The 71,239-nt window shown below is 43.5% G+C and overlaps 1 protein-coding gene across 1 annotated transcript; it reads right to left on the reverse strand.

Annotated features, from left to right (window-relative positions):
• Window positions 1-46,148: 46,148 nt before the first annotated feature.
• Window positions 46,149-60,522, reverse strand: LOC133378985 (vomeronasal type-2 receptor 26-like). Its single transcript, XM_061613597.1, has 5 exons — window positions 60,259-60,522; window positions 58,925-59,737; window positions 53,374-53,601; window positions 51,083-51,209; window positions 46,149-47,059 (listed from the first exon to the last, which is right to left on the reverse strand). Exons 1-5 carry the CDS (start codon window positions 60,520-60,522, stop codon window positions 46,149-46,151), a joined length of 2,343 nt encoding a protein of 780 aa, XP_061469581.1.
• Between the last annotated feature and the right edge of the window lie 10,717 nt (window positions 60,523-71,239).

Here is a 71,239-nt window from a genome sequence, read left to right on the forward strand (position 1 = left end):
ATTGTTTTTAGGCCAAAAAATGAGGAATTCTTCTTTCGTGAGAAAGGCTTGTATCCTTAACCACCAGCTCAAGTAATTAGTCTCATTAAGGCGTTCCAGTGGCATTCCTGTTGAAAGCGAAACTGCCATTATTTCGATAGACACTGTTTTCACTGTGTCTCTCCGAAGACTCCTTCTGTCAGCTTTCCCTCAGCTGCTCTCTGTGACTCCACACACCAGTCTCGAAATCCGGCTCACTTCCTCTGGATTCTGGTTACTGGTTTGTAGACTGGGTAGACTGGGCCCATAACCCTCTGTTGATGTTTTAATGCGCAGGTGCCTGTTAGAGCTTTGCACCACAGTGCTAAACGCAGAACGAATGAATAAAGACGAAACGCTTGGGGTCTTGTAAGATGAGTCTTTTACTGTTACAACAGACTCAAAGAGAAGTCTTCACAAAATCTCTTTCTCTCAGCGCCTCCACTTTCACAATGCACCCCCCACACCTTGGAGCCGATCACGTAATGACTTTATAGCCTTGGCAGCTCTCTGCCAGCTGCAGCCTTCGGCTTTTCCATGGCCTTGGGCTGTTAACCCTATACATGTCTTTTTGGAAACTGTTACATATCACAGTTACTAACATGGTCCATGAAGTCTGTCAGAAGACTCTTCACAGTGGCTAAGACACATTGCTGTCATGGGTCCGTTCTGTCTATGGCTATAGTGGGGTGGGTCTCTTAGGTATCACCAGAACGGCCGTCCCTGGGAGATCTTTGTCATGACAGGAGGAACGGGCCAAGAAAGTCTGTCAGAAGACTCTTCACAGCGGCTAAGACACATTGCTTTCATGGGTCCATTCTTTCTATGGCTATTGCAACAACAGACATCCCTGGGAGACCTCGATTCGCCACAATGACATCCAATGAGCAAGAACAGTCAAGGAAGCATGCCATCCATGGCAATCACAACAGAGAAGGGAAAAGTCTTTCTCTGACAGCCTTTTTTGTCTTCTGCTGCACTGCAAACCCCCACCCCTAAAAGTTGCAGGGGGAGCCACAAAGCATGCCCAGGGGTGCAGCAAAAGGGTACTGTTTCATGGACGGGTGGGGGCTTTCAGTGAGCATGGGACGGGGAATCTTTGCCTGTAACACAGGAAGGTGGGTTTTGTCTGGATGAAACTAACAGCAGAAAATAGAATAGCACCCCCCAGTGTCTGCAGACTTTACCTGCAGTAGACAAGGAAACAGTGCCCCTTCAGTTAACATTTCAATGTGGGGGCACGGCAAGAAAAAACCCAAATGCAGTTAATGCGAGAGCCATGTGAACACCAAAAAATAAAATCCAGAGCGAGGACTCTGTGAAAGAAGAGCTTTCCTGTTTCACAACCACCAGGAAAGGTTTTTTGGGTGAGAGTATGTTACAGTGGGAGCCTCATCCTGAGAAGCACAATCGATAGATAAGTTTCCCCCCATTAGACTGTCATGAAGTCAGTCAGCCACCAAGAAGACTCTTCTCAGTGGTAAACACACTCCCCTTTCATGGGGGTGCCTCCCAGGGATGCCAGCTGTTGTGATAGCCGTGCCACCCAATCCAGTCCAGTCCAGTGCCAGAATTGGAGCACTTCAGTGAACTAATTCCACACCAACACCAGCTAAATCATTTGTATGGGCACTGGCCTGCCTTGCAGGGTTGTTGTTCCATGGTTCCAATTTTTTGATACCGAGCTACACACATTTTAAGTGGACATCCATACAAAGTACAGAGAAGAGCTTTCCTGTTTCACAAACACCAGGAAAGTGTAAGAAGGTCAAAATAAAGGCACCAACTCACATTTGTTCAGTCGAAGCTCTACATTTATTAGAGAAATGTTACATCACATTCTCTCATGAAAGCCCCAGTTCTTTCCAGACCCATATCTTTTATCAGAGCTTTCTTTCTCAGAAAGATGCTTCCATCTTTCGGGGCTTGTAGATGAGTGAATTCCCTCTGTGAGTGTCTTCTACATGGCTGCAATCCTATGCATGTTTACTTCGAAGTCCATTGGAACTGTTGGGCTTAATTCCCACTAAATCGGTGTAAGATTAGTCTGCACAGCACACTGATCAGTGTGGGACCGGCTTCCAAGTAAACATGCATGGATCATGCTATCTGCCCGCAATCCCTGGAAATCTTACTTTTCAGTAAGCAGAGGGGTGGGTTTTGCGACCATGAAGAGAGATGCTGTAATTGGTGCTAAGGGAGTGAAGAGTTACACGAGGCATAAGCAGCCAGCTGCTTCAAAATGAAACATGGGCCTCATCAGATTGAAGTATTTGCAGTCGCGCTGGTGCCCCTTTCCTTCAAGCACCCCTCTGCCTGCTCCATACAGTTCCAAATCAGCCTCCCTGGGGTCTCCAGTTCCACCCGCCTTTCCTTTCCTGGGAAAACCTGGATTGAGGTTGCCCCCTGGTGCTCTGAGATGGAATATATTGTGTGGGAAGCGGCAAGAGTGGTTGAGGAAGTTTTCTCGACAGCAGCCGGAAACGAAATGATGAACAGGACAGTGCAAGGGAGGATCAAAAAAAAAAAAATCAAAGAGAAATGATTACATGCATTGAAGTGGATGCGCTTTTTCAAGGTAAATCCCGTTTTTAATCACATCGATTAAATCCAGTGTTGAAAGGAAAAGCAGCACAATGCACGCGCTTTTGTTAAAACATCAAGTAAATGGTCCAAATTTTAAGGATCTCCATTTTGGACCAGATACAGATTTTCTTTCCTTGTAAACAAGTCACCTCTTTCAAAAACAGAGGTGTTGTTCCTGAGAAAAGCTGTCTGAGCGTCCCCGTCTCCCCCCAGAAGCTGCCCTACTCCCCGTTCTTGGCTGAAGGAGCTGGCAGTCGTCTTGTTTGCATGGGGGGGGAAAATACCAGGCTGGATTGGAAAGGGGAGTGATTTCCTGAGCCTTCATACAGAAAATAAAAGTTAAATCTTCAGAACAAATCTATTGTTAAAGATTCCATCTTTTAGAAACTTTTAGAATATAAAATTCTAGGAAGTAATAAGAAATATGGACCACGGGTTCTTATGGCTACAAAAATGCTATGCTGGTAGGAAATGTAACCTGAATTACAATAACCAGGGATCTTTTCCAGCATATATAGTGGGATGCTCTAGTTCCAATCCCATATTGTTTTCCAAGAGACCTACTCTGAAAAAGGTCAAAAATAATGTACTTCAAAAGAAAAATCACCAAGCCCTCTGAGGATGACTAGTACTGGGTGATAACTATTCCTCCTAAGTGATTAATTCCAGCACTGGAATGTGCAACCAAAGGAATGCAGATTAAAGCCAAGAGGAGGGAGAAGTAGTGCTTTGCACGCACACGCACACACACACGAAGGAGTGCTTGTGGGATGGAGAGGCAATTAATAATGAAATATGTGGTGGTGAAGAAAAAGATAAAGAAAAAACAGTTAAGGAGACAAAAATAAATACAAAGGACAGTTAGAAAAGAAACTGGGGAAATCCTAGCGAATGCAGCAGGGTGTGTGTGTGTGCGAGAGAGAGAGAGAAGACTGGCTTGTTTCCTTACAGACAGTGGCACTGCCTATGCTTTGCATGCAGATGCCCTCAGATCAATCCCTGGCATCTTTGGTTTTAAAAAGCATCAATAGAAGGTAATATGGGAAACACCTTTCTCAGCCTGAGACCATAGAATTTATTTATTTTATTTATTTATTCAATTTTTATACCGCCCACAGCCAAAAGGCTCTCTGGGCGGTGTACAACATAGAGTAAAATACAATAAAATCACATAAAAACAGTAAGAACATACATAATACGTTAAAGCTGATAAAATAGATTAAAATGCCTGGGAGAATTAAAAGGTTTTAACCTGGCGCCGAAAAGATAGAAGTGTAGGCGCCAGGCGCACCTCATCGGCAGGACTGTTCCATAGTTCGGGGGCCACCACTGAAAAGGCCCTAGATCTTGTTATGACCCTCTAAGCCTCTCTGTGGGTCGGAACTCGGAGGAGGGCCTTTGATGTTGAACGTAGTGATCGGGTAGGTTCATACCGGGAGAGGCGTTCCGCCAGGTATTGTGGTCCCACGCCGTGTAAGGCTTTATAAGTCAAAACTAGCACTTTGAATTTGGCCCGGAAACAAATAGGTAGCCAGTGCAAACAAGCCAGAACAGGTGTTATATGTGCAGACCGCCTGGTCCACGTCAACAGTCTGGCTGCTGCGTTTTGCACTAGCTGTAGTTTCCGAACTGTCTTCAAAGGCAGCCCCACATAGAGCGCATTGCAGTAATCCAATCTAGAGGTTACCAGAGCATGCACAACTGAGGCGAGGTCGTCGCTTTCCACATAGAATGATGTTGCCACTGCCAGTCAGAATAAACCAGAGAGGGGGAGGGGGAGGAGGCGCCACCACAGCACAGGCCATCCAGGTGAAGGCAGGGGTGGGGCGGAAGCAAGGCTGCCGCATGAGGGGGAAGAGGTGGGAGGGGGGAAGGAGGATGGAGGCTGCTAGTGGTGGTTGGGTTTCTTGCAAAAGGGGGAAAAAAAACTCCCATCCGAGGCTAAACTCACTACGCAGGCTTTCAGGGCAGGGATAGGCACGAATGAATTTAGCTTGCCGAGGGGCTGGTGTTTGCTTTTATTGTTTTCCATCCCACCCAAATTAAATCAGCTGCCGGATAAAAGGGGCAGTGGGAAAGTAATTCCTTCTGCGGCTTGGCACCTCCCCAGATTGACACCTAATGAACTAAGCAGGCAAAGGGTAGCAGGTCTAATCCAGGTAAAACTCCCAAAGCTGGGGCCCTTCCCAGCGACCCAGCCAGCCAGCGTGCCAGCCAGCCAACTCACGCTGTACTTGCTCCAAGTTCCTCCCTCACATTCTCTCTCCGATTGCGCCACTGCTGAGGAATCCTGGGCTCTCATTGGGCGTCAGGGTCAGCCAATGAGAATGCAGGGTGGTGCTTCTTGGGAAAATGAAAGGAGTCCTTCCCCATCCCCAGCTTGGTGAGTTGTTGTGCTGTCAGGGTGGGTGGCGCATTCCCGTTTCATGCAAAGGAGAGAGAGAGAGAGAGACAAAGGAAGGAGGTGTTGAAGCAGGTAGAACCAAGTGGGCAGAGCTTGGGAAAGTTACTTTTTTGAACTACAACTCCCATCAGCCTCAGCCAGCACAGCCACTGGATTGGGCTGATGGGAGTCGTAGTTCAAAAAAGTAACTTTTCCAAGCTCTGCAAGTGGGGAATTAATGTATGCGCTCCTGGAAGCTAGGACACGCATGCGCGGCTGGGTGGGCATCTGCAAAAGCTGGAGATTCAGGGACATGCAGGTGATTCTGACTGGAGGTCAGAACAGCAACAGCAGTCCCTGAGTCTCCAGTCATCAGTGGCGTACCAAGGGGGGGTGGGGGGGCGGCCCACCCGGGTGCAGTTAATAAGGGGGTGCAAGATGGAGCAGGGTTACCAGGTGTCTGATTTTCAGCTGGCGTTTCTGGTTTTGGGGGTTCCCCTCCGGCTAATTTATCTTAATCTCTGGACTCTCCTCTTCAACTGAAAAAAAAAAGTTTCTAGGTGGTCTGGTTCCTGAGATATACACCAAAACGTCAGGCTCCCCCTCGACTGTTTAATCTGTTTTTTAACTGATCTGTAAAGAAGCTCTTAGCTCCAGAGCATGGCCACTGGATTGGGCTGATGGGAGTTGTAGTTCAAAAAAAGTAACTTTCCCAAGGCCCCACCCTTTCAGGATTGTAGCCAATAAGGGAAGCAAGGATTGTGATTTGTTGACCCAGGCAGTGCTTAAGCTTCATTGCAACATCAGGAAATGGTGGTTTTGAGATATTCAGTTTGGGTATGTAAGAATATGGTTAAAGTTTTTTTTCTCTTGTGTGCAAGAGTCAGACCCTGGGCTGTTGGAGAGGGCAGTGCTTTGAAAACCTTGGCAATATGAAAGTATTTAATCCAATACTTGTTTTCCTGGGAGTAAAGGAATGCTAATCCCATGTATCCAGTGGTGTCACTAGTGGGGTGCGGGGAGTGTGGACTGCACCCGGGTGACACCATGAGGGGGGTGACACCCAGAGCCGCCCTGTCGCAGGGCAGGGCTCCCACGCCATTGTCCGGCAAAGGAGCCGAGAAGCGCTGTGGGTCAGCGTTGGAGCAGCCAACTCCTCCTCTGAGGCAGGCAGTTGGGCGGGTGAGACGGGGAGCAGCATCAGCGGGGCGAGGGAGGCGCGCTTGCATTCCCAGGCCTGCTTCTCCAGCTGGGTGCCCCTCCGGTGCATGCCCTCCCAAGGGCATGGGTGGCTGGCCTTGTGTGCTTGTGCTCAGCAGGACATTTGGGGGCTTGCCAAGGAGTTACCGCACCAGGTGACACCAACCCTAGTGACGCCACTGCATGTACCTGGAGTAAACCCCATTGAATTCATTAGGACTTACTTTTGAGTAGACATGGTTAGGATTGTGCTGTAAATTAATGGGACTTCTGAGTAAACATAGCAAAGAATTGTGTTTGTGTTGTAAATCTTTCCCTCCCCCCTCAAATACTATTTTTAAAGCAATTAGGCAGGGTTTACCTAGGTATCACATTTTTTATTATTTAGGAAACTAATACTGATTTTTTTAAAAAAAAATGTTCTGCAATGACCAACTGGTTTGACAATAAACTATTATATGGGGTGTATTTTTACAAGTGTGTGTGTGTGTATGGAGTCTTTCCAGCAACCCTGTGAGGTAGGGTTGGTGATTGGAAAACACGGCAGCTCACAATAAGAAATAAATCCCTTTAAAAACCAATAACCATAAAACAAGTATAAACTGTTGCAAAACAGCTTAAAGTGGCATGATTCTGAATTTTGGGTTGGGTGAATGAAGTTTATTTATTTATTTTATTTTATTATTTGATTTATATCCCGCCCTTCCTCTCAGTAGGAGCCCAGGGCTGCAAACAAAAGCACTAAAAACACTTTAAAAATAATAAGAACAGACTTTAAAATATATTAAAACAAAACTTCTTTAAAAACTTTTTTAAAAGCTGTGACTCCAAAATTTATTTATGTATTTTATTTACAACAGTTATATACTGCTTTATTGTAAAAAATCTCAAAGCAGTTTACAGAAAGAATTAAGACAATAAAAATAATTGGCAAAAACAAAGACGTATTGAAAAACATTCAAATTAATAAAACCAACAAAAACAGATTTAAAAACACAATAGCTTTTATATGCGTGGATAGGCTTGCCTAAACAAAAATGATTTTAGCAGGTGCTGAAAAGAGGTGTCTGCCTAATGTCAATAGGCAAGGAGTTCCAAAGCGTAGGCGCTGCCACTTCGTTGTTGTTGTTATGTGCCTTCAAGTCAATTTTGACTTATGGCGACCCTATGAATCAGCGACCTCCAAGAGCATCTGTCATGAACCACCCTGTTCAGATCTTGTAAGTTCAGGTCTGTGGCTTCCTTTATGGAATCAATCCATCTCTTGTTTGGTCTTCCTCTTTTTCTACTCCCTTCTCTTTTTCTGTATTGCCTTTTTTTAGTGAATCATGTCTTCTCATGATGTGTCCAAAGTATGATATGTGTCCAAAGTCAGAGGAAGGCAATGGTAAACCACCTCTGAATACCTCTTACCACGAAAACCCTATGAACAGAGTATCCAAAATGCTGCCACTTTACAGGACTGATTTCTTACAAGAGCAGAACAAGTACTATGTGGCACCCATGACATGGACAGCACACCTTGAACTTGGCCTGGTAGCAAAACAGCAAGCAGTGCAGATTTCAGGTATGATGTGCTGATAGGATTTATTTATTTATTTATACCCCGCCTTATGGCCAAAAGGCCCTCAAGGAGGCTTACAGGAAAAACACATCAATACAAAAATAAAACAATACAATTTACAAAATGAACAATAACATTATTTTTTAAAAAAAACAGTGGTTATCACACACACACATCAGGGTGTAGAAGCAGGGTAGCATAGATGGTTCTGCTCTCCTCCAGAAATGATCTGTGTCGGCTGTGTCAGTCTGAGAGGGATGGCCCTTGCAGCATGGCCTCCAGTTTCTTCCTGTCCGCCATCGCATCAGCTGACAAGGAGTGGATACTCGACTCCATAGCCAAAAGCAGCAGTTAGCAGGACATGGATAAATTCCAACAAAGGGGTGTTCCCAAAGAAGCTCTTCATTCCGCGCCTTGGCTGTCAAAAGCCGTCTCCTCTCCTCCTCCTCCACACCACCGAGGCCCGTGAGGGGAGTGCATGAGGCTGCCCTCCCAGCCGCCTCCCTGCCTGCCTGCCTGCCTTACTCGCTGGCTGAGGGGGCGGTGGCAGCAGCAGCAGTGGTGGGCACAGGAGCGGCAGGTTCCTCCAGCCTGCTCGCTCCATGGCTCACTCACCGTACCGGTGTTCTCCATACGCAGGGGCGGCCGGCTGAACACCGCCTTGCTCCCCGAGGAAGACCAGCTTGAAGCTTCTTTGACTCCCGGCAGCTTGGAGTGGTCGACGATGATCTCAGCCATGTTTTGGTGATGCAGAAATGGCTTCCATAGTTTTGGCAGTTAATTTCTGCCTTCTGCTTCCCCCACCCCCGTGGAAGTTTTAGATTGGAAGCTCCCAAGGGCAGGGACCTCTCTTCTTGTACCTTGTAAAGCACTAGGCACAGTGATGCAATCATGAGCAAATAAAATAGCCCCCCCCCGCATGCATGGTTTAAGCGGGATGGGAGCTTGTTAAATAAATTCCAAGACAGTTTTGAGGTCGGCGGCAGGAATCACACTGAGGTTGTTACTGTGGGAATGCCAGTAGAGAGGAATCAAATGTTTCCACTTTTAAACATGTCTGTCTGTAGTTCATCAGGGGGAAAAATAGTGGAGGGGTTCCCAAAACCTTTTCCCCCAAGGACCACTTCAAAATTGCAGAGGGTCTTGGTGGGAGGGGACTATTAAGAGGAGGGGAATGTTAAAAAATGATCTGCCCCGGGTGTCAAATACGTTAGGTATGCCACTGCCAGTCGGATCCCTGAGAACATGCCACAAGGATTAGATCTCTGAGCTGGCATAGTGACTGAGATTTGCTGTAAAGCCATGGACTGTTTTTGTACTTGTGTGGAAATGAGACTGTAATATGACTATGTTTAAATGATGTATACTCAATGTCTTACTAACCTGAACCTGTTATTTCTTTGTAGGAGAAGCTGTTATTCTATTGTTTGTTTGCAGGTCTGGGACAGGCCTTTTTCAGAGAAGGGTGTAGTGTTATGAGCATGGGGGTTGGGTAGGATGATTCTTGTGGGTCCCCTTTCCAGACTCTGATTTGGAATCCTGTGCCTTGGAATGAGGAACTCTGCTGGTCAAATGAGTCTTTTGTTAACTAAATAGATTGGCCAGGTAGGATAATGGGTCTATCAGTTGCCCAGCAATGGTGAATGGGCCAGGAAGACCCTTTTGTCATTGAAACTCTTCAGGAGAGCCACCCCCCACTTCCTGGAGCCCAGGAGAGTTTTGTAGTTTTAGTTGTGCCTTAAGAATGGTTGGGGCTGCAGGCAGGCAGAGAGGCGATCCCTCTGCACCATGGCTTTAGGATGCTCCTGCAACCCAGATGGAACTGCTGATGCCTTGAACCCCCTCCATCTTAAGCTCAGATTGGAATGTGTGTAAATAAACAAACCATATTTCATAAAGATACCGCAGTCTCCACTGACATTCTTCCAAAAGGAAACTAAACCCTGGAGAAGCGCAGGAACCTCCGAAATCTCACCGCTTGGAGATTGGGGGAGGCGCACAACAGTATTATATCTGTCTGTCTCTCTGTCTACACACACTCACATCTACCTTCCTCCCAAAGGGGCCCAGGGTGGCAATCCCATTAACACTATGAAATGAGTTTTAAGAGCAACAGCTAGAACCATAACCATGTCTACTCACAGCTAAGTCCTGTTGAATGAATGGGGCTTACGCCCAGGTAAATGATATTAGAATTGCAGCCTTAGGCTACAATCCAACACACACTTACCTGGGAGTAAGTCCCATTGAACCCAATGGAGCTTTCTTCTGAGTAGACATGTAATGGATTGCAACCTTCGTCTATGTACTCAAAGGTAAGCCTCAACTTGGGTGTGGTTTGGTCAACACAACGTCCCTCTCTTAGTTCACAGGGAGGATCTTTCTCTCTTTTGAAAGCACAGAACGTACTTGTGGTGTAAGTCTTAGGCACAGAGCAAAGGCAATGTTTCTGAAAGGAGTCCTGTTGCTGTTTTTGTTGTTGTCCCCTTCTGCTGCTGCGTTGTGCACATGCATATGTTTTGACAGAAACCCTCACACCATCGCTGTGAGGCTGGTCCTGGTTAATCGTTGCACACATTCATTGGCAAAGAGTCCTCTCCTCATTACTTTTGTTTAGGAAATTATCTAGTTTTTTATGTTTAGAAAACAATGGGATAGACAGTTAGTGCTGTTGAACATGTGCAGAGTGTCTTTCCCTTAACTCACCATATTTCTTGGGGTAGTGGCTCCCAAAATGGGGGAACAGCTGGAGGAGGCACAAAGCCCAAGAATGAGGCACACTATGAAAACATAACGATAAACAACAACGAAACAGTTTTGATCCCATGAGCTTACTCATTGCCTGTATATGAGCTGCTGGGCTGGAGAGGCACTATGGGAGGCCCTTTGGGGGGGGGATCAAGGGAAGGAACTCATGAAGGCCATGGTTCTGGCTCAATAGGCCATAATGCTATGGGAGATTCTTCTCTGCATTCTTATCTCTCAGCCTCAGGCTTTGTGGTCCCTTGATGTCCAGAAGCAGAGTCTGGAAAGTGTAGAATCCAACACACTAGTGAAATTTGTCTCCCTCTACATGTTCAATGTAATGTGGCAATAGGGCCATGGCTGACTCCAGGTTTTCATGGAGCTCTTGGGTGAACATAAAAATATAAGAACAGCTTGAGGAATCATGGCAGTCAGGGCAGGGAGAGCATAATCTGGTGGACCCCTTCTTCTGCCAGCAGGCCCTGCTAGGATTACTTGGATGTGGTGGCAGCACAGTGCTCCAAGGAGCTCTGGATGGCTGAGTCTTATAGGTACCCTTTTAGTTTCTCACAAGGATCTAAAGGAGCCTTAGCCAACCTGGAGCCCACCAGATGGTTTAGACTAGGGTTGCCAGTTCCATGGCCTGAGACTGATCCTGTATCTTTAGGAGAAGAGAAGGTCAGCCAAGTGCAGGTGTTCTTGCAACACTGTAATGAGAAAAACCACAAGGTGGAATTCTCCCTTCCCTCTGCACAACTTTTAAAGATACAGAAGACCTCTTGGAGGCTGGGCCTGGCAACCAAGAGGTCTTCTCTATCTTTAATTTTGGAGGAGAAAGGGAGAATTCCACCTTGTGGTTTTTCCCATTACAACACCTGCACTTGGCTGACTTTCTCTTCTCCTAAAGATACAGGATCAGTCTCAGGCCAGGAACCTGGCAACCCTAGCTTAGACTGCAACTCAGTCAAAACATCTGGAGCACACCACGTTGGTAAAGGCCGCTCTTGGGTGATGCTATGTCAGGGGCTTCATGAGCAATTAAAAGAGTAGCTAGATCCTGCAAGCTCAGACTGCTGGGCCAAACAAAAATAAAAATAAAAATGAAAGGAGACCCAGAGCTGCCATCAGCAGTTGCCCTTGCCAGGAAAACTGCATGGGGGTGCTAGGTGCTGATGCCAGCCCTGGATAGGACCACTCTGATGACTGGGAAGGTCTAACATGGGAAGGTGATATTCAGAGAGACTCATTGAAATTCATGGAACTACTGTAGTCATGTTCATTGATTTCAGTGGGCCTGAGTGAAACTTGATTGAATACTACCCATAATTTACCGCTGTTTCCCTTGGGGAATGTATTTTGAGGGGTCACCTAGATTTGGACTCCATTGCTCTCATGATATGACAGTAAAATAAATTCATTTCCTTCTCTGCTATTTCTCCTGTGAGGCGTCCAGTTGTCCTTTTAATGGGAATAAAAGGGGCACCTTTACCTGAGAGCCAGTGTTTGTAGTAGTTAAGGTGTTGGACTACAATCTGGGAGACCAGGGTTTGAATCCCCACACAGCCATGAAGCTCAGTGGGTGACCTTGGGCCAGTCACTGCCTCTCAGCCTCAGAGGGAGGCAATGGTAAACCCCCTCTGAATGCTGGTTACCATGAAAACCCTATTCGTAGGGTCGCCATAAGTCGTAATCGACTTGAAGGCAGTCCATTTGCATTTTTACCTGTAGCCTAGTGCACACCCTGGAAGCATCATTAGCTACCAAGTGAGGAGAGGGGGGAAGGAGAGACTTCTTGCCCCCAGTGGGGGCTGTTGCCCAATGAGACCAGTCGTGGAGAAGGCAGGGAAAGCAAGAGTAAATGGAGCCAGACAGGCAGCGCCACCTCCTGACTGGCTGCATGTAAGAAGGCAGGTGGGTGTGGATTGGCTGAGAGGGAGGGCTGAGGTTGGCAGCACGTGTCCAATTCATGGCCTGCCCCCTCTTCTCACTCATTTGCTTCCTCATAATACTGGAAACCAAAATAGTCATTCAGTGAATCTCAATGTTGGGAGATTCTGGACTGACAGAAGGAAGGACTTCTTCACTGAGCATACAGTCAAATTGTGGAACTCACTGCCACATGATGTGGTGATGGCAACCCACTTAGATGGTTTTAAAAGAGAATCACAAGGTCAGAGGCAACACATCCCTGAATGCCAATGACTGGGGAGCAACACCAGAAGAGGGCTATCGCCCTCGTGCCCTGCCTTCTGAACTTGCAGAGAGGTGTCAGATTGGCCACTCTGGGGAACAGGATCAGAGCTTGGAAAAGCTACTTTTTAAAATTACAGTTCCCATAGCCCCAGCCAGGGATTGGGCTGATGGGAGTTGTAGTTGAAAAAAGTAACTTTTCCAAGCTCTGAACAGGATACTAGTCTAGATGGGTCATTGGCCTGATACAGATGCAGGACACCTCTTATGTGCTTGTCAGCAAAGTTCAGGCCAAACTCACTGCCCCTCCCAGTCCATGATAAACTTTAGAGCCACATCTGTGATTTCTCACAAACATGTTTTTCTCCATCACTGCACCTGCCCCTTGAGCCACACAGAGACTCTAGTACATTAAAGAGGTGAACCTTCTTCTCCTTGTAATTATTAAGATCATAGCAATTTATTATTCCTTAAGCTCAAAAGATATTTCCAGAGATTGCCTTTGAGGCACATAACCTGAACATCAGAACGAAAGGCATTATTTATTGCGCTATGCCTAGGAAGGTTGGTGCACAGAATATCTCCTGTGCCAGAGACTGCTTGGACCAACATGTAGGGCATGTGAAAGTTGACTGTGGTGGTGTTCGTGGAGATGCTTCCTTGAAGTTAATGGGGTTCCTCTTTTGCTCTGAGGACATCACTGAACACCACCTTTATCAGTAAAGCCACTGCAGTTTCAATCCAGCAAGACTTCCTCAGATGAGCTGGCTATGGAGGTGAGATGAGTACTCAAAGGAGAGTATTTTAAAATATAGCAAGAATAACCAGAATGATTTCCCTCGTGTTGCTTATGTTGCTGCTTCTGCACCTAATGCCCCATGGAGTCTATGGGAGGCTGAAGGCAAAATGCCCCTTGAATCTGGTCAGGGATGAAAATAAAGCGCTAAATTTTTACGAGCCAGGAGACTTTGTCATTAGCGGGATCATCTCTTCAACACATCCTTCAAAACAATATCCATACACCTTTTCCCAGCCTCCTTTAATCAGGGCTGCGTAAGTAATATCATGTAATTTTACTTATTAATGTGTTTTGTTAATCCTTTGCCATGAAACGATGCAAAGCAATTATCAATGAAAACATCATACATTTAATTTCATATCCAATACAGACGCAAACTGGGAGAAGATGTTCCACATAAAAAGCTTCTCCCCAGTTTCAGATATAGCCCCTGTATTCCGGCATTGTCTTTACATTGAGACTGAGAAGAGAGTGGTTACCTCTGTGTGTGTTATATGCCTTCAAGTCAATTACGACTTATGGTGACTCTATGAAACAGCGACCTCCAATAGCATCTGTTGTAAACAGATCTTGTAAGTTCAGGTCTGTGGCTTCCTTGATGGAATCAATCCATCTCTTGTTTGGCCTTCCTCTTTTTTTACTCCCTTCTGTTTTTCCCAGCATTATTATCTTTTCTAATGAATCATGTCTTTTCATGATGTGTCCAAAGTATGATAACCTCAGTTTCATCATTTTAGCTCCTAGTGATAGTTCTGGTTTAATTTGTTCTAACACCCAATTACTTTTCTTTTTTGCAGTCCATGATATCTGCAAAGCTCTCCTCCAATACTACATTTCAAATGAGTTTATTTTTCTCTTATCTGCTTTTTTGTTCAGCTTTCACATCCATACATAGAGATTGGGAATAACATGGTCTGAATGATCCTGACTTTAGGGTTCAGTGATACATCTTTGCATTTGAGGACCTTTCCTAGTTCTCTCATAGCTGCCCTTCCCAGTCCTAGCCTTCTTCAGATTTCTTGACTATTGTCTCCATTTTGGTTAAGGATTGTGCCGAGGTATTGATAATCCTTGACAAGTTCAATGTCCTCATTGTCAACTTTAAAGTTACATAAATCTTCTGTTGTCATTACTTTAGTCCTCTTAGTGTTCTTCACTCCTGTTTTTGTACTTTCCTCTTTAACGTTCATCAGCATTCATTTCAGATCTTTATTAGTTTCTGCTAGTCGTATCCTCCGCATATCTTAAATTATTGATATTGTTGGAATAGGCTAATATTGCATGGTCACTTTAAGGGATATTTGGGAATATGCCATGTACCTGTTTACCATGATGTAACTTCCTAATGGGTGGGGTTTAGTTACCTGACTTCTCCTTTGTCCTGGGGGATTTTTTTGAATATCCTCCATTCACTGCTGATCTTCCTACCTTTGAGAGAGGCCTCATGGCATGATGCTGTCTCTAAGAGCATCCATTACCAACAACAAGAAGGACTGAGACCTATATTTGCTTTCTTCTAAGCTAGAGCCCATGTTCTTCTAAACATATAAAAGGTCGTAAGTAAATATTATTTTCTTTTACCTAAAGGATTGTGTCTGTTGTTATTTATATAGAGAAAGGTGGGCTGGTTTACATTCTCATTCCGCTGCTTGTATTTTTACAACTCTGCTAAGAAATAGGACCAATCAAATTAGTTCCTATTTCTGTGTGTGTATTTTTATAATACCAAACAGATATTTCTCCCTCCAGTTTTCACACCTCCTTCATCTTAGTCCAATCCCACTTTTCATATGATATGTTCTGCATATAGATTAAACAAATAGGGTGATAAAATACACCCATCTCACACCCTTTTCTAATGGGAAGCAACCGTTTTTTCCATATTCTGTCCTTACAGTAGCCACTTTTCCAGAGAATAGGTTGCACATCAGAACAACCAGCTGCTGTGGCACCACCATTTCTTTTAAAGCATTCCATAGTTTTTCATGATCTATACAATCTATACAATCAAAGGCTTTGCTGAAAAACAGAGTGAATGTATGTTTGCCATATAATCATTGGTACCTCTTCCCTATCTAAATCCAGCTTGGACATCTGGCATTTCTCGCTCCATATATGGTAAGAGCCTTTGTTGTAGATTCTTGCGCATTACTTTACCTGCACGGGATATTAAGGCAATAGTTCAATAATTACTGCATTTCCTGGGATCCCCTTTCTTTGGAACTGGGATGTATATGGAACTCTTCCAGTCTGTTGGCTATTTTCCCCCTTATTTGTTGACTTTTTTTTTCAAAATTTGGACAGATTCCGTCTCAGTAGCTTGTAGCAACTCTGTCGGTATGCCATCTATTCCTGGTGATTTGTTTCTTCCAATATTTTAAGAGAAGCTTTCACCTCACATTCTAAAATTTCTGGTTCTTCTTCATATGGTTCCTCCGTGAATGAATCTGTCATCCTGTAATCTCTTTTATAGAGTTCCTCAGTGTATTGCTTCCATCTTCCTTTTGTTTTATCTGTCAGTCCATGTGTTTCCCTGTTGATTATTCAACATCCCTGCTCTTGGCTTGAATTTCCCTTTAATTTCTTTAATCTTTTGGAATAGGGCTCTTGTTCTGCCTTTTTAATTATCCTATTTCTGTACAATAATTATTGTAGTAGCTCTTTTTGTCCCTACGTACTAGTTGCTATATTATTGCATTAGGGTCTAACTGTGTTTCTATCTCCGTTTGCTTTTGCTTTCCTTCTAACCAAAACTCTTAGAATTTTGTCAGTCATCCATTGAGGTCTTTCTCTCTTTTATACTAGAGGTATTGTCTTCTTGCATTCTTCCCTGATGATGGCTCTGACTTCATAGTTCTTCTATCAGCTAGGTTTAAAGCCTCAAATCTGTTCCTTATTTGATCTCTATATTCTTCTGGGATGTTATTTACATTGTATTTTGGCATTATGATTGTTTTGTTCTTCTTCTTTAGCTTTACTCTGATTTTTGATACAACCAGTTCATGATCTGTACCGCAGTCTGCTCCTGGTCTTGTTTTCACAGAAAGTATGGAACTTCTCCATCTTATGCTTCCAATTATATAATCAATTTGATTCCTATATTGACCATTTATGATGTCCATGTGTACAGTCTTTTCAAAAATGTGTTTGCAGAAAACAAATTATTGGCTTCACAGAATTCAGTAAGTCTTTGTCCTGCATCATTTCTATCTCCTAAGCCCCATTTCCCTACAATTCCTAATTCTTCTCTGTTCCCTGCTTTTGCATTCCAGTCCCCCATGATTATCAGCACATCTTGTTTGGGTTTGTGATCAATTTCTTCCCGTACTACTGCATAAAATCTCTCCATTTCCTCTTCTTTTGAGTTTGCCATTGGAGCATACACTTGTATGATAATTATGTTGATAGGTTTCCCATTAAGTCTCATTGATATCACTCATTCAGACCTTAAGTTATAGCTTCAAACTGCTTTTGCTATATCACTTATTATTAGATCAACCCCGTTTCTTCTTAATTTCTCATTTCCTGCATAAAACATTTTGTGGCTGCCTGATTGAAAGTGTTCTATTCCAGTCCATTTTAATTTACTCATGCAAAGTATTGTAATATCGATACATTCCATTTCTAAAATTAAAGACAAGGCATCTCTCCTTCTGCATGGCTCTCCTTCACAGCTGGATGCAATGACAGTTTGAGAGAACATTTTTAACAGGAACTGTGCAACTAAATTTTCCCCATGTCCAAAATCATGTATGCAGGCCCAATTGAGATAACTTCAAAGCACGTGGAGAATCAATTTGGCTCTGGTGACCTCAGCCTAAGATGTCCTACCCCGTGCTGTGTCCTTTAGCTGATTTCACTCCTGGAAGTGAGACTCAAGGAAAGAGCACAGGGGCTAGACTGCCCCCACAACTACAGTACAGCCTGAAAGTGACATTTATTGACCTCTTCTCCTTCCAATGTAAAGGCTCAGCTCTCATAGGTGAAACTGGCCATGGGGCATCTGTGCATCCATGTTACATGTGTTCATGAAAGAATGTGACATTTTGTTTCCATTGAATGGTGAATAGCAGTTTGACACAACTCCCCCCCCCTCCAGTTACTTCAGTATTGGGAAAACGTGGAACATCATGTCCTTCATGATCACCATCCATGAGATCAACCGGGATCGCAGGCTCTTACCCAACATCACCTTGGGCTACAACTTCTATGAGAACCATTCTGATGCAAAGATGACTTCTGATGCCATGTTAGACCTTCTTGCAGGCGGGGGAAGAAATATCCCAAACTATAATTGTGGAAAACAGAATAACCTGCTAGCTGTTCTTGAAGGGACCAATTCTGAAAACTCTAAACAGATTTCAACCATATCGAGCATCTACAAAACCCCACAGGTATTAAGGGAGATGTGTGGGAGAGGGGCATAGGAGAAATTCAGCTGCATAAAGCTGAAGATTACCAACTTGATATACAGCAGGATCCCTCTTAACGAGCTACTGATAGACCTCATCCATTTACTGTCATTTCTGTAGCCAATGCAAATGACAGTATTTCCAGATTGCACACTGCAGATCTTTTAATAAAGCATGGTAACTTGCAAGAGAATGGAACATGACATATTTTGTAAAATTCCTGCTATAATTTTGTATCTGCAAAGGATTCTTTTTGTGTGTATGTGTGTGGTATGACTGTGTAGCCACTGGGAGGGCAGAGCTGGAGACAGATGAGGTATGCTGGTATCCAGTAAAGTTGTCTCTGTTTGTGGATATACACTGCTTTCTTTTTCTTTGGACATTTTTGGTGGGTTTTCTTTTTTTTGATAGCTTTTTAGCTTTTTACAGATGTGTTATAGCAGTGTTAGGGATGTGCTAGAATTCCACCCAATTTAGATTTGGTACTGAATTTTCCATTAATTTTCCACTTCCTCTATCTTGTACATTGGATTTTTTTAAAAAACCATTTTCCATGGATATTTCCGAAAATGTAAAAACAAAATCCAACTAAAATGTTGATATTAAGAATGATAATTTTATTTATCTATTTATTTTATAGGATTTATATAACACTTAATCGTCAAAACCTCTAAGAGGTTTACATAAAATATAAAACATACATTAAAATTACTGATAAAAACTATATGTTTAAAAGAAGCTGGCCCCAATTTTTTTCAAAATAAAATGAGCAGTTTTAAACCTAGAGAAAATATGTCAAGTGTATATGTGTATGGGTAGGCTTGCTTAAACAAAAAAGCTTTCAGCAGGTGCTAAAAACTGGATGGTGAAGAGGCCTGCCCACGAGATTTACCTTCTTCTGCCACTCAGGTATATTAAATGCTGTCAGAATTGCTTCAGACTTTACATACCACCTCCCAGAAGCCACATTTTCAAGGTAGTCTGCATCATGGAAATGTTCTGAGCAGATCACATGGAATTGCGTAGGAGTGAAGTTCTTGCGGTGGATGTTCCAAACCCACTTTTTCAACAGATCTGTTGTATGCAGTATGCAGTATGGAATAGCTTCATTACTTTTATAGATCAGGCAGACTTTTGACATCTCCCAGTGTCTTTGTATAGTCAGATTTGGATTTTGGGATAGTAGTCATACAGCTCAGACAATCCTTTTTTGTTGTTATCAAGTCGATTACGACTTATAGCGACCCTATGAATCAGCAACCTCCAACAGTATCTGTCGTGAATCACCCTGTTCAGATCTTGTAAGTTCAGGTCTGTGGCTTCCTTTATGCAATCAATCCATCTTTTGTTTGGCATTCCTCTTTTTCTACTCCCTTCTGTTTTTCCCAGCATTATTGTCTTTTCTAGTGAATCAAGTCTTCTCATTATGTGTCCAAAGTATGATAACCTCAGTTTTATCATTTTAGCTTCTAGTGATAGTTCTGGTTTAATTTGTTCTAACACCCTATTATTTGTCTTTTTCGTGGTCCATGGTATCACCAAATCTCTCCTCCAACATCACATTTCAAATGAGTTGATTTTTCTCCTATCCACTTTTTTCCAGACAATCCTTACTTTTACTGAAATCTGCAAGCCTTCCCTCTTCAGGGACTAATAATTTTATTGATATTTCCTTCCATTTATCAATATATATATTCAAAACATTAATTTCCTTTAAATTTATCAATATCTCCTTTAAAAATATTGATATTAACATCAATATTTTTGCAAGAGGAAAAGAAATCTGCAAAAGCAGATGCTAGTGGACAAAGAATGAACTTGAATCAATACTGGCCTGTTGGGTAGACAGAATGCTTTCAAACCTGCACTGGCCAATGGATTCCATCCCTCATCAGTGTACACTAATTATTTTCTTTATCTGCTTCCTCAGTATGGATTTCTATTACTGACATGTATGCTAAAAGCCAGAGTCACAGCTGTTTGCCTTGGCTTATCAGGGCACATGTTACCAAATTCTACCACGCTACATAGGAAGTGGATTGGACTATGAAAGACCAATCCAAATTGTGTTTGCATTTTTACAAATTTGTAGGGCAGTACAATATCTCAGAAAGGTATACTTCCCAGGATTTTTGGGGGGGGAGAATCCCCCCAGAAAGCTTCAGCTATGGGGCAGTATATAAATGCAATCAATCAATCAATCAATCAATCAATCAATCAATCAATCAATCAATCAATCAATCAATCAATGACTGTCTTAAGTGAAATAAATGTCTAGCATTGGTGTGGCCTTCTGATTAGCCAAGCCAAACAGCTGTGAATCTGGCTTTAGAACACTGCTGGTTCTGAGGAGAACTTTATTGTTTATGCATTGTTCCAATCAGCACTTGTGCAGATCGTTGTACGTGGACAGACTTTCCACTTGATTTGCCCCTGATGTAGGCAGGAGGTTTTCCAGTCGAAACACATTGGGCATACTTTTAAAATATTTTTGTAATAAATTTCCAGAACTTGATTCACCAACATCTGCCTCCTGACATCCTGGTTTTTCTCCCCCTCCTCCCTGCTATTTTGGATGTCAACCACTTTTGCTTCATCTTACTGAGCATGCCCAACACTAGAAGAGACTTCAGTGTTAAATTTCTTAAATTAATTAAAAATCAACCGTACATTTTTTAAACTTTTAAACTGCCGAAGATGAAGGTCAGAGTACGGGGCAAAGTCAGAAATAGGATTACAGATAGTCTGGGAACATGGCTGATTTTTAATTAATTTCAACAAATTATGAAAACTCTGACAGAAAAAAGTCCAACAGGGGTCTGATTGCTTTTTTCTTGTTTTAAACTTTGAACTTTCTAGTTGACTGTTTTATGTATTGTCAGGAAAACTTAGAGGGTTATTAAGCAAGTGTTCTGAGTTCAGGACTATGTTTTGTAAAGTTTTGTTTTGAAATGTGCTTATGGGAAGCATCATAATGGCATGAGGGGTATTTTCAATTTAACATTCTAGAATGCGAAAATCCATGCTGGCTATAGTATACAACCACTCTCGTGGCTGTATAATAATAATGTTGTGGTTCCTAGTATTGCATTATAGACTCCTGGAAAGTTTCCCCATAGAATATCCACAAATATGTCATCTTATAATATATATGGATTTTTAATAGCTGTGTTTTATGCCTGGGCATTAGGAGCTTTTAAGAATGTTGTGGTATAAAGTGTTCTATAAATATAAGTGACAGATCATTATGGCTGTGTCAATAGATGTATTACAATTTTAAATTTTGTCACATACACATGCTCTCTAAACTCAAAAAAACCTAAAGCTAGCATTATTGCAAAAGAAACACCTTTTGGTGGAAGATAAACACGTGTAGAATCTGTAGCGATTGGGTAGGGGAAGTATATGCTAGTGGCCATTCTAAGAATTCTAAGGGTGTGACTATACTTATAAAAAAATGCTCCTCTCTCAATTTTACAAACTGCAGTTGATCCAGATGGATGCATCCCTATTTGCTGGCTAAAACCTCAAATATGACATGGGCTATAGTGAATTTATATGGTCCAAATTTGGACTCTACTCTAATGTTGCATGAATATTTGAGCCATTTGACTGTGATGAGCTAGCAAAATTTGACAATTGGGGGGGGTGGTTCAGTCTTTAGTGAGGTCAAGGCTACAGGCATTTGTATTTAGGTTAATTCATCCAAGACACTCACCTGCCCGTACTGTCTGAATTAGGTTAATTGGTTTAAGTCGTTCTTCCATGTTATATTTTTAATAAATATGACCTTCATCCAATGTGAGTCTCCGGAGTCTTATTTTGGGTGTGGGGGCAATAGCTTTGGGGGATTGTGTCTTGGCCCCACGGGCTTTGTGCTGTGGTGTCACAGGGCATAATCATGTCACTAATGGAGTTTAACACCTATATGAAGCTGTTGGGAGAAGTCATAAGGAGTTTTCGGGGAAAGTGCCTTGAGTACATTGATGATACATAGCTCTTTTTCTCCGTCTTCATTCAGGAGTGGCTCAGCAGATTCTGTAGTGTTGTCTAGAAGCAGTTGTGGAATGGAGGAGGGCTAATTAACTGAACTTGAACCCTTGACAGATGGAGGCACTGTGGGTGGGTGGTTCCAGTGTCCAGGAGATTAGCCATTTGCTTGTTCTGGTGGAGTTACTCCTTCTCTGTACGAAGAGATATGTAGTTTGCGCCTGGTCCAGAAACTTCAGCTGATGCAAAATGCTCTAGCTAGACCCGGGTGGCCAAACTTGCTTAATGTAAGAACCATATATGATAAGCTTCAGATGTTTGAGAGATGCAAGACATGAACAAATATTACACACACATTTTTATTGTTACATGCACATTTTGTTACAAAAATTTTATATAAATATTAAGAAATATATGTACGTAATAATATTTATTCATGTATGTAGTTTTTAAACTGTTAATTTGTATTAGTTTCAATAATCACAAAGTGCACATGTCTATACCAAATGTTTTCAAAATCCTGAATGATTATTGTTTTAACTATATTGAGCATATTTAATACGGTAATGAACTACGGAAACATCTAAGAAAAATATGCAAATAAAAGGGGTAAAAACAGATATTTTAATATTTATTTGTCAGTAAATATCTGGTCAAAACACATATATGTCAAAGAGCCGCACATACATGTGGCTTGCGAGCCGCAGTTTGACCACCCCTGAGCTAGACTGTTGATGGGAACAGACTCCTGCCAGAACATAACTCTGGTGCTTAAAAGCTTGTGCTGCCTGCCCATATGTTACTGGGCCAGGTTGAAGGTAATTGTATTAACTTGCAAGGCCCTTAACAACATGAGTCCAGAATGCCATAAGGACTGTCTGATCCCTTATGTGCCAGCCCAATCATTGAGATCTTTGGAGGAGTCTCAGTCAGTGCTCCGCATGGCTCAGATGTGCTACTCATAAAGACTAGAAGCTGTGCATTCAGTGTAGTTTGCCCAAGCCTGTGGAAATCCCTCCCAACTGGGGTTAGACAGGCACCATCCTTGCTGAGACTTTAAGAACATAAGAACATAAGAAGAGCCTGCTGGATCAGGCCAGTGGCCCATCTAGTCCAGCATCCTGTTCTCACAGTGGCCAACCAGGTGCCTGGGGGAAGCCCGCAAGCAGGACCCGAGTGCAAGAACACTCTCCCCTCCTGAGGCTTCCGGCAACTGGTTTTCAGAAGCATGCTGCCTCTGACTAGGGTGGCAGAGCACAGCCATCACGGCTAGTAGCCATTGATAGCCCTGTCCTCCATGAATTTGTCTAATCTTCTTTTAAAGCCGTCCAAGCTGGTGGCCATTACCGCATCTTGTGGGAGCAAATTCCATAGTTTAACTATGCGCTGAGTAAAGAAGTACTTCCTTTTGTCTGTCCTGAATCTTCCAACATTCAGCTTCTTGGAATGTCCACGAGTTCTAGTATTATGAGAGAGGGAGGAGAACTTTTCTCTATCCACTTTCTCAATGCCATGCATAATTTTATACACTTCTATCATGTCTCCTCTGACCCGCCTTTTCTCTAAACTAAAAAGCCCCAAATGCTGCAACCTTTCCTCGTAAGGGAGTCGCTCCATCCCCTTGATCATTCTGGTTGCCCTCTTCTGAACCCAACTCTATAATATCCTTTTGGAGATGAGGCAACCAGAACTGTACACAGTTCCAAGAAGACATTTTAAGGTAAAGTTTGGTTTTATGATTGTTTTATTGGTTTGATTTTCTGTATGGCTCATTCTTATATATGCTGCTTAGAAATGCAAATGATTAACTGGTATTTAAAGGCCTTAAAACAAAATAAATTACATAAATATCCCACACTTGACAGTTCATTTTACCATCACTTCCTTTATCACAAGAAGTCTGATATTTTGGGCAAGCGGGTTTACCTTTAATAGCGCAATCTATTTTTAAAAAATAAATAAATTGTACACTGCTTAGAGATGTGAATAATTAAGCAGCATGTAAACATCAGTGTGATGTAGTGGTTAAGGTGTTGGACTAGGACCTGGGAGACCAGGATTCGAATCCCCACATAGCCATGAAACTCACTGGGTGACTTTGGGCCAGTCACTGCCTCTCAGCCTCATGAAAACCCTGTTAATAGGGTCGTCATAAGTCGGAATCGACTTGAAGGCAGTACAAACATAATAAATAAATGAATTTATCTTGACTTGTTGGTATATGATAGAATCCCACCCAAAAATAGCAACAGTTTGGAAGGAGCCTTTGTTAAATACGAATCAATTCAGGTTAATAAATATCTCATCTTAATCCTGAAAGCAAAACAAAACACTACTATCTTCCTTTCGTCACTAGATCAGTTACGGCTTATTTGCTCAGGTTCTTAATGATAAAACCCAGTTCCCTTTTGTCTACCGGATGGTCCCCAAAGAAGAAGCTCAGTACCAGGGGATTGTCAAACTGCTCCTGCATTTTGGATGGATGTGGATCGGTCTCGTTGCTCCAGACAATGACAGTGGAGAAAGGTTTGTGAATGCCTTGACATCTCTGATGATCAGCCAAGGAATTTGTGTTGCCTTATCACAAAGACTATCTGAAAAGAATCTGTTTGAAATGATCAGCTCGATTAAACCAAGCGTCATATGGAGACAAGTCAATGTATTTGTTTACTGTGAGGCTAATCAGTTGGGATGGGATCCAGTCAAGACAATACAACAAAGACTTGAGAAAGAGATTGGAGCCAAAGTCTGGATCTCAACAGCTTTTCAGGACATCAACGTGAACTTGGGTGATCATCCTCTTGACTTCCAGTACATCCATGGTTCTCTGTCCTTGGTAATGAACCCCCAAATAAAAACAAAATATATCTACTATGTTCCATTCTCACTTGCTCTCAAAATATATTGGAGGAAAGCATTTAATTGTTTATATTCAAAGCATGCGTTGTCTGCCAGAGGTTTGGTGAGATGCACAAAGAAGGAGAAACTGGAAACTCTGCCCCAAGAGGAGCTGGAGAGAGTCCTGTCTCAAGACAGCTACAGAACCTACTTCAGTGTCCATGCCGTGGCTCAGGCCTTAAGTGCTGCTGCACGTTCGTCCAGGTCAAAGCGGATGGTGGGTGGAGGTGATGGGCTGGAACTTCAAAGGCTACAGCCATGGCAGGTATTTCCTTTCCCTTTTTGCAAATTGAAATCCATTGTCCTAGCTTTGGAATCTTATTTATCCTGGATCCAGACTCAAAGGTGGTAGTGAGGCAAAAAAAGAAGAAGGCTATTTCTGAGGCAAATCCAATTTCTGAGCTTCCTGATGGAGGTCAGCCTTTTTCCGCAATATGGTAAGGTCAGGAGACTTCCACTTTCCAGTGGCTCTTCCCTGGTACCCTGAGAGAAATCCAGCCTCTCCTCACTGCCCCTCCCCCATCTGTCTCTGCTGGGTCTTCAAATTGCCCACCAACAGACTTCCTCACTCTGCTGAGATGTACGCTATTCCTATTTAAATCATAGTATTTCTAAATTTAAATTTATATCTGTAAATTAGCACATGAAAGTTTTATGCAAAAAGATGTCCCCATTTGTGGTCAAGTATAAGCATACACCCCAGTCTACCAGTCTGACGGGAAGGGGAAGCCTTCACATTTTCCAGGTTCCTCGTGATCTGGACACCTGAACAATCATGGTTCTAGATCACATGGAAGCTTATATGGGCAAACGTTCCCCCTCCCTTCAGTCGGTTGAACCTTGGAGAGGGTCTATTTAGCACAGTCCCATGCCCCACTCCTTTCCTGATGTTAACAGTGAGTAGGATGTGTATGTGAAGGACCTTCTTTGCATAGTCCCTGAGGCTGTGGAATAGCCTTCCACTAGAGCTTCAGCTTGCACATATGGTAAAGATCATAGAATCATAGAATAGTAGAGTTGGAAGGGGCCTATAAGGCCATCAAGTCCAACCCCCGGCTCCATGCAGGAATCCAAATCAAAGCATTCCTGACAGATGGCTGTCCAGCTGCCTCTTGAATGCCTCCAGTGTCGGACAGCCCACCACCTCTCTAGGTCATTGGTTCCATTGTTGTATGGCTCTAACAGTTAGGAGGTTCTTCCCGATGTCCAGTTGAAATCTGGCTTCCTGCAACTTGAGCCCATTATTCTGTGTTCTGCACTCTGGGACGATCAAGATCTCGGCCCTCCTCTGTGTGACAACCTTTCACATACTTGAAGAGTGCTATCATATCTCCCCTCAGTCTTCTCTTCTCCAGGCTAAACATGCCCAGTTCTTTCAGTCTCTCCTCATAGGGCTTTGTTTCCAGTCCCCTGTTCATCCTTGTTGCCCTCCTCTGAACCTGTTCCAGTTTGTCTGCATCCTTCTTGAAGTGCGGAGACCAGAATTGGATGCAGTACTCAAGATGAGGCCTAACTAGTGCTGAATAGAGCGGCAAATCTTCAGTTAGAAGCTGGTTAGAACATACCTATTCACAAGACCTTTCCCAAGCATAATAGAAAGTACCATCTCTATTACAAAATTTAGATAATTTGTGTTTTTTTAGTTTTTTATTGTCTTTTGTATTGATTTTATTCTGGAACCCCTCATTATTTTATATCAGCCTCCATCATCCTCAACCATTGGCCATGCTGGCTGAGGCTGATGGCCATTGTAGCTCAGCAACATCTGGAGTTCCCCACACTTGTTTTATATGAAAGGCAGTCTATATATATATGTAATAAATAGAACACCAAAATAGGCCTTACGAGTCTGGATGAGATGTGGCCTGGGCCCAATTTGAAGATTAGAGGTCAACGTGAGCAGGGCTGAGATAACCAACATCCTTTTGTGATTTCTTAATGCTGGTGTTTTCCCTTTCATTGCAGCTTCACTCTTTCTTAAGAGAAATCCAGTTTTTGAACACTTCCATGGGCAGACTGTATTTTGATGAGATTGGGGAGCTGCCAGGCTGCTATAATATTGAGAACTGGGTGATGTTTCCCAATAAGTCTCGTGCTAGAGTGAAAATTGGGAGTATAGAGAAAGAGGTGTCCACTGAAATAAAGTTCACCATTAACCCAGAAGTCATTGTGTGGCCCGAGTGGTTTAACAAGGTAGGGGTGTCACAAAAGTAGTGGGAAGACCTTTCATTCTTTTCTTCTACAACTGGCAGTCTGGATAGGCCAGTTGTGCCAGAGATGTCACAATGCCCCTTAAGGTCCCTCTAACCCAAGATGGGAGTTCTTTCCAGGGATCCAAAGAAAGACTTGCAAGGGGCAGCTGAGGATGCATCCAGCTTACTTGACCCTCCCCAAAGACCCTTGTTTGTCAAAACCCTGTCATCGCCACACACATAGGATGCACAGAGTGAGCAGGCAAGTGAAAGGCTGGAGTAGGCCTGGGAGTTTTGGCACAAATACACCCAAGACCCCAACAGCCAGATCTTATGAAGTTTATTAAGATTTTTTTAAATAAAAAGAAAAGAAAAGAAGGGAAGAGGGCAAATGCAAGAGACTGAATATTTCTTGAAGAAAATAATAAAAACAACATTTTCATTCCACTGTACGTATTCTACTCTAGCTTCTTACAAACAGGCTTCTAGTCTCCTCACATAAAGCAGCATTGATGGTCCTTTGAGGGACTTTGCAGGACAAAGGACTATGTGGCAGTTGTTCACTTTTAAGATGTTTGGCCCAGGTCAATCTTAACTGACAACTGGCATTTTCTGGCCCAGGTCAATCTTAACTGACAACTGGCATTTTCCAGCCAATCACAAGGCAGTCATGTACTCAGGAGAATGCCAAGAAGCCAGGGGCTGTAACTATGAAGGTGGCAATCCGTCGGGACTTAGACTCTGATGTTATGACAGATGAATTTCAGTTGGTGCAGCTTGAGGAAGTGGACAAGGTGCTTGGAATGGTGCAGGCGACCACGTTTGCTCTGGACCCCTGCCCATCTTGGCTGGTGAAGGCTGGCAGGGCTGAAACTACCGGCTGGGCCAAAGAGGTGATAAATGCCTCCTTGAGAGAGGGAGTAGTCCCTGGTAGTCTCAAGGAGGCAGTAGTGAGACCTCTGTTAAAGAAACCTTCTTTGGACCCAGATGTTCTGAACAACTATAGACCGGTGGCGAATGTCCCTTTTTTGGGCAACGTTTTGGAGCGGGTGGTTGCCGGCCAGCTCCAGACACTTTTGGATGAAACAGATTATCTGGATCCGTTTCAATCCGGTTTTAGGTCCGGTTTTGGCACTGAAACAGCCTTGGTCGCCCTGTATGATGACCTCTGTCGGGAGAGGGACAGGGGGAGTGTGACTCTGTTGACTCTCCTTGATCTGTCAGTGGCGTTTGATACCATCGACCATGGTATCCTTCTGGGGAGGCTCGTGGAGTTGGGAGTTGGGGGCACTGCTTGGCAGTGGTTCTGCTCCTACTTAGCGGATCATCGCCAGAAGGTAGTGCTTGGGGAACATTGCTCGACACCATGGACTCTCCATTGTGGAGTCCCTCAGGGGTCGGTTTTGTCCCCCATGCTCTTTAACATCTACATGCAGCCTCTGGGTGCGGTCATCAGGAGTTTTGGAGTGCATTGCCATCAGTACGCTGATGACACGCAGCTCTATTTCTCCTTTTCACCTTCTTCAGGTGAGGCTGTTGATGTGCTAAACTTTTGCCTGACCGCGATAATGGACTGGATGAGAGCTAATAAACTGAAACTCAATCCAGACAAGACTGAGACTCTGTTGGTGAGCTCTTTCCCTGCCCAGATGGTGGATGTTCATCCTGTTCTAGATGGGGTTACACTCCCCTTGAAGGAACAGGTTCGTAGTTTGGGGGTCCTTTTTGACCCTTCCTTGTCGCTTGAGGCTCAAGTGGCCTCGGTGGCATGGAATGCGTTTTACCATCTTCGTTTAGTAGCCCAACTACGCCCCTATCTGGACAGTGACAATCTCGCTTCAGTTGTTCACGCTCTGGTAACTTCTAGATTGGATTACTGTAATGCACTCTACGTAGGGCTGCCCTTGAAGACAGTTCGGAAACTTCAGCTAGTGCAAAACGCGGCAGCCAGGTTGTTGACGAGGACCAATCGGTCCGCGCATATAACACCTGTCCTGGCCCGTTTGCACTGGCTACCTATTTGTTTCCGAGCCAGATTCAAGGTGCTGGTTTTGACCTATAAAGCCTTACACGGTGTGGGACCACAATACCTTGTGGAACGCCTCTCCCGCTATGAACCTACCCGTTCACTTCGTTCAGTATCTAAGGCCCTCCTCCGGGTACCATCTCATCAGGATGCCCGGAGGACTGTTACTAGATCTAGGGCCTTTTCTGTGGTGGCCCCCGAATTGTGGAACAGCTTACCTGAAGAGATACGCCTGGCGCCTACGGTACTTTCTTTTAGGCGCCAGGTTAAGACCTGGCTATGCTCCCAGGCATTTTAATGTTAATGTTTTATGTCTAATGTTTTTAGTCTTAAATTGTGTTGATATTTGTTACTGATTTTATTGTAAGATTGTATTTTAATCTGTTTTGTACACCGCCCAGAGAGCTACTAGCTATGGGCGGTCTATAAATGAAATAAAATAAATAAATAAATAAATAATGTGCCATAGATAGGCCATCCAGGTGTGAAGAGGCTGCAGTTGGGTGATCAAAGTGCATAAGAGCAGCCTTGCCTGAGCTCCTGGGTGTGACTACTCCATCTACAGACGATGGAGGAGCACAGGGAAAACTGAGCAGTCTTAAAGGGGCTGGTTTGGGGCAGAAGAACTGTGCCACAGAGGAGACTTTATCCCACATGGCACTTCAGCTGCACACTTACCAGGGAGTCAGTGGGTGTGATGTAGTGGCTAGAGGGTCGGACTGGGACCTGGGAGGCCACGGTTCAAATCCCCATTCAGCCATGAAGATGACTAGCTGACCTTGGCCAATCGCTGCCTTTCCATCTATTCTGCCTCATAGTTGGAAGGGCCTATAAGGCCATTGTGCTTAGAGCAGGAATCCAACTTAACACATCCCCAACTGGTTGCTGTCCAGCTGCCTCTTGAATGCCTCCAGTGTCGCCCACTCCCTCCCTAGGTCATTGGTTCCATTGTCATATGGCTCTAACAGGTAGGACGTTTTTCCTGATGTCCAGTTGAAATCTGGCTTCCTGCAAGTTGAGCCCATTATTCCATGTCCTACACTCTGGGACGATTGAGATCCCGTCCCTCCTCTATTTGACAACCTTTCAGGTACTTGAAGGCTGCTATCATATCTTCCTTCAGTCTTCTCTTCTCCAGGCTAAACATCCCCAGTTCTGTCAGTCTCTCCTCATTGGACTTTGTAATAATAATAATAATAATAATAATAACAACAACAACAACAACAACAACAACAACAATAACAATAACAATAACAACAACAACAATAATAATAACAACAATAACAACAACAACAATAATAACAATATTATTATTATTATTATTATTAATTGGGTGGGGGATTCCTGGATTATGAAGAAGCCTCCTGTGAGAGACTCGTTTCCCCCATTTTTGTTAGCTTTTAAGTTTGCACTCAAAACTCTCCATAAAAATAAAGAATTTTTTAAAACCCAGGTAACTGTGTTTAATTGTTGCTCTATATCTATGTGTTTTGTTGTTCCTGCTTGTTATTACTGTGAGTCTAGTGTTATTATTTTGCTCTGTACCTTTTGTCCTCTGCCTTGACTATACTTATGTATAGAAAGGTGGGATTGAAATCTTGGAACAAATAAGCAGATACACCAAAGAGGTTTCCCTGCCATGCCGTTCTGCATCGAGTGATTCCCTGAACAAAAGGGCTTGGGGTCACTTGAGAATAGAGATCCTGTTGGGTTCTTCCTAAAGTCAATGGAACATTTCCATGGAGACGAATATTCCTAAGCCTTTCCCCTTAATGCTGTTTCTTTTTATGGTTAGACCGTGCCTCGCTCCAGGTGTACTGAAAGCTGCCTCCCCGGAGACATCAAGGTGGCTAAGGAAGGGGAGCCAGTTTGCTGCTATGCTTGTGCTCCGTGTGCGGAAGGGACCATCTCTACTGAGGAAGGTGGGTGACTCCAAGTGGGATGGCATTCCTTGGCAAAAAATAAATAGGGCAGAGATTCACTGAGAGACACTCCCTGTGGTTATTGTAAGGACTTTTTTTTAATGTGGATCACTCCTTAGCTACCGTATTTTTAATCTCTATGGTAAATCACATGCAGTCAGCTGAAAAACGTGATATTACACATACCGTGCACCCTTTCGTGTTTTTAATCACACTCTGCTGTTTATGTGATTGGGACAGCTTGCTGTTTGAAAATATATATCTCTTTTCAGCCTGAAGTGTACGCATCTGCTGCCAAGCATATATTTTATGGCTGCAGTACAACACATAATATTATGTATATAAGCTTGATGTTTGCGTTACTGAAGTCTCTCCCCTTCTTTTCAGATGCAGAACAGTGTGCCAAATGTCCAAACGTTCAGCATCCAAACAAGGACCGAGATCAGTGTGTCCCCAAAATTATCACCTTCCTGGCCTATGAAGAGAATTTAGGGATCATCCTGACTTTCTGTGCCCTCTTCTTGTCCTTAACTACAGGCATTGTTTTAGGAATCTTCATTAAATACATAGAAACTCCAATAGTCAAAGCCAACAACCGGGACCTCTCCTACATCCTCCTTGTCTCCCTCCTGCTTTCCTTTTTAACTTCTTTCCTGTTCATTGGCCGGCCAAGGAAAGTGACCTGCCTTCTCCGACAAATGGCCTTCAGTGTCATCTTCTCGGTTGCCGTCTCTTCTGTGTTAGCAAAAACTATCACTGTGGTGCTGGCCTTCCTAGCCACAAAGCCAGGGAACAAGGTGAGGAGATGGCTGGGGAAGAGTTTGGCCAACTCCATTGTCATTTCCTGTTCCAGTGTCCAAGTTGTCATCTGCACCATCTGGCAGGGGATCTCTCCTCCATTCCCAGACTCTGACATGCAATCCCAGCCTACAGAGATCATCTTGCATTGCAATGAGGGATCTGTTGCTATGTTTTACGTTGCCCTCAGTTACATGGGCTTCCTGGCTGCCATCTGCTTCACAGTGGCTTTCCTTGCCAGGAAACTGCCTGGGGCCTTCAATGAAGCCAAGCTGATCACCTTCAGCATGATGGTCTTCTGCAGTGTTTGGGTCTCCTTTGTGCCCACCTACCTGAGCACAAAAGGGAAATACATGGTAGCCGTGCAGGTCTTCTCCATCTTGGCCTCCAGTACTGGCCTTCTGTGCTGCATCTTCATGCCCAAGTGCTACATTATTATATTGAGGCCAGATCTGAATACAAAGGAGCATCTGACAACAAAAAGTAAAGATGGCATCTGATCCTTCAAATATTTAACTTTCGCAAAAGATGTCCATCACAGGAGTAATGAAACCGACATGTTTGTCTTCGGAGTATAGCTCCTTAGATATAAATCTCTCTTCATTTTGCATTCATTATGAATGATGAAAATGAATGCATTTTGAGTCTGCATAATCTACTGAGGTCTGATCTCAATACAAAGAAGCACTTGATGACAAAGAGCAAAGCACAGCAGTGACGAAAACCATGTACTCCTCATGTGAATCTTAGATGCAAAGCTCTCTTCCTTTCACATAAATCACAAATGATGAAAATGAATGCCTAATGACTCTTAAGTGGTCACTGGCCCTTTGGGCATGATAGTTTGCATGTATTGCTATATCATACCCTGATTCCCATAAGATAGCTGATGAACCTTACTGGTCTTTATGCATATATTATGCACCTGCAATATGATGTTCACATCATCATCTCCTTCTGTTTATTTTATGGCACTTTCCCACAAAACTGTGCCCAAAAAGGACTGCAACATATCAAATAAAAAATTAGTATGGTATTTTTTTTAAAAAAAAGAATGATTAGAAATAACCATAGTATCAATATGTACAAAAATATTGATCCATTCAACATGGCATAAAACCTGCTAATCTAATTTTAAACTAAACTAAAGAAATACAATGGTAACATAAAGCACATTACCATGTTTCAGGGGATGCGCTTCTGTGTAAGAGTTTGGGTCCGAGACTCAGCCCTCAAACATCCAGGGTCCTCACCTCATCTTTTTTTATGGGTAATACAGATATTCCTACCATGGCTTTCACCCAGTGGGGTCATGTGCTCACCATTATTGTGGGCTCTTGCCCCAGATGGTGGTCAATCATTTCCCCTCCATACTCCCACAAAGCCACATAGATTCATCCAGGCTTGGGCCATAAGCACCAGTGCTTCTAAGCTCCATTGAAGATGCTGCATCTGCTGCTGAAAGTCTGAGGTTTGACTCCCACACTGGGTATGCACTTTCTTTCCAGATAAGAATTAGAGGTACTATGGCATTAGAGGAGAGCCTTCATGTATATTGCAATGTCACCTGTTTGATTCTGACTTATCGGCTAAGGTCAGCTATACACATTCATGTAAGTGTGTAGAAATGTAACACATTAAGAACATAAGAACATAAGAAGAGCCTGCTGAATCAGGCCAGTGGCCCATCTAGTCCAGCATCCTGTTCTCACAGTGGCCAACCAGGTGCCTCGGGGAAGTGTGTAGAAATTAAAATGTTTAATAATAGACATGTTTTAAAATAAACATTTAACATTGTAAAGTTGTGAAGTTACTCTGCTGTCGACTTCCCTTTATTTTTCCTGATATTTTTCCTGATATTTTCCAAGTCACAAGAATTTTTGAGAAGGATCACTAACCATTAGCCTTCAGATGACAACTGTTGCACACTTAGGTGTGCACAACATAGAATCGTAGAATAGTAGAGTTGGAAGGGGCCTATAAGGCCATCAAGTCCAGCCCCCTGCTCCATGCAGGAATCCGAATCAAAGCATTCCTGACAGATGGCTGTCCAGCTGCCTCTTGAATGCCTACAGTGTCGGAGAGCCCACTACCTCTCTAGGTCATTGGTTCCATTGTCGTATGGCTCTAACAGTTAGGAAGTTTTTCCTGATGTCCAGTCGAAATCTGCCTTCCTGTAACTTGAGCCTATTATTCCGTATCCTGCACTCTGGGAAGATTGAGAAGAGATCCTGGCCCTCCTCTGTGTGGCAGCCTTTTGTGTACTGGAGGAGTGCTATCATATCTCCCCTCAGTCTTCTCTTCTCCAGGCTAAACATGCCCAGTTCTTTCAGACTCTCCTCATAGGGCTTTGTTTCCAGTCCCCTGATCATCCTTGTTGCCCTCCTCTGAACCTGTTCCAGGTTGTCTGCATCCTTTTTGAAGTGCGGAGACCAGAACTGGACACAGTACATCTGACATATAAGGCATCTGAATAACCCCAGAGCAAAGGGGAGAATGTGAGTACCCTCAGTCCTGTGCATTCACAAGATAGAGGTAGTCTTGGATGCTTCACGACCAGAGATCACTCCTCCTTTAATGCCAGGCATTGTTAGGCTACATTTTGGTCTATATTGCTGTTTCTCTTCTTTTTTAATTCCTCATTTTTCACTTTTACATTAAAATGTGCTACAGGTGCTACAGTAGATACAACCAAGATGTGGAACTCATTGGTGACATCTTCGGCACATGAAAAGTTTCGGGAGGTCTTGGGAAATGATGTTTGTGAAAAAGCTGAAAGTGAGTGTGAGAAGAATTGGGTTTTCAAAGGGTTCATTGGAGGGAAGTTATTCCAAGATGGGAAAAACATCCCTCATTGGAATGAGGAGCTTGAGATCTATGCTGGCCTTGACATGTGCTCTCAACTGGCTGTGCACAGGTGTTTATCTTCCTTAATAAATGTCATCTTAAAGCATAGGAGGCACCGGGGGGCAAGTTCCCCCAAAAGGAGCTTCCCCCACTTGCCCCCCCATTGCTCAGTTCCTGTTATTACTGATTCTGTCCATGCTTTCCTCTAGAGTCTGTGATTTAGGATTTGCCATCCTCTGCTAAGCAAAACCTGTGCATATATGTCACTCATGTGGCTTGATTAGAACTGTACTTCAAGGAGATTTAAGGCTTTCCAACTCTTGTGTGCAGACTGGAGAGGCACACGGGAGGAGAAATGATGCTAACCATCTCCTCTCTCCTTAGCCAATCGTATAACAAAAAGTATAGGCATCACCCATCAGCCAATCAGAACCATGCATTCTTCCTGTGGGTGTTGTTCTTTCTGAGTCTGCGCAGATCAGAGGCTGAGGAAGAGGGGAGACTTAGGCAGCATCCAACTTGTGTTTGGAGCACTCCTCCAGGTGCCGATCCAAGCCAAACTTACACCCGGGAAAAGATCGGTCTAAGAAAAGAATTGTAATGGAAGTCAATGACAGGGCTTACTCCCTGGTAAAAGTTTTCATGAAAGCTGGCATTTACTTTCCAGTCCCTGCATACAGCTCCCCGCTGCGCCAGCACTCAGCCGGCCCAGAGACTCCTGAATGGCAATTGGAAGCCACAGGACTTCCTGCCGGCTCCCCTTGCACTGGCTTCCCCTGAGTTGGATAGCTCTGCCCAATCAGTAATTAGACTAAATAGTCATAATCAGTAATAAGAACATAAGTAGAGCCTGCTGGATCAGGCCAGTGGCCCATCTAGTCCAGCATCCTGTTCTCACAGTGGCCAACCAGGTGCCCATGGGAAGCCTGCAAGCAGGACGTGAGTTCAACAGCACTCTCCCCTCCTTGTCCTGCCCAGAGCCCAAGACACAAGACGGAAACGAAGATTGGTTTAATTCTCATTTTAATAGAGTGATGGTTACATCCAAAGCAGTGCTCTTCATAAACCTGTCTACCCTAGCTCACTACTTTCCCTAGCTAAGCTACCTAAATAGTCTCTGCAGAGTGTGGGGAGATTTGAATCAGCACTAGAGCCTGGGCAGGCACCTAGAATCATAGAATCATAGAGTTGGAAGGGGTCTTGTAGGCCATCGAGTCCAACCCCCTGCTCAAAGCAGGAAATCCACAGCTAGAGCATCTCCCGCAGATAGCTGTCCAGCCTCTGCTTGAAGACATCCAGCGAAGGGGATCCCACCACCTCCCTAGGCAGTCGGTTCCATTGCCGAACTGCTCTTACTGTCAAGAAGGTCCTTCTAATGTCCAATCTGAATCTACGCTCCTGCAACTTAAAACCATTAGACCTAGTCCTACCCTCTGGGGCAGCAGAGAACAAATCTGCACCCTCCTCTATGTGACAGCCCTTCAGGTACTTAAAGAGTGCAATCATGTCACCCCTCAGCCTTTTCTTCACCAGACTGAGCATGCCAAGTTCCTTCAACCTTTCCTCATAAGACTTGTTCTCCATACCGGCTATCATCCTCGTCGCCCTCTTCTGAACCCGCTCTAACTTGTCTTTATCTTTCTTAAAATGAGGCGCCCAGAACTGAATGCAGTATTCCAGATGAGGCCTGACTAATGCAGAATATAGTGGGACTATTACTTCCCTCGACCTGGAAACTATAGCTCTGTTTATGCAGCCCAAAACCACGTTTGCCTTTTTTGCCGCAGCATCGCACTGCTGGGTCATGTTCAACTTGTAATCCACCACAATTCCAAGGTCCTTCTCACACGCACTACTGCTAAGCCAGGTATTTCCCATCCTGTACCCGTGCATTTTGTTTTTGTGGCCTAAATGCAGAATCCTGCATTTGTCTTTATTGAATGTCATTTTATTAATTTCAGCCCAATTTCCTAGTCTATCCAGGTCCCTTTGGATTTTATTCCTGTCTTCCATTGTGTTAGCTATCCCTCCCAGTTTCATATCATCCGCAAACTTCATAAGGCTTCCCTCCACCCCGTCATCTAAGTCATTGATAAAAATGTTGAAGAGTATCGGCCCCAGGACAGAACCCTGTGGCACTCCACTCGAAACCTCCTTCCAGTCCGAAGCAGAGCCACCGACGACCACTCTTTGAGTACGGTTTTCCAACCAGTTGTGAATCCTCCTGACAGTATTTCCATCTAGTCCGCATTTGACCTGTTTGCCAATCAAAAGGTCATGGGGGACTTTGTCAAACGCTTTGCTGAAATCTAGATAGATGACATCTACAGCATTTCCACCATCCACTAAGCTAGTGACCCAATCAAAAAAAGAGATGAGATTAGTTTGACAGGATTTTTTCTTGACAAACCCATGCTGGCTCCTATTAATCACAGCATTGTCATCTAGATAGTTGCCAATGGACTCTTTTATTATCTGTTCTAATATCTTTCCCGGTATTGAAGTCAGACTGACCGGCCTGTAATTCCCCGGATCTTCTTTTTTACCCTTTTTAAAGAGCGGGACGATGTTTGCCCATCTCCAATCCTCCGGCACCTCTCCCGTTCTCCAGGGTTTCTCAAAGATGATGGCAAGAGGTTCCGAGAGTACATCCGCAAGTTCCTTCAATACTCTGGGATGCAGTTCATCAGGCCCTGGAGATTTGAACTCATTTAGGTTAACTAGGTATTTCCTGACTATCTCCTTATCAATCTTGAACTGCAATCCTGACCCCTTACTGAGATTGCTACTGATGCAAGGTTGCACACTGTTCCCTTTTTGGGAGAAAACGGAGGCAAAATAGGCGTTGAGCAGTTCTGCCTTTTCCTTGTTATCTGTCAACATTTTGCCATCCTCATTGAGCAGCAGTCCCACCATTTCCTTGGTCTTTCTCTTGCTTCGAACATATCTGAAAAACCGCTTTTTGTTGTTCCTCGCTTCCCTCGCCAGCCTCAGCTCATTCTGGGTTTTAGCTTTCCTTATGCTATTCCTGCAAGCCTGAGCCACTCGTCGGTACTCTTCCTTGGTGATGCGTCCTTCCTTCCATTCTTTATACATGCTCTTTTTTATTTTTACCTCCTCCACCAGTCTTCCGTGTAGCCACATTGGCTTTTTCCAATGTCTTCTGTTTTTCTTCCTCTTTGGAATTGTTTGAGATTGCGCTTTTTGTAATATGTTCTTCATGAACTCCCACACTTCTTGGGCTCCTTTTTTCTTTAGTCTATCTAGCCACCTGCTTAAGTAGGGAAGGTCTTCGCCCATAAACGATGGCTCCTCTGAAGTTCCACCCTCTCAAGGTCCCTTTTCTAGTGCAGTCTTGCAAAGGGTGAGGGAGGGTGAGCCTCCGACAGCCCATCTGACAGCGGGGCTTCGCTAGGTGATGGCTCTGCTTCAGGGAGTGGGAAGCTGGTTGACAGGGAAGCATTTGAAGTGCAAGGCAGGGATTTCTGAGGGGGCTTGGTTGGTGTGCGAGGGATCATTTCCCAACAGCTCAGGTAGGGGGCTTGCAGGCAGAGTGGAAACTGCCTCGATGGGGGGGGCTGGCCAATGGAGTTTGCAGGCTGTCTGCACTCCCCCTTTCTTCAATGCTCCCAGGGATCTCGTCCTCATCTGACTCCTCTCCCTGAGCTAACTCCTCATGCGCCTGGGGTGCAACATCATCCCCCCCTCCATGCACCATGTCCCCCCACCTCCTGGGCTTGGGCTTGTCCGGGTAAGCATCATGAAACTCCCCCACCAAGTCCAGCGCATGAAAGTTGTCGGCTGATTCCCACAAGAGCTCCGTCTGGTCGTATCCCTTCCAGAGAATCAAATATTGAAGCCACCCTCAGTGCTTCCTTGAGTCCAAAATCTGCTCCACTTCATATTCCTCTTGCCCATTCACCATGATGGGGGGGGCGGAGGCACCTCTGGCATTGTGTGGGGATCCGGAGGGTGTTCCAGAGTAAGCAGGGAGCAATGAAACTTTGGCTGTATCTTGAAGGAAGGAGGCAGCCTCAGACAAAAGGCCACTGGATTGATCTGAGCCTCCACCTCAGAGGGGGCCACTTTTTGATCTTCTAACTTATGACAGCACCCCCTTGTAGGCAGGTAATGTGTGGACAGCCACACCCTGTCTGCCACACAGATTACGGGCCCCTCCTGTCGAGGTTGATCTGTAGCTCACTTATAGTCAGCCTTCACCCTCTCTAACTGTTCCTTCAATTCCTGCTGCATTGCCTGGAGCTCTTGCACAAAGTCCTCCGCTGTCAGAACAGAGGGGCTGACGTGTGGGGTGGCGAATGCTCGGGGGTGGTATCCCAGGTTGGCAAAGAATGGAGTCTGTTGCATGGTAGTGTGCACTGTGTTGTTGTAAGCGAACTCCACTAAGGGCAAAAAGGATACCTAGTTGTCCTGCTGGCAGTTGACATAACAGCAGAGATAATGCTCTAATGTGGCATTCAGTTTCTCAATCTGACCGTCTGTCTGCAGGTGATGAGACGATGACAGTCTCAATTCACTCTGCAGTAGTTGCGATAAGGCACTCCAAAACCGAGCCATGAACTGTCCCCCTCGGTCCAAAACTAAACTGTCTGGGAGGCCGTGCAACCTGTACACATGTTCCACATACAGTTGAGCCATGTCTCATGCGTTTGGGAGTCCTGTGCATGGAATGAAATGAGCCATTTTAGTAAAAGCATCCACCACCAACAACACTGTTGTCTTCCCCTGCCAGGAAGGAAGGTCAGTGATGAAGTCCATGGTTGCCATTTGCCAAGGACCCTGGGGGGTGAGGAGTGGTTCTAAGAGTCCTGCTGGCCATCCCATGACGTCTTTAGCTCTGGCACAGGTGGGGCAGGACTGGACGTAGCGCTCCACTTCCCCCTTCATCCAGGGCCACCAAAACCCTGGCAACTGATTGCAAGGTTTTGAAACCTTCAAAATGCCCAGCAGTGGGGGAGTCGTGACACTGATGCAGGACCTTGGCTCTCACGTCCCTGGGGGGCACGTACATAACATCATGATGATACAGCACCCCCCTTCAGTGTGAAGTTGAGCCCTTCTCCTGGAGAAATGGATCTTGTTCTTGTGCTAACCACAGATCCTCCACCTAGGAGTCCTGGCACACCTCAGCCACCATCTTCTCAAGGGGTATGATCAGTTGTGGTGGTCTCCGAGTTGGATTTTCCAGTTATTCTGGTTTGTGGGACAGTATATTTTTATCAATCTCCTCATTTTGGGGAAGTTTCCTCTTTTGAAATAAAATATGACTGTGTTGGATTTTCTTGGCAATTGGCCATTTAATTTAGTAGGACTATGGTTACTATATTCTCAATCGATTCAACAGCACTTACATCTCGCAACAGGTCCTGAGTGCCACTTAAGGTTAAGTCCAGGGTTGCTGCCCCTCTGGTCGGTTCCATGACCAATTGTCCTAGGGCACAGTCATTTAGATATCTAGACATTTTGCTTCTTTGTCATGACTGGAATACATACTGTATGTAGCCAGTTTATGTCAGGGTAGCTGAAGTCACCCATTACTACAACATTTCCTAGCTTGGATGTTTCCTCAGGGTCATTTCTCAACTCAAGATCTCCCTGAGCATTTCAATCAGGGGGACAATAGAGTGTCCCCAGTAATAAATTATGCCTTTGGCCTGGTATCACCACCCACAACAGTTCTGTGGAGGAGTCTGCCCCTTTTGGGGTTTCTAGCTTGCTGGATTCAATGCCATCTTTCACATATAGAGAGACACCACCTCCAGTACATCTTTTCCTGTCCTTCCAATATAGTTTATATCCAGGGATGATTGTGTCCCACTGGTTTTTTGCACTCCACCAGGTTTCAGTTATGCTTACTATATCAGTGCTGTCCTCTAAGACCAAGCACTCCAGTTCTCCCATCTTGGTTCAGAGGCTTCTAGCATTAGTATGTCTTTGGCACTTTTGGTTTGGCCTGTGGTAATTTTGGCTTTCTGAATTGCTGTCCTGTGCCCCTGCTCTCACAATGCCTCATTCTAGACCTACCCCATTTACATTTTTTTGTCTTTATCCCAGGGGGAGGTTTATTCTGAACTGGAACCTACTCACCTCTGGTTGGTTCCCCCCCCCTCAATCAGCTCTGCCACCATTTTGATTTTAAGAACATAAGAAGAGCCTGCTGGATCAGGCCAGTGGCCCATCTAGTCCAGGATCCTGTTCTCACAGTGGCCAACCAGGTGCCTGGGGGAAGCCCGCAAGCAGGACCCGAGTACCAGCTGTCTGGTTCTATTCTAGTTCAAGTGCAGCCCATCCCATTCATACAGGCCCAGCTTGTCCCAAAATGTTCCCCAGTGCCTAACAAATCCAGACCCCTCCTCCCGACACCAGCATCTCATCCATGCATTGAGATTACAAAGCTGTGCCTGGTTGGCTGGCTGGCCCTGTGCATGGAACTGGTAGCATTTCAGAGAAAGCCACCTTCGAGGTCCTGGCTTTCAGCATCCTACCTAGCAACCTACATTTTGCTTCCAGGACCTCATGGCTGCATTTCCCTATGTAATTGGTGCCAGCAAGGCCAGCCCCCTTCTTGTGAATGCACAGGGTCGAGGGTTCTTGCTTTCTCACTTCCTCTGTGTCTACATAGAATCCTTGTATGTCAACTGTTAGTTCACCTAAGCTCACAGGTTATCAACAGCAGTTGTCTAATGCAGGCGGAGAATAGAGGAGGCCCCATTCAAGATTTCTTGAGTCTTGGAAGGTACCAGAAATTCTCTATTTGGGAGTCAGGCTTCAGATAGCAGAATAATCTTTATAATATATGCTAATATATGCTATATATAAGCAATATCTGGCACACTACAACTAATAAAATGCATTCTAGTTGGCCTTAGCCATCATTGCAGAAACCGAAAAATATGCATGCATATCAGTAAGAAAGAAATTGCTGGATAACCATTTAACATCAACGTAAAAGACTCTGAAGGTGCATCATCTTAATTAAAACAAGTTACAATAGATGAAGGACTGAGTTGAACTCTGAGTCATATTACAGAGCCAAAGTTACAAAATACATGGAAATACATGCGATGATACATCACCCATCAGGTGTTAGGGATGGAATAGATGGATGGATCGCCCACTTTCTTTGAAAGTCACTCCAGTCAGAGTGAAGGGTAATGAGTATATAAAATGTTGCCTTTAATACACTTTCTCATCAAAGGAAAAGGATTGTTCCCATGGCCTTATCTGCTACTACTTTGTGCTGCGTCTCTTGGCTGTATCTCGTTATGCAACTTCTTCAGGCTCCTTAAGTGGTTAACCAGATATTCCTAGTGGAACTTCTCTCCTCAACTAGTTTGCTTAACTTCACCATGTAAGGAACTTCCTTGTTTAAACAGCCAGAGTGTTGGCTGACTGCCTAGAGTCTCTTATCACTTTGTTTCATAGTAAAAAAAAATTGCTTTGGTTTAGAAGGGAGAGCTGGAAGAAGCCCATTTTGAAAAGGAGAACATTTTTCTTCTATGCAACTTATACATTAATAAGCTATAAGCTAAGCAATATAAGCAAATGTAAATGATTTCAGCACATTTTATGCACATTTTAAGCCAATATGTGGACTGCCCCATTACAGTGCACCATGACCACTGACTCCCCCCCCCTCAGCATTATCTACCAAGCTATTGAAATGGCAGGCAACATCCTCAACCTTTGCACCAGACAGGCAAAACAGCTTGTGGTCTGCACGACCATCACACACTCCACTATCTATGTTCCTGATGGTAGAATCACCCACTAAAAGGATCCGTCCACTTCCCAAAGAAGTATCCTCGGCATGAGAGGATATCTGCTTGTTCTTCAAGGAAGGGGTTCCTTCTGAGGGATTGTTTCCCTCTAGCTTGGAAGGATGTTCTCTTTTCCCAAGGCCCTCATGCTCCATGATTGCATGAGTGTATCATCTTTGGCATGGCACACAGCTATAATGTCCCTGAAGGCCTCATCCACAAAGCTCTCTGCCTCTCGCAACTTCTCCAGGACAGCCACCTTCACGTCAAGGAAACAAACTCATTCCCAAAGAGCCAGGAGCTCATTTCACTGAAGGCGTGCCCATGATTTCTGTCAAACAGGTAGATAGTTCTACATGTTACAGGTAGTGCAAATCACTGAAAGGCCCCCACACCTTTGCTGGCTTCCTACCTGCATGGGTTTTTTTTGGTACTTTATTAATTGGTTGAAAGATAATGGTTTAGTTCAGGTCAAGGGACAGATGGGCAGAATGGTGCTTTTGCCTCCTTGCCCTGCTGTCAAAGTTGCTCTGCTGCTTAACCCGCTTTGACCCTTCATCAGCTGGGGCTTGGGTGCTTCATCAGCTGGGGGCTTCCTCTAGCTTGTGGATCAGGCTCCCTCGCTAGGGTGTTCTGAATGCAGTTTGCCAACCAAACAGGGTTTACAAAAATGCATATGTTGCAGGAAAGTGTACATAAAAATGAATGTGAAAATAACATATAAAAATGTATTATATTATGAGAAATTGTTTGCAGAAAATGTGTACAATAGTCAAAACTGCCTACAAAATGTGTTCATTAGGATAAAGTAGCACTAAAATGCTGGAGAATTTTCATGAGGATTTTAAAAATATATATATAAATTGCTTCAGATATGTGGAGAACTGAATTTAAGTTTGGAAAAAATGAGAAACTGAGAGAACTAACGTTGACAGAACTTTCCATCTCTACTTATTTCAGAAACAATATTTAGAGTGGCATTTTTAGTGTGAAATATACCATTATTCTGCTTTCAGAGATCTTAACATGGGGGACACAGCTCACCCACCTAGAAACATACATTACCCCTTCTGTGCCCTCCCTCCCCCCATATTTGTTCTGGTGCTGCCACTGTTTAAAGCACAAGGGCCTGTGGCCATTCATTTGAAAGGGCATTCGTGTTCATCATCCACTGAATGCCCTTTGCAGAGGATGATCGTGTGGTTCATCACAGGGGCTGATCCACTTTGTAAAAATGGACTCATGCTAGAGTCCATTGCACACAAGTGAGTTTTTAGTTTTTTAAAAAACAAAAGACTAGAGGTAGACTTTCAAGTTACACTAAATGCTTCTTCAGGCTTAGGCTATGAACTAGAACATCAAACATTCATGGAGAACCAAGCTGATGGTCACCTAGTTTTGGTGGTTTACTGACTACTGGGGTTACTGTGGAGATGGCCTGGGTTGAATGCAAGTGCACAATTATGACATCATGGATGATGTCACAAGCAGAATGAGAGAAAAGTGAGAGACAGTAAAAAGTCAAGCCGAGCTTAATGATCTCAAGGTGGAGCCTCATGACAGATAATGAGAAGGCTTTGGAATGATCTGCAGAGGAGGTTCACACAGTCCTCATCTGGGTAACTTATCAAGGAAAGCACAGCCATTTCTGCATACGGATGCTCTTCGCATACCATGTTCAGCTTGCATTATTGATGAAAGAAACATCAGTGGCAGCAGGGCATAGAAACCGTAAGTTGATAGGAGGAGATAGTCATGACATTATGTTGTGCCCAAGCCATTGAAGGCTCTTCTTATTAAGATCAGAACTTCAATGAACACATTGTACCCACTGTGAAGAAAATGGATGTGCCCCTTGGAGCAATATGGTCCTGGTGACACAATGCTGTCAGCAACTGTGTCTTTGCATTTTGTTTCAGTAAAGCTTCTGAAGTTCAAGAGCATTCACTACTAGACAAAAGCCATTGGAGCCATCAAGTTATGAAGTTAAGGAAAATGAGAGTATTCCTACAAGGGATAACATCAGCAGCCAGCAAAAATTTCAACAGGTTTTGGGAGCTGGACCCTCTATAGAAGGAAATCGGCAACACAGATGCCAGACATTGTGAGGGCCGTTGCCCCTGCGGAAGAAGATGTCACAGGCCATGCTAAAAGGACACTTTACTATAGAAAGTTTTCCATTTTGGTGGAGAGTTTCCCCATTATTTTATCAGCTCCCCAAAATTAGGGCACCATGAACCTCATTTCCATCCTGAGGTTGGGGGGGGGGTATTTGCAAGAGGTGATCATGTTCTCAAAGAAAGTGGAACCCTTCTAAGACTAAAAATAGTACTTTTCCCCAGATATTGGTTTTAACAGGCGTCTTGCATCTCAAAATCATTTCTGCAGTCCAAAAGGCACAGCCTTTAAGAAGTAAAGGCAGACGTGTGAGTGGCAAAATATGGTTCTTGAAATGCATGTGCAGAAGAGAGACTTTGTTGCTTCTTGTTGAGACTGCTTGTAATGAGTCCCAGATGGACAACAGAGGTGGTGGTTGGCTTGGTGGGAGTAGCCCTGAATGAAAAAAAGTTGAAAAAAGTTGTTCTGCTTAAAGGCAGACTGTGCCAGAATGGTGGGCTGACCTGAAGAGGAGATTTCCCCTTGAGGGGGCTACATTTCTGGGGTCTCCAGGTGCTACTTACTCAGAGCTTGTTTATGCCCCCCACAGACACATATACATGGATTAATCTATGCTGCTTGGTGGGAGAGTGGAAGGATAGTTATTAGCCACTGTGTGCGGTGACTTGCAGTAGTGTAGTGGCAAATTCAGAGGTGCAGACCCCTTCATGATAGTCACGCCATGCCCCTGTGACAGCCACACTCCCTTTTCCACTTTCTCTCATCTCTCCTGCTGTCCCTGTCATCTCCGACGTCCACACTTCACTACAACAGATGTCCCTAGTAGCCAATCAGCATGAAAGGGAAAGGTATGTTAGCTACTCAGAAGAGTCTTCGCAGTAGCTGACTTACCTCCTTTCACTCTGATTGACTCCAGTCAGCACAAAAGGACAAGGACTCTTTTCAGGGGCTATCACACTCCCTTTTCATGCCAATTGGCTTGTACATAGGGACCTGCCTGGGACCCTGCTCCCCAAAATGTAATATGTCTATGACCCCCCTGAGACTCTGTATGACTATACCCTGGTGGTGACAGCCTGAAATAACTGGGGGAATAAGGCCCCTCCAGGTGAGTGGCAGGGTGGGAATCTTGGATCCAAACTATTGAACAAAAGCGCATTGTCTGGAACATGACAATGTTTTGCATGCTACTACTATGCTGTTATTTAGTTTTAGCTATTAAAATTGTTTTATGCAATGTTGAATGGGTTTTCTTTGCTTTTATTGATATTATTTCTAATTGCTTCTAATATATTTTTTAATTCATGTGCCTTTCTAAAGGTTTGATATGTTCTGGCCCACTTTGGGCTCACAGGGCCATACAGACAGATGGTGATGGCATTAACACCATGCTGCAATTGAACATCATTCGTTAGCAAAAAAAAACCCTGCACAAACCTAGTCAGAGTGATTCCAGATGAGCATTCTATGGAAATCGGGTTGTGATAAAGCAATTAATGTAAACCATTAAGTTGAAAGAGCATGTGGTTATTGCACACTCATACATTCATTTTCACTGTTCATGACTTATGCAAAATGAAGAGAGATTTATATCTACATAGCTGTACTCCAAAGACAAACGTGTGTGTTTCATTACCCCTGTGATGGACATCTATCGACATAAATGAACATTTGAAGAATCAGATGCCATCTTTATGTTTTGTTGTCAGGTGCTCCTTTGTATTCAGATCAGGCCTCAGGACAATAATGTAACACTTGGGCATGAAGATGCAGCCCAGAAGGCCAGCACTGGAGGCCAAGATGGAGAAGACCTGCACAGCTATCATGTATTTCCCCTTCGTGCTCAGGTAGGTGGGCACAAAGGACACCCAAACACTGCAGAAGACCAGCATGCTGAAGGTGATCAGCTTGGCTTCATTGAAGGCCCCAGGCAGCTTCCTGGCTAGGAAAGCTACTGTGAAGCAGATGGCAGCCAGGAAGCCCATGTAGCCAAGAGCACCATAAAACATGGCAACAGACCCTTCATTGCATTGCAGGATGATCTCTTCAGTCTGGGAGTGCATATCAGAGTCTGGGAATGGAGGAGAGATCCCCAGCCAGATGGTGCAGATGACAACTTGGACACTGGAACAGGAAATGACAATGGAGTTGGCCAAACTCTTCCCCAGCCATCTCCTCACCTTGTTCCCTGGCTTTGTGGCTAGGAAGGCCAGCACCACAGTGATAGTTTTTGCTAACACAGAAGAGACGGCAACCGAGAAGATGACACTGAAGGCCATTTGTCGGAGAAGGCAGGTCACTTTCCTTGGCCGGCCAATGAACAGGAAAGAAGTTAAAAAGGAAAGCAGGAGGGAGACAAGGAGGATGTAGGAGAGGTCCCGGTTATTAGCTTTGACTATTGGAGTTTCTATGTATTTAATGAAGATTCCTAACACAATGCCTGTGACTAAACACAAGAAGATCGCAACGGAAGCCAGGAGGGTCCCCAAAGAGTCTTCATAGGCCAGGAAGGTGATAATTTTGGGGACACATTGATCTCGGTCCTTGTTTGGATGCTGATCTTCTGGACATTTGGCACAATGGTCTGCATCTGAAAAGACGAGGAGCCTTCAGTAAACCAAACATCGAGCTCATATGAATAATTATTTCTTTCCATAAAACATGTTTAGGAGTGAAAGTTACAAATCAGAACAGAGTGGAAGCAGATGTATATTTTTAAACTTCAATCTGTCCCAACCACTATGTACGGAGGCAGTGATTAAAACCACAAAAGGGCTTGTAGAATGGGCAGTATCCATCAAACCCTCTCATTGCATTGAGTCTCCCAAAGTAATGTCTGTCAGCTGACTTTATACAATTAATAATGGAGATTGAGAGAGAGAATCTTTATTGCTTAGAGCCATAGGCTACCATGATTCAGTACATACAGAAATACAAAATTATATAAAAAATATATGTCAACATATGTCAATTTAACGTATTTCATCAAGCATATTTCATCACACAACATAAAACATACAAAAAGTAACAGCTGCTGCAAAGTTAAAATAAAACTTCCTGTCCGGGGCAAAAAGCACACTAACCTTCTCTGCAAATCTATGCATAGGTACTACAGCCATGGTGGAGCAAGAGCACGTCCCACTCACCTCACTAGTTTTTTTTTTTTAAGGCCCGGCTCTTAACTTTCTAGCAGATAGAGCAAATTTTGCCACCTGTATATTAATCATTGCCTGCTAGCAATGTACATACAGTATCTGCAGCAGGGGAGGTTTGTTTTATAAGGAGCAAAGGATGTAGAAGAGAAAATTATAAAAATCAACTCCTTTGAAATGTGGAAATGTTGGAGGACAGCTTTGCACATACCATGGACTGCGAAAAAGACAAATAATTGGGTGTTGGAACAGATTAAACCAGAACTGTTCCTAGAAGCTAAAATGCTCTTGGAGGTCACTGATTCACAAGGTCGCCGTAAGTTGTAATCGACTTGAAGGCACATAACAACAACAACCTTGGAGACTTGTATATAGGGTTGCCAGGTCAGAAGCATCCCAAAACCTGAGATTTGAGGGGCGGGCCCTAGTGATGTCATGGGGCAGGCTGGAATGATGTCACGGGGCGGGCCCAAGTGATGTCATGGGGCGGGCCCGAGTGATGTCAAGGGGTGGGCCTGAGTGATGTCATTAAGCATGATACATTAAGCATCAATCACAGTTCCTTGGAGCATACAATTAAAAAAAAATCTGATTGGAAATTAAAATAGAAATCTTAGCCAAAAGATGGAACCTGGGTAGGGAACATTTAATCTAGCCTACTTGCTTTCGGCAAGAAGGGTTTAAGTGCCTTCAGGCCAGGCCAGTCACCAGAAGGCCACTGTAGGGACAAAGGAGCCTAGTGTTGTGGAGATGTTAGATGGGAACATAGGGGAGTAAAGATGGATGCTCCTGAAGGCTACAATTCTAAACACACTTACTAAGGGATTAAGCCCCATAGAACTCAACAGGACTGACTTCTGAGTAGATATAGTTTGTATTGTGCTGTTGGTAAACCTTGACTAGGGATCCTCTGCAAAGACATCCATATCCAAGCAGGGTTGGCAACCCCCTGCCTGGAATGCCCTGCCCTTATCTTTTAACATGGCTGCTCCAAACATCTTTACAGATTTGACCTTTCACTCCAGAAATAGGTCTGAGAAATGAGTAAGAGTAAGAAGTATCTTTTAAAATTGTTCTTTTCAATTCACTCTTGAATGCACACCATACCTAGGGCAGATCCACACCATTCATTTAAAACATATTCAACACCCTTTTGAAGCACGTGAATCCCACCACAGAATCATAGGGATGCAGTTTGTTAAGAGTGGTGAGAACTATAACTGTGAGGGGGAAAGGACACTTCCCAGGATTCTTTAGGGGAAGTCGTGCGCTTTAAATGCAAGTTGGATGTGCTTTAATCGTATTGTGTGAATCCAGTTAATAAATTTTGCCTGCATGTAAATTGTTTTAATTAATTTTTCAAAATGGAAATGAGCTATAAACTGTAGTGGGCAACCATGGGCTTCTCATCATCTCTCAGCCTATCTGCCCCTCAGGATGAAAACAATGGAGAACCATGACCACCCCAAGACATACTTAAAATGTAGAGGAAGTATTGTACAACCATAGTGTGAAATCGGATACTTATAGGGACACAGTATGACGAAACATTTATATAAGCATGGCTATCAAATATGTTCATTATTTACACAACCTGTAAAGATATTTATAGTGCAATCCGATGTTTGTTTGCTCAGTAGCAAGTCCCAATGTATTCTATGGGGCTTACTCAACCAGGGAAAACTGTACTCTCAAGTGATAAGGAATTTGTTCTTTTAACAAACCTTTTAAGGTGAGACCTTATCCCAGTCTGTGTCTGTGTTGGAATTAATATGTTTTTAAACCTTTTCTTTAAAAAAATGTTTTTAAAGCTTTTAAAAATGTTTTTAAAGATGTTTTGTTTTAATATATTTTAAAGTCTGTTTTTATTATTTTTAACGTGTTTTTAGTGGGAGGAAGGGCGGGATATAAATCACATAATAAATAAATAAAAATAAATAAATAAACTTCATTCACCCAACCCAAAATTTGGAATCATGCCACTTTAAGCTGTTTTGCAACTGTTCATATTTGTTTTATGGTTATTGGTTTTTAAAGGGATTTATTTCTTATTGTAAGCTGCCTTGGTTTCCAATCACCAACCCTACCTCACAGGGTTGTTGGAAAGGCTACACACACACACACACACACACACACACACTTACTTGCAGGTGTAAAAATACACCCCATTTAATAGTTTATTGTCAAACCAGTTGGTCATTGAGGAACATTTTTTTAAAAAAAATCAGTATTAGTTTCCTACATAATAAAAACTGTGATACCTAGGTAAACCCTGCCTAATTGCTTTAAAAATAGGATTGGAAGGGGAGAGAAAGATTTACAACAGAAACACAAGTCTGTGCTATGTTTACTCAAAAGTCCCATTAATTTACAGCACAATCCTAACCATGTCTACTCAAAAGTAAGTCCTAATGGAGTTTGATGGGGTTTACTCCAGGTACATGGAAAGCAAGTATTGCATTGAATACTTTCATATTTCATAGCCCAGGGTCTGACTCTTGCACACAAGAGGGAAAAAAACTTTAAGCCATATTACTTATGCAAACTACAAAATCTTAAAGCCACCATTTTCTGATGTTGAAATTAAGCCTAGGCATCCCTGGATCAACAAGACACAACCCTGGCTTCATTTATTGGCTACAATCCTGAAAGGGTGGGGTTAGAGCCAGAGCTTGGAAAAGTTACTTTTTAAAACTACAACTCCCATCACCCCCAGCCAGCATGGCCACTGGATTGGGCTGATGGGAGTTGTAGTTAGAGCTAGGAGCTGTTATAAAGATCTGTAAAACAGATGTAACAGTCGTGCGTGGGGTGGCGGTTGATGTTTTGGGGTATATCTCAGGAACCAGACCAACTAGAAACTTTTTTAAAAAAATTGAAACTGAGAGTCTGGAGATTAAGGGGTGCTAGCTGGAGAACTGGAGGGGACCCCCAAAAACTGGAGACTGCCACAAAACCGGAGACCTGGTAACCCTACTCGTATAGGGGGCAGCTTAATAAATAATGTGCAATGACCTCATTCACCAGACTCACAGATACAACCTCTTTGTTGAGTTGGAATGTTGGAAACCTCCCTTTCAAATAAGCAGAGGCCATAGACTGAAGTTATATTTATTATTTATTAAATTTATATCCCACCCTTCACCCAGAAGGAGCCCAGGGTGGCAAACAAAAACACTCAAAGCACTCTGAAACATCTTAAAACTAAAGACTTTAAAACATATTAAAACAAAACATATTTTAAAATGTCCTTAAAAAGCAATTCCATAGAGGATTGAATGATTTTTTTTTAGAGTCGCTGTCATAATTGCAAAGTGTTGCTCTATTACAGAGATTAAAAATACAAGACAAGAAGGGGTCCACATTCAGAAAATAGAATCTTCAGTTGAAAATGTCTTTGTGTGAATCTTTGCCTTATTTATATTCTCCCAAGGAATACCCTCTCCCTAGGACTCACCCACCTTCCTGAGTGGAGATGGTCCCTTCTGCACACGGAGCACAAGCATAGCAGCAAACCGGCTCTCCTTCTTGAACAACCTTCTTGTATCCAGGGCGACAGCTTTTGGTACACCTGGAGCGAGGCACGGTCTAGCCATAAAGAGAAGAAGGTGCATCATGGGGAAAGTGTTAGGAGCGTTTGTGTCTATGGAAATAGTTCATAGAGTTTCAAAAAGACAAAAACAGGATCTTTATTTCCAGGGACCCCAAGTTACCCCAGACCCTTTTTTCAACGAATTACTTTTAAGACAGAATGGCATGGCAGGGAAATCTCTTTGGTGTGCATCAAGGGGTTGTCAACATGAGAGCCGGCAGCACAGGAAGGAAAGAAAAGCTTTCTAGAATAATGGGAATATGTATCAGTTTTTTTATGTGAGAAATCCTTGATATTTGCAGATGCTTATGCATTTTTAACCTGTATTCCTGTAGTATGAATGACAGGGCAATGAAAGTGGACTTTGCAAGCCCTTATGGTTGCTAAGAACAATGGTCTGAGGACCTGACTTCCCTGGCTAAATTTGAACATATTTCATATAGACGTCATATAGGACTGCCTGAACCAACCCAGACCCTGCATTCTTCACCTGAGGCCTTCTTTGTGTGTCCCATCCAAGGGAGGTGTGGAGTGTGGCAACACAAAAGCGAGGTCTTTTCAGTGGTGGCTCTGTGCTTGTGGAATGGTCTCCCCAGGGAGGTACCCTGAGTACCATCATTATCTATTTTTAGGCATCAGGCAAAACCTTCCTTTTTACCTGGGCTTTGGCCTTTAATTTGAAGGGCTTTAGGTATCAGTGACCTCTTTTAATGGGGCAGGTCTTGCAAGACCTGCTTGTTTTGTGCTGATCTGTTTTTAGGTTGTGTTGCGTGTGCTGTGTCAATGGGTTTGCTTGTTATAGTTGGTTTTAATCTGATCGTTATAAGTCACTTTGGGTTGATTTGCAAGGAAAGCAAATGATGATGATGATGATGATGATGATGATGATGATGATTTCATGTGGATATCTATTTGGACATCTGGAGGGCTTATATTAACTAGATGTTTATCTTAATATGGTTGTATTGATCATTCTTGTATCCTCAAGCTGATGTTGCTTTTTGTTATTATATGTTTTTTATTTTTCCCTTTCATTTTTTTCTATTTATTTATTCACCATCCTTTTCCATTCCTTTTTCTTTCTTTATTAAATTCAATTAAAAATAAGACAGGGGGTATGTGGAAGATGTATTGGCATAGGATGTACTTGCAGTATACAACATACATTATTTCAGAGGTTCCACAATCCCCACTGGGATGCAGCTTTGTGAAATAAGGGCCCCCTCTGGAGTGGTGCTTTATTGCAGGTGTTCTCTGCAACATGTCCTTAATAATGGTGCCGTAATGGTGATTTTTTTTTCTTTTCGTTTGTTCTGTGATGCTTCCCCAATGGTACCACATTATTGTTATCTGGAGGGTCTGGCATAACAAAAGCAGGAATGGGGAAAGAGAGAAATAAACCAGAACATTTGTGGCATTAAAAAGCTATGAGGTGTGCACTGATTGGAAATGAAGCAGTGCAACCACCCCAAACCCTTTAGAGCCCCAAACAGCATTGAAAGTGGGGACATGTGTGACCACCCCAATAGCATCATGAGCACAAAGCATCGTGAATGCGCAATAAAGAGGCCATCTGGTGGGCTCCGAAAGATTGATGGACTGATGGTTAACATGTAATTATGTATCTATGTATTTATGTATCTAAAATGACCCATTCCAGCAGTTGGTTAAAAAGCCATAGCTCCGTGTGCCAGGGGATTGTATTTGGGGGTAAATTAAAATGCCACACAGCACTGCAGATTGAAACTAAACTGGACTTCTGTTCAAAAGAAACCCAACTCTACAACAGATGTAGTGGGGTGACGGTATGGAGGGTGGTAAAGGCAGCACACCTGAGTCAGGCTGGTAAAGGGCCTTTTTGAGCTGCCAGGACCTTCAGCCCATGACTGGCCATTGGTGTCAGGCCTGCTGTAAACCCTGATTTTCCAGAGTTCCAAAATCCCACATATCCATGTGGCTCCGTACGTTACACAGTTGCTGTGTGAGGTGTGTAGAGGGTGAGGCCCCTTGAGCTGTCAGTTCCCACCACTGCACCATATTCAATAAGATTGATTCACTAGGTAGTGCGCAAAAGATTGTCAGCAAAATCCCATATGAATTAGTCAACAAATTACAGTATCAGAGCTTAACAGATGTCACATGCAACCAAGTGTCCCCTACCTTATTAAACTGCTTCGGCCACACAATGGCTTCGGGGTTAATGGTGAGCTTGATATCAGCAGACTCGCCTCTCTCTATGCTCCCAACTTTCACTCTGACACGAGATTTGTTGGGAAACATCACCCAGTTCTCAATATCGTAGTTGCCTGGCAGGTCCCCATTCTCATCAAAATGCAGGCCACCCACGGAAGCATTCGAAAACTGGATTTGTCTTAAGAAAGGGTGAAGCTGGATTGACAGAGAAAACACCAGCATATTGTGGTACTTAACACTACAGACTATATAGCAGAAGGTCAAAGACAACCTTTTCGGTGGCTGCCCCTAGGCTCTGGAACTCCCTCCCTAGGGAGGCAAGAATGGCCTCCTCTGTGCAGTCCTTCCGCCGACAGCTAAAGACTTTTTTCTTCCGGCAGGCCTTTGGAACTGAAGGTTTTAAGGGTAGTGACTGAAGAGGATGCTGTATGTTATTGTTTTGCTTGTATGGTCCTAAACTGGGTTGCAGTATTTTAAGAGTATATCTAACTGGTTGTAACATCTTAATAGTTTAATCCTGTTTTAATGCTGATTTTATATGTTTATATGTTTTATATTTATTTTATTTATTTATTTCATTCGATTTATATACCGCCCACAGCCCGAAGGCTGTTCTTAATTGATATGTACTTATTTTTATCTGGAAACCGCCTTGAGTTCCAGTTTGGAAAAAGAGTGGGGTATAAATAATAATAATAATAACAACAACAATAACAATAATAACAATAATAACAACAACAACAACAACTAAAGGATGAAACAACATACAGATTTCTTGACAAAGACATCACCACAGATCTCAATACTTGTATCATTACATCTATAAAAACCTTACAAGCAGGAAACTTCTTAAAGAGGAAACTGCTGATCTCCTTGTTAATCCAAATCCCACCCCTGGAAGGTTTGACATGCTGCCTAAAATCCACAAAGCCAACAATCCTGGTCGCCCAATTGTCTCAGGTAACAACACAGCTACTGAAAGGATTTCTCTGTACATTGACTTAAATTTACAAAACATGGTGCAAAATCTCCCATCGTATATCAAAGACATCAAGGACTTCTTGCTTAAAATTGAGTCTTTAAACAAGCAGTATCAATTCCACAACAATACTATGCTAGCTACTTTAGATGTCACATCTCTTTACACCAATATACCACATAATGATGGGATTCAGGCTTTAAATGAGTTCCTTAACACCAGAGATATGAACAATCCTCCAGCAGAGGTTCTCACAACTTTAGCTACACTAGTCCTGACTTGTAACAACTCTACATTCAATGGAGAACACTACCTGCAACTACAAGGCACAGCTATGGGGACTCACATGGCTCCATCATATGCAAATCTCTTTATGGGTAAACTGGAACAGGAGATCCTCAAAAAGGCCATCAACAAACCACTTATATGGTGGTGATACACTGACGACATCTTTATGGTCTGGACAAATGGTAAAGAGAGTTTGGAACAATTTAAAAATTACATCAACTCTATCCATCCCTCTATTAAGTTTACATTTAATAGTACAAATGACATTCCGCACATTCCTTTTCTGGATGTCCTTCTCACAATTGAAAACAACAAAATAGCCACTGATCTCTACAGGAAACCCACTGATGCCCACACCTATTTAAACTGGAAATCCTGCCATCCTAGGCATATAAAGAAGAACATTGTGTATAGCTTAGCTCTGTGAATCAAACTTATTTGCAACACTGAAGATAAATACCAGAGAAGGATCAGTGAACTTAAAGAACACCTTCTTCGAAGAGGATATTCTCCACATATTATGAATTGCAACATCCAGCGAGCGTCCATTCTGTCCAGAGAAAACCTCCTCCATCGTACTGAAGTGTCAAACAGCAGAGAGCAATGGATTCAATTTGTGGTAGATTTCCATTCAGCATCTCCTAACTATCACCGAGCAATCAGGGAGAGCTACCCATTGCTGGCAAACTCTGAACATCTTACCAGAGCCATCAGCAGGCCTCCTGTGGTAGCATTTCGCCAACCTCCTAATTTGCACAGACTGTTGGTGAGAGCTGTGCTTAAGCCACCTATCACCAATCCAGGTTCTCATCCTTGTCACTCCAAACGCTGTATCACCTGTGTGTACCTCAGGGAGACAGCCACTTTTACAAGCACTAGGACAGGCAGGAAATATTACATCAAACAGAGCATCACCTGCAGGTCCTGCAATATAGTTTACATCATCGAGTGCAAAAGACCAGGATGTCATATCCAATACGTAGGAAAGTCCACAACTGACCTACGCACGCGCTTCAGGAACCACAAGTCGGCAATCTTGACCAAAAAAGTGGAGCAACCAGTTGCAAAGCATTTTAACATCGAGGGTCACAGCCTGTTTGACTTTTCCATTACAGCGATAGAGATGCCAGCAGATCCAGCAGCATTGACTAAAAGGGAGAACTTTTGGATTTACTCTCTGGACACATTGGCATCACATGGCCTGAACCTGGAGGACAGTACCACCACGACTTAGCTTCTGCAAACGAAGCCCCTCTGAGCGTTCCATCCTGAAAGCTCTATAACTGCCACCTGGGTAACAGCATTTGTATGTTGGCTGGGAGTCCAGAGTCTGCGAGTTCAAATCCCCGCTCGTGCCTCCTGGGTGTCAAGGGCCAGCTAAAGATCACACCACAGGGAGTGGCTCAGGGGTTACGTGCCCTGCCACCTGGGCAGCCGTGGCAAGCTGCATAGTCCTAAGAAGCCCAGTTGCCCCCCAGCTGGCAGTTGTGGACAAGGAAGGGGCTGGCTTGTGCAGCTGTGGCAAGCTGAGCAGGCCCTGGTCAGCTGGGGAGGACTAGCCTCAGAGGGAGGCAATGGTAAGCCTCCTCTGAATACCACTTACCATGAAATCCCTATTCATAGGGTCGCCATAAGTCGGGATCAACTTGAAGGCCGTCCATTTCCATTTTCATATATCAACCCCATGAAACCATGTTGGGAAACAATTGATGAAAATTTAAATGGGTGACGTGTAGAAGTAGGCATTGTGAGCGCAGGGAGGGGCACAGGATTATTCAGCATGGACAAAGCACCACAAGCCAAGACACAAGTTCCGAAGCCTCTTGAAGAGAGACACTGTACACAAGTGTTTATACGCGAATGCTAGAAGCCTCCAAGCCAAAATGGGAGAACCGAAGAGAGATGGATCGACTCCATCAAGGGAGCCACAGACCTGAACTTACAAGATCTGAACAGGATAGTTTATGACAGATGCTCTTGGAGGTCGCTGATTCACAGGGTCGCCATAAGTCATTATCGACTTGAAGGCACATAACAACAACAAAAGAACAAATTAAACCAGAACTGTCACTAGAAAATAAAGTGATGAAACTGAGGGTATCATACTTTGGACACATCATGAGAAGACATGATTCACTAGAAAAGACAACAATGCTGGGAAAAACAGCAGGTAGTAGAAAAAGAGGAAGGCCAAACAAGAGATGGATTGATTCCATCAAGGAAGCCACAGACCTGAACTGACAAGATCTGAACAGGGTGGTTCACTACAGATGCTATTGGAGGTCACTGATTCATAGGGTCGCCATAAGTCGTAATCGACCTGAAGGCACATAACACACACGGAGAGAGAGATTCTACACTGGTGAGGCAGGTGCATTTTGTATATTTATTTCTGAGGCTCATAATTCCTGATAATGCCTGCACGTTTTCATTTTCAGTGAGCCAATTGGCAAAGCTTTGTCATTACATTTTTAAAAAAATAACCCACCAGAAGATCTCGTTATTTTAATTTAATTTTTTTCTCTTTGCCACAGGCTCATTGCATGGTAGTGGGTATATATTACTCTGGTTCATTTTGAAACAAAGGGGAGCTGTCATGGCTTACGGCAGAAAAAAACCCAATAGTTTAGTAACACTTGAAAGGCTAGCAAATCTATTATTACATAAGCTTTCATGGATTATTAAGAACGATAAAGTAGGTGGGATTATTGTTGTCTTCTTATAATCGCACTACTTTACAGGATAGTTATGAGACTAAAATGAGCATTAAAACACTTTGGCAAATTAAAAATACTATTTTGAAAAGCAAGGCTGTGCAGAGGGTGGTGCAAATGAGTGTGCAAAGGCTATATGTGGTATAGGGGCATGGATTGCACCCTTCTTGTCAGGTATGCTTTAACTTGGATTCTTGCATTGAGCAGGGGGTTGGACTCAATAGCCATATAACTCCCCCTTCCAGCTCTACTATTCTGTGATTCTATTTGTATTATATTTATTACCTGCCCTTCACCAGCAGGCGCCAGTATGGGTTACAACAGTTGGCTGGCAGCTCCCCGTTCTCATTCAAATACAGCCCACCCATGGATGTATTAGAAAGTTTGACTTTTCTTAAGAAAGGGTGAAACTGGAATAACTGGGAAAACACCAGTATTAAGAAAATATGGAACTAGATTGGCTATCTCAGCCCTGCTCTAATCGCCTTTGAAGCGGGACCAGTGCACATTTCACCTACTTTCACAAGACCTCATAAGCCCAGTCAGGCATTCTATTGTATTTATTGATTGGTTGATTGATTGGTTGATTGGGTTTATTTACATGCCACCTTTCCACAGGGCTTACAACAAATGCTCAAAATAAAAGCACTGGGGTAGAGGAGAGAAGTCAGTTTACAAAACATATCAATAAATTCAAGTAAGTCAAAAATAAACAACAGAGCTCCAGATGTGCATCTTGTTACACTCCAAGGAGCCTCAGCAGCTGGCTTAAATCTATTTCAGAGGGGAGTCATCTCACCAGGCCAGATGACTTACAGCTGGCTCCCTCTTCTCTCCTCCACAGGAGAATAGTATAGAACTAGAATAATAATTCGACTGCAGAGAAGAACCTCACAGTTCTACTCACAGGTGACTTCAGTACATGCGTGGGAAGTGGGGTTGTTCCAAGTAGCCCCTGTGCCTGGTGGAAATGTCTGAAGGGAGGGGAGCTTTCTCACACACAGGCTTCCAAGTCATTGCTCAGGGTTCCAGATCACGTGGAAACTTGCACATGTGAAGGCTGCCCTTTCCGTCCAGACTGGGGCGGCCACTTGCACATCTCCCCAAAAAAAGAAGACACAGTTTTGCATAAAAGTTGCAAGTGCTAGTTTAGGGCATGAATGCCAGTTTAGACATAATCACCATAATTTAAATAGAAATAAAGTACATCCCACCACATTGGGAAAGTCTGTGGCCATGAGACTTGTGTGCCTGATTACTGTTGATGCTCACTGTTGATGGGCAACTTCAAGACCCAGGAGAGATGAGGAGAGTCCAGCTAAGAATGCTGGATCTCTCTGAGAGCACCATGGAGGAACAACTGGATAGGGAACAGCTTATGAAATAACCATAGTCACCAAAAGCCTCAGAAATTGGATTTGTCTCAGAAATGGGCAAAAAAATGGCCTCACTACAGTATTTGAGGCTGGATCCAGAATAATGATGAGTCCAGGGTTGGGACTATGGATTGTAGTTTGCAGCAAGGGAACGTAAATACCTGCCATGGGTTCAACCTCTGAAGATCCAAGCTGCCTCTTCGAGCCACCATCAACGACTGCTTTGATCTGGACAAATGCACAGCGGCACTTAAGGCCTGAGCCACAATTTGGATGCTGTTGTATGTGCTGTAACTGTCTTGAGACCAGGATCTCTCAAGCTCCTCTTTGGGCAACATCTCTAGGTTCTCCTTCTCTGTGCATCTTGTCCACCCCCTTACAGACAACACATGCTTTGAATATAAACAATGGAAAGCTTTCCTCCAAAACGTTTTGAGAGCAGGTGAGGATGGGTCATAGTAGTCATGTTTGGTTCTTATTTGGGACCACATTACAAATGACAGAGAACCATGGATGTACTGGAAGAATTCAGGATTAAAAGACAAGTTCAAATTGATGTCCTGAAAGGCTGTTGTGATCCAGACTTTGGCCCCAATTTGTTTCTCGAGTCTATGTTGCAGTGTGATGATTGGACCCCATCCCATCTGAGCATCCTCATAGTAAACAAAAACATTGACTTGTCTCCACATTATATTTGGTTTACTCGGGATGAAGTTTTGGTACAGATTCTTTTCTCGTATTCTGTTTGAGAAGGCAATGCAAATTCCACTGCTGATCATGAGAGGTGTCAATGCATTCACAAATCTTTCTCCGTTGTCGCTGTCTGGAGCAAACTGACCAATCCACCTCCATCCAAAATGCAGGAGCAACTTGACAATCCCCGGGTACTGACTTTCTTCTTTGGGGACCATCCGGTAGACAAAAGGGAACTGGGTCTTATCATCAAGAACCTGAGCATTACAGCCAAAACTGATCTAGTGGGGAAAGGAAGAGACAAGTGTTTTGCTTTGCCCTCAGGACACAGATAAAATATTTATGAAATGAAATTATTAATATTTAACCAAGGATACTTCCACACCTCTATTTTTGGATAGGATTCAATCATCACAAAACAGAATACAGTCCCTTCACTTGTCTTTGTTTCTTGGATTCAAGTCCATTTCCTGAAAGCAAAATAAATGCATACTACCGCTGGGTGAATATGCTTCCATAATGGCCTTTGAGGGCTGTAATATGGAAAATGGTATTTTTGTGTTGATTTTATTCTTTTTGTTTGGTATAAACTATTAAAGTTAGATTACACCTCCCATGAGCCCCATGACATGCTGCCTGGGGCTGATAGGAGTTGTAGTCTGAAACATTTGGAAGATGCCAGGTTGGCAATGGCTGGATTGAGCTTGAATTCCATAATTCTTCAGGATTTTTTCACATTCTTATGCCCCTTATTGACTCCCCCTGGAGAATTTCTTGTTTGCTCTCCATCTCTCATGCATACCTGTGGGATTTTGTAGATGCTTGATATGGTTGAAATCTGATTTGAGTTTACAGAATTGGCCCCTTCAAGGACAGCCAGCAGGTTCTGTTTCCCACAGCTATAGTTCGGAATGGTGCTTCCCCCGCCTGCAAGCAGGTCTACCATGGCATCAGAAGTCATTCTTGCATTGAAATCATTCTCATAGAGGTTGTAGCCCAGGGTGACATTGGGTAAGATCTGAGGATCCCGGTTGATCTCCTGAATGGTGAACATGAAGGACAGCATGTGCCATTGTCTCCTACCTATAAGACTGAATCAGGGAGATAGTTGTGTCACGCTGCTGTTCACCATTCAGTGGAAACAGAATACCACGTTCTTTCTCTTTTGAAATCTAAGGTGCTTTCCAGGCAATATAAACCTCACAAGAGTTGATCCCCAAATAATGGTCTGTAAAGTGGTACGGGGTGGGGGGCAGGGAGGACATACGCTTGTTTCAAGGTCAAAATCACTTTGTCAGTTAAGAACAAAATGTGGAGATGTATACTCTATTGCTGGAGAGGAGAAGCCTTGAGAGAACAAAATCATATATATTGATGTAATCATATATATCTTCAAAGACTGGTAAAATGCTGGGAAATTGCTGCAAAGACTACAATAGCTTCATTGGTCTTCGCTGCTTCAAAAATACATGGATGCACGGATACCCCTGTGCTGAAACTGAGAACTCAGCCTTTACAATGGAAGAAGAATCAGCGGATAAGCATCCCTTTTGGCCTGACAAGTTGTGGGCAGTCCAGTCCTTGCATGAAACAAACAATTAGGAAGTCAGAAGGACTTCCTGTGCCCTTTCCTTCAGTGTTCCCTTCCATGAATGAAATCAGCTGAGGAGGACATCTTAGGGTGAAGTTAAGCTGGGTCCCAGAGAGAAAAAATTCCTGGAGCCAACAATGCATTGAACCTGCTTAAGCTTTGGCTTGCCTACATGATTTTGGACTTGGATAAAATTTTAGAGCCAGTGTGGTGTAGTGGTTTAAGTGTTGGACTACGACCTGGGTTCGAATCCCCACACAGCCATGAAGCTCACTGGGTGACCTTGGGCCAGTCACTGCCTCTCAGCCTCAGAGGAAGGCAATGGTAAACCCCCTCTGAATACAGCTTACCATGAAAACCCTCTTCGTAGGGTCGCCATTTCCATTTTATAGTTTTTAAAAACAAAAAACAAAAAGGCTTCTCAAACTGTCATTGCATCCAGCCACGAAGGAGAGTCATGCAGAAGGGCAGCTGCCTTGTCTTTAATTGTTTCTCCCAGAGAGAATCACCCTCTCTCCAGTCTCAGTTCAAGGATAATGCTAGACCTGGGTCTCTAATTCTGCCAAAACTTTCTGAAATAGGGTCTGTCCCCAGTAACTGGACATAAACACCTTAAGAGGGGATTCTTATCCCAGTTTGCATCTGTACTGGACGTGAAATTGTATTGATATGTTTTTATTGTGGACATTTTTATGACGTTTTCATTGTTAATTGCTTCGGGATGTTTCATGAGATGTGATGAAATAAATCCATCAATAAAAGTGGGAGTGGAGGTGAAAAAGCCTAACATCCATTCTGCACATAATTACTTACCCCTCAACTCTGCTTAAGGGAGGTTGGGAAAAGACATATAGATGTTGTTGTCGAAAAGCTTTTGGAGAGATGATCCCACTAATGAGGAAGTCTCCAGGCCGGTAATAATTCTGTGCCTCATTTTGGTCCCTGACCAGATTCTAGCGGCATCTTGCCTTCAGGATCCCACAGGCTCCATGAGACATTATCAGCAGCAGCAGCAAAAGCAGCAGGGAGATCATTCTGGTTCTTCCTGTTAGTTTAATCCTATCTTGTGCGTATTCGTCTCACCTCCGTAGCCGGCTAATCTGAGGAAGTCTTGCAGGACTGAAACTGCCGTGGCTTTACTTTTAAAGGTGGTGTCCAGCGACGGCTTCAGCATTAAAAGGGGATCCCACTAAATGTCAAGCAAGCATATCCTGTCCAACTTTCATCTGGTAAAAATGTTGGCCTAAGCAATCTCTGGCACATGAGACACTCTGTGCACCAACTTTGGCACAGTGCAATAAATAACCTTTTGATGCCCTTCATTCTGATGTTAAGATTACATGTCTCAAAGGCGATCTGTAGAATATCTCTTGAGCTTTGGCAAAAAATAAATCACTATGAGTTTGATCATTATAAGGAGAAGAAGGCACACCATTGCAACATCTTGGAGTCTCTGTGTGGCTTGAGGCGCAGGTGCAGAACTGGAGAAAAACATGTTTGCAAGAAATTACAGATGTGGTTCCAAAGTTTGGCATAGGTCAAGGGGGGGATTTTGGTCTAACCTTTACTGACAGGAGCATTAGAAGAGTCCTGCAGCTGAGTGAGGCCGAAGGCCCATCTAGTCCCACATCCTGTTCCTCCCAGAGACTAATCAGACACCTCTGGGGAGCTCACAAGCCGCAGGGCCTAAGTGCAATAGCACTCTCCAGGAGTTCTTCCCCAACAACTGGCATTCTGAACTTGGAATTCTCTTTTAAAACCATCTAAGTTGGTGGCTTTTATTTGGTTTAAATGGAATAGAAACGGTTTCGTAGTTCTCTTCCTTAGCAAAGTATATACGCAACAACAGAATGAGAATAACCAGTCCCACCTTCCTCTCATGCACACTAGTTAAATGAAATAAACAACAGAGACAGTCTTCTTAGACAAAAAGGTATAAAGAATGTTAATTCATGACCTTTCATATGTTCAGGAAAAACATAGGCTCTAGCTTGGATAGAAATAGGTAGTAGTCTTAGTCCATGGTAAGGATCATCTTGAGAGAAGTCTGTTGGTGCTTCTAGAGCTTAATGGAGAATTATGCTAAAGAGATCAATATCCCTTAACAAAGAAAGAGGAAAAGAAGTAAATAACCCCACCCTTTCGGAAGTTACATCATGGTAAACAAGCATAGAAGTAACTAGAAAAGACAATAATGCTGGGAAAAACAGAAGAGAGTAGAAAAAGAGGAAGACCAAACAAGAGATGGATTGATTCCATAATGGAAGCCACAGACCTGAACTTACAAGATCATGACAGATGCTCTTGGAGGTCGCTGATTCATAGGGTCACCAAAAGTCATAATCGACTTGAAGGCATATAATAACATAACAAACAAGCATAGAGTTGTCCCCAAGTTCTGGCTAGAAGGGACATCTCCCTATCAAAGGGCATCCAAGCTTGCTTATCCCAACAGCTTTCACCGCATCTTGTGGCAGAGAGGTCGATTGTTCACTGTACACTCTGTGAAGATGAAGAAGTGCTTCCTTTTGTTTGTCCAGAATCTTCCGACCTTCTGCTTCATTGGATGACCCCTTTGGGTTCAAGTATTATGGAAAAAAACCCAAAAAACCTTCTCCCTGTCCATTTTCTCCACACTCTGCATAATCTTATGCATTTCTATGATGTCCTCACTTGTCATTTTTCTAAGCTAAGAAGTTTCCTTTCTCATGGCTCCAAACTCATTTGAGCCACTCCTTTGATTAAAATGCTCTCTTCCCCCACTTTTGAGGGATGCATCTGGCCTTTCTCCAGCCTTAGAAAGCAAAGGAGGGAGAAGAGAGAGTAGGCAGTGCAGGCTGAGAGTGAATGGGGATATTTTACTGTCTTATCATGGAACTTCATAGAAATCTATGCAATCCCTCCAAATACATTCCTCCCCAAAAAGCTGTGCTTCATGAAACTACCACAGCCTAGCTGGAAATGGCTGCTGAGGATCAAAGGGCTGTGAGGGAGGCCTGATGCCCAAACTTTGAATTCCCCCCCCCTCAAATTGCTCATAAAGGAGTGGCATCGAGGACTGCCTAATGGAGCCAGCATGGTTTAGTTTTCAGAATGTCAGACCAGGACCTGGGAGACCAGGGTTCAAACCACCACTTAGCCATGATGAAGCACATTGGCTGACCTTGGGCCGGTCATTGTCTAACCTACCTCACAGGATTGTTGTGAGGACACAATGGAGAGGGGGAGAATCATATATGCCGCATTGAGTTCCGGAGGCTGCTAAAGAACAATGGTCAGGGCTCTGGTTTTGGAGACTGGGAGCCCACTGATCCTGACAGACAGGAGCCCACAGAGCAATCTCCCATAGCACTGGGACCTATAGCCAGAAGCAAGACCCTCACTGGTGCAATCCCCTATATCGGAGTCATGAAATGCCTTCCATGGTATCTTGCCGGTCCAGTGCCACAGGGAGTGTACCAAGCGAGAGGCCATGGAACACAGGGGGAGGGCTGGCCATTAAGAAGCCAAGCCATCCACAAAGGGGCAGCGCCTGAATTTAAAAAGGGTCAACTTCCTTTTGACCTTTGTCCGAGCATATTGTTCGCTCAGAGATCTCTATGGTTCCAAAACTCCTGGATGTGCCTTCCCGGAGATGTGCCCATCTCATCTAGGGATAGGGATGGTGGGGAAATTTGATTCAGTTCACGTTTAAAATCCAGTGTATCAAATGTGCTCTTTCTGAAACAATGTCAGAACCGAAACACAGTCATCCTTTGACATTCACACTTGCCCAAATCTTGTGATGCACTTCTCCAATGTTAGCGTGCATAGAAGTGAATAGATGAGTGAAAATAATATACAAAAATGCATTCTCTGAGGAGAAAAGTGCTTGCAAAAATGTGCACATGGTCAGAATTACATATAAAAGGAGAAATTCAAACGAAAATGCTGAGGGGTTTTCTTGAGAATTTGTTGCTGCAGAATTGTGGAGAACTGAATTTAAGACTGGGAAAATGAGGAACTGAGAGAACCAAAACTGACAGATTCTTCCACAGGGGCATATCCATTTTTATGCATATCCTCCCCCCCCCCCAAAAAAAAGCATTTCTGTTCACATTATTTGGCTGGAGAACTGGATGGATCACAAAATTTAGAAAAGTTTTAATTTGGAAGGATAGCAGAATTTTGGTTTGCATGTTGTTTTGAGAATTACATAGTTTCTCATGAAAATGCAAAGAAAATCTAATTTCTCTTTCATCCCTAACAGCAGCTGTGAAAAAGGTGACTGTGGTGCCCTAAGAATGCCAATATCATAATGCCAATATACAAATCTATAATGAGGCCACACTTGGAACCCGTATGCAGTTCTGTCTGCCTCACTTCAAAAAGGATATTGTAGAATTGGAAAAGGTTCCGAAAAGGTTCCGAAAAGGGCAATCATTCTGGTTGGAGGGGATGGAGTGACTTCCCTATTAGGAAAGGTTACAGCATGTGGGGCTTCTTCATTTAGAGAAAAGGCAAGTCAGAGACAACATGATAGAAGCGTATAAAATTATGCATGGCATGGAGAAAGTGGATAGAGAAAAGGTTTTTTCCCTCTCTCATAAATAAAATTAGAACTTGGGAACATCAATTGAACTGAATGTTGGAAGATTTAGGAGAGACAGAAGGAAGTATTGCTTTAGACAGAGCATAGGTAAACTCTGGGTACCAACCTGGATGACTTTTTAAAAGAATTAGTCAAATTAAACATAAGAACGTAAGAAGATCCTGCTGGATCAGAGCAAAGGGGGCCCATCTAGTCCAGCATCCTGTTCTCCCAGTGGCCAACCAGTTGCTCACTGGAAGCCCGCCAGCAGGACCTGCGTGCAAGAGCAATCTCCTCTCCTCCAGTTTCTGGCAACTGGTATTCAGAAAAAACTGCCTCTGATTCTGGAAACAGAGCATAGCCATCATGAACATGCAGGATAAAACTATCAATGGCTGTGAGCCGCTATGGCTATGTTAGGTCTCAGGAGTCAGAGATTGAAGGTGGAGAAGTTGAGTGGGGGAGTGTTACTGCCCTCCTGTCGTGTGAGAGGACAATCCTGGACTAGTTAGGTTATTCTCATGCTCTCTTTTCCAAGGAAAATTTTGATGAGCCCTAGTGCTATTAGGCACAGAAATGGAAATGGACTGTCTTCAAGTCGATCCCAACTTATGGCGACCCTATGAATAGGGTGTTTATGGTAAGCGGTATTCAGAGGGTTTTTTACCATTGCCTCCCTCTGAGGCTAGTCCTCTCCAGCTGGCTAGGGCCTGCTCAGCTTGCCACAGCTGCACAAGCCAGCCTCTTCCTTGTCCGAAACTGTCAGCTGGGGGGCAACTGGGCTCCTTGGGACTATGCAGCTTGCCCACGGCTGCCTGGGTGGCAGGGCATGTAACCCCTGAGCCACTCACTGTGGGGGTGATCTTTAGCTGGCCCTTGACACACAGAAGACACGAGCAGTGATTTGAACTCATAAACTCTGGACTCCCAGTCAGGCTCTCCTCCCCACTGTGCTATACCAGCCTTACTATTAGGCATAATCCTTCCCAATTGTACCAACAATGGGAGTGCAATTGGCAATGTCATAAACAGGAGTGAGGTTGGGAAAAATCCTTCTCAGCATGAGATCTCAGGCAGTTCCTATCTGTCAGAGCAGACAATATTGATCTCAATGGTTCCATGTGGTGACTCAGTAAAATGAGGCTCCATGTTCTCAGAATGTTCAAAACCAACTCCTCCAGGGTTAGGAAAATGGTGGGGCAGATTGCTATCTCCCTACCCCTGGTGGGCCAAAACTGACAGGTGGGGAGGTCCACCCACCTGTCAATCACCCGACCTCACTGTGACATCAGGGTGACACTATGTTCTGAAGCCCTGATTGTTGGGACTCCAAAATACAGTGCGGGGCTGCTTGAAAGCCGTTTTGCAGATGACCCCATCCTGCTCTTTGAACATCTGGTTCTCAGAGGTTTGATTGATTGATTGATTGATTTTATGGTCATAGACCAAACTGAACATATACAAAAAGACAAAAATACTTAAAAGAAGCATTAAACATAATCACTCTTGTGAGATACCCTCTTACTGCATATTAAAACAATAAAATTAAACTATTAAAATTAAAAAGAGAATTGTTTAATCATTACTTTTTGACAATCAATAGCTGCTGAAGAAAAGCTGGCTACTTTTATTGTGACCTGGGAGTTCCAGTCAGATAACAAAGACTCTTAGTAAAATAAATCCAGTCTACCTGGAATTTTTATTAAAATCGGAGTAATAAAAATAACTCTAAAATCACGGTAAAAGCAACAATAAAATAACATGTGATGAATTGTTTCTACCTCCCCCGACCCACAAGGTTCTCAGAGGTCCACAGAGCAGCGCTGGGAAGGAGAAGTGGTTCCCATTGAAACTGCAGCTTAAATTGAGATGTTCTCCCCATTTCCACAGTGGTTTCGATGAAAACTGTCATCCCTATGTAGAGCAATGTGCCCTCCGACTACACATCAGCTGATGGGTGGTGGAACCATGCATTACAGCAGCAAAGGAACAATCAGGAGCACCCTTTAAGCTCCAGATTTTTTCTTTGAAGCCTCACCTTTACCTGCTCCACACCTGACATCAGGTATGACATCAGATGTAGGGCAGGTGCCAAAAATGACGTTGTGGGTCAAATGTGGAGGCCTTGCAAGCCAAGTAAGGTCCACGGGCTAGAGGTTTCGCAACCCTGAACAATGCCATGTTGTCACTGTATCATCGCGTTCGGGATGAGCAAGAATTTCAACTCAGTTCGCATTTCAAGCAGAATTTACACACTTTTCAAAACAATATGAGATCTGAAACACAGCCATCCTTCAAATTTTGCATTTATTAGAATTTTGGGATGCAGTTCCCCAATTAAACAATATTTATAAAAGTGCATATATTAGGGGAAAGTGTGCATAAAAATATGAGTGAAAATAACATGCAGAAAGGCACGATGTGATGAGAAACGGCTTGCAAAAAATGTGCACCTTTGTCAAAACTGCCTACAAAAATGTGTTTATTTGGAGAAATTCACACTAATATGGTGGAGAATTTTTTTTAAAAAAATTGCAGATTGCTGCAGAAATGTAGAAAATTGAATTTAACATTAGAAAAGTGAGAAACTGACAGAACCGAAATTGACAGATATTTCCGTCCCTACATCACATATAACCTAAAAGAATATCTCAGTCTTCCTAACTACTTTGTCAGTAACAGTGCTTTCTCAGTAACAGTCAGGCCAAGCTCACCTTCCCCCCCATGACTCATGTCAAGAGTATAGAGCCGCTTCTGTGAGTTCTCATAAACATGTTTTCCTCTCCCTGTGCACCTGCGCCTTGAGCCACACTGAGACTCCATTTGATACTTGTTCCCCTGGTAATCATCATTCTTGCAAAAGCTCCAGGAATTTACTCAAAGATTGTGAGATCAATCAGCTAAGCATCAGCATCAGGGGCAAGATGAGGTGATTTCTTGCACTGTGCCTGAAACGTTTGGTGCATAAAATATACCCTGGGCTACCAAGAGCTTGAGCTGAGTTTTTGCAGAGGGGGGATTAAACTTTGAAGCAACTGATGTATTTTTTATTCCTGTGGGTTTGTAATGAGATGTTTTGTTTGTGTTTCTCTCCTTTCCATTTCGCACAAATGTCCTGACTGATCATGATATTGTTTGATGCACATTTTCAGATTTTATTTTTCAATGCACAATGAGTTACTCTGAGCAACTTTCCTTTTCTCAACACCAGCTTTGGCTGTTGCTTTGACAGCTCTCTTTTCCCTTTGTTTAATGGCCTCTTAATAATCCCCCTTCTGATTCCCCTTGAACATATCCCCCCCCGGCAATATCTTCAGTCTTCATTTACACATCTGTCCAGTCTTTTCCTACAATTCCTACTTTCAGGGCTTGTGGCAGAGTAGCCATGACTTTTTCCATATGATCTTTGTTGCGCCTGGACCCACCCAAAATGACAAGGCGAAATCTGGGTTAAGAACAGCCAATGTTTTATTAAAGCCAATTAAACCATTTGAACCAATTAACCTCTAAATGAATTAAGCCAATTAAACCAGATAGTAAATGAAAACCAGTTAAGCCAGTTAACCAAATTAAGATCTCTGGAGGGAAAATAGATAATTCTAAAGTACAATGCAGGCTTCTATAAACCTGAGTGCTATGAAACTTAATCCAGCAGCTCAGATTTTAAGTGAGGAACCTTGGCTGTAGGCAGCAAAGGACTGAACTAGCTCATCCTGGCCTTTCATTGCCAGCACATTAACTATGCCTAGGGAATCCTGTCCATCTCACCCTCCACTCCAGCCTTGAGGCATTGAGTCTGTGTTCCAGGCAGTCCTCAAGAAGGGCTCCTGTCCCCACCATCTGGCCTTGAGGCTTTGATGGATGGGTCTGAGGAAGCCACTTTTCACCTTCTAGAAGGCACCTCAAGGTTCTCACCAATTTTTCCACTTACCTCGTTTTCCCCTAACTCCACACTGATCCTGCCAAAACCATTTTAAAACCACACAGACTCTCCCATTGTCCCCCAGTGTGGCACAGGCAAAACAGCCTCCGTCTCAAAAGGATACCTGGGAAGGAAAAAAATTCCTGTGTGGCCCCCTCGTGGCAACCAGCAAAGCCCACATTGAAAAACACTGGGATGCCACCCAACCCCACAATGAGTGGGGGAAGGGGGAGGTGCGAAAGCCAGCCAATCCAGCGGCTTTGTACACATCACCTGGCAAACTAAACATCTGCACCCAGCACTAGGGGTCATGCCCCATTAGTGATGGGCCAGGTGCAAAAAGTGATCCCCCCTTTCCAACTGCGAAACTGGGGGAGAGGATCAGGATAACCGTTCCAACATACCCTAACAGTTTCAGCTGGTAGATGCACCCACTCTTCTTCCTCAAAAGTGTGGCAGCACCTACCCTGTGGAATTCCCTCCCCTTACACAGGCACCATCTCTGTTATCTTTCCGGTGCCAATTGAAGACCTTCTTCTTTCAACAAGCCTTTTAAGTTGAGGCCTTATCCCAGTCTGCGTCTGTGTTGGAATTGCTTTTTAACGTGTTTTTAAAACATTTTTTTAAAACCAATGTTTTGAATCTTTTTTTAAAAAACAAATTATTGAAAGCTTTTCTAAAAATGTTTTTAAAGGTGTTTTGTTTTAATGTATTTTAAAGTCTGTTTTTATTATGTTTAAAGTGTTTTTAGCGTTTTTGTTTGCTGCCCTGGTCTCCTGTTGGAAGGGTGGGATATAAATCAAATCGTAAATAAATAAATAAAATGAAAGCCCTCCACAAAAGAGGATGACATTTGGGCAAAGGGGGCACAGCCCCACCAACTTCATTCTGCTGCCAGCCAGCCCCTACCTGCCTCCATGCCTTATTTACAACCAGTCTAGGGGGGCAGTGTGTCAACTGGCAGCTTCCCTCTCTTTAATGTTAGTGTTGCTCTTGTAGGACCCAACAGCAAGGAGGATGGAGACAAAACTAGAATGAGTTGGCTCTGCTGGTCACTGACCGTGGCTTCATCTACTGCTGATCTCCTTGCCTTCTGCTCTATCAGTCCCAATAGACACCAGCCATCACTGCCCTTCCATTTTTTCTTATGCCCCCCCAGACTAACTGCCCCAACTGTCACTTTCCCAGCATTCCAAGCCCCTCAGCAACAATTGCCAAGGCTGCCCAGAACTGCCTCACCCTTCACTGACCTTTACTTATACTCTCTTTTTCCACTGGCAACTAGCCTTGATTAGATGCTTAATATTTCTGTTTTGATTTTAATATATTTTATAAGACTTCACTGCAAACTTATTTTATGCCCCGAAATAAGTCACCTTCTTCCTTTACTGAGAAATAACACTGAACACTTAAAGGAACAAGGATTTTTGTGACATGCACAACAGACATTTAAAGCAGTATTACTCCACTTCAAACAGTCATGGCTTCCCCCAAAGTATAATGGGAAATGTGGTTTGTAACTCAGAGCTTGGAAAAGTTACTTTTTTGAACTACAACTCCCATCAGCCCAATCCAGTGGCCATGCTGGCTGGGGCTGATGGGAGTTGTAGTTTAAAAAAGGTAACTTTTCCAAGCTCTGGGTTTGTTAAGGTTGCTGACAGTCGTTAGGAGAGCCCTCAGAGAGCTACAATTCCCAGAAT

Source organism: Rhineura floridana, chromosome 3 (genome assembly GCF_030035675.1).
Source record: "Rhineura floridana isolate rRhiFlo1 chromosome 3, rRhiFlo1.hap2, whole genome shotgun sequence".
NCBI classification, from domain to species: domain Eukaryota; kingdom Metazoa; phylum Chordata; class Lepidosauria; order Squamata; family Rhineuridae; genus Rhineura; species Rhineura floridana.

Excerpts from the sequence above, each read along its gene's own strand:
- LOC133378985 (XM_061613597.1), bottom strand. The coding sequence starts at position 60,522 with ATGCTGTCCTTCATGTTCACCATTCAGGAGATCAACCGGGATCCTCAG. Across the intron at positions 51,210-53,373 it reads GGCCGAAGCAGTTTAATAAG|ACCGTGCCTCGCTCCAGGTG; the intron begins GTAGGGGACACT and ends CTTTATGGCTAG. Across the intron at positions 47,060-51,082 it reads GACCATCTCCACTCAGGAAG|ATGCAGACCATTGTGCCAAA; the intron begins GTGGGTGAGTCC and ends TCGTCTTTTCAG.